The 69,340-nt window shown below is 38.9% G+C and overlaps 10 protein-coding genes and 1 pseudogene across 10 annotated transcripts in view; 7 read left to right on the forward strand and 4 right to left on the reverse strand.

Annotated features, from left to right (window-relative positions):
- Positions 1-326: 326 nt before the first annotated feature.
- Positions 327-3,873, forward strand: LOC147281372 (receptor-like protein 6). The gene has a single exon (XM_086246338.1). The coding sequence runs from the start codon at positions 458-460 to the stop codon at positions 3,629-3,631; it is 3,174 nt and encodes a 1,057-aa protein (XP_086102464.1). The 5' UTR covers positions 327-457; the 3' UTR covers positions 3,632-3,873.
- Positions 3,874-4,045: 172 nt separating this feature from the next.
- LOC147281373 (ferritin-3, chloroplastic-like) lies at positions 4,046-19,486 on the reverse strand. Its single transcript, XM_086246339.1, has 8 exons — positions 19,081-19,486; positions 18,934-19,017; positions 18,790-18,850; positions 11,291-11,378; positions 10,990-11,051; positions 4,700-4,765; positions 4,521-4,584; positions 4,046-4,402 (listed from the first exon to the last, which is right to left on the reverse strand). The coding sequence occupies exons 1-8, from the start codon at positions 19,383-19,385 to the stop codon at positions 4,350-4,352; spliced, it is 783 nt and encodes a 260-aa protein (XP_086102465.1). The 5' UTR covers positions 19,386-19,486; the 3' UTR covers positions 4,046-4,349.
- A 712-nt stretch (positions 19,487-20,198) lies between these two features.
- LOC147281374 (receptor like protein 22-like) lies at positions 20,199-21,698 on the forward strand (annotated as a pseudogene).
- A 2,005-nt stretch (positions 21,699-23,703) lies between these two features.
- LOC147281375 (uncharacterized) lies at positions 23,704-25,075 on the forward strand. The gene is made up of 3 exons (XM_086249085.1): positions 23,704-24,105; positions 24,231-24,462; positions 24,553-25,075. Exons 1-3 carry the CDS (start codon positions 23,719-23,721, stop codon positions 25,005-25,007), a joined length of 1,074 nt encoding a protein of 357 aa, XP_086105211.1. The 5' UTR covers positions 23,704-23,718; the 3' UTR covers positions 25,008-25,075.
- A 7,375-nt stretch (positions 25,076-32,450) lies between these two features.
- Positions 32,451-33,665, forward strand: PRA1.B4 (prenylated RAB acceptor 1.B4). The gene has a single exon (XM_086247762.1). The coding sequence runs from the start codon at positions 32,687-32,689 to the stop codon at positions 33,362-33,364; it is 678 nt and encodes a 225-aa protein (XP_086103888.1). The 5' UTR covers positions 32,451-32,686; the 3' UTR covers positions 33,365-33,665.
- A 2,291-nt stretch (positions 33,666-35,956) lies between these two features.
- IMK2 (inflorescence meristem receptor-like kinase 2) lies at positions 35,957-39,001 on the forward strand. The gene is made up of 2 exons (XM_086247761.1): positions 35,957-38,099; positions 38,266-39,001. Exons 1-2 carry the CDS (start codon positions 36,149-36,151, stop codon positions 38,880-38,882), a joined length of 2,568 nt encoding a protein of 855 aa, XP_086103887.1. The 5' UTR covers positions 35,957-36,148; the 3' UTR covers positions 38,883-39,001.
- Positions 39,002-39,866: 865 nt separating this feature from the next.
- LOC147281378 (BRISC complex subunit Abro1-like protein) lies at positions 39,867-42,699 on the forward strand. The gene is made up of 3 exons (XM_086246022.1): positions 39,867-40,881; positions 41,014-41,110; positions 42,266-42,699. Exons 1-2 carry the CDS (start codon positions 39,964-39,966, stop codon positions 41,068-41,070), a joined length of 975 nt encoding a protein of 324 aa, XP_086102148.1. The 5' UTR covers positions 39,867-39,963; the 3' UTR covers positions 41,071-41,110; positions 42,266-42,699.
- A 2,294-nt stretch (positions 42,700-44,993) lies between these two features.
- LOC147281379 (uncharacterized) lies at positions 44,994-47,203 on the forward strand. The gene is made up of 2 exons (XM_086246021.1): positions 44,994-45,122; positions 45,430-47,203. Exons 1-2 carry the CDS (start codon positions 45,100-45,102, stop codon positions 47,003-47,005), a joined length of 1,599 nt encoding a protein of 532 aa, XP_086102147.1. The 5' UTR covers positions 44,994-45,099; the 3' UTR covers positions 47,006-47,203.
- Positions 47,204-47,321: 118 nt separating this feature from the next.
- Positions 47,322-51,785, reverse strand: LOC147281380 (MATE efflux family protein). Its single transcript, XM_086246018.1, has 13 exons — positions 51,428-51,785; positions 51,202-51,326; positions 50,956-51,114; positions 50,729-50,871; positions 50,165-50,300; positions 49,762-49,858; positions 49,543-49,643; positions 49,300-49,463; positions 48,990-49,061; positions 48,749-48,865; positions 48,504-48,599; positions 48,302-48,423; positions 47,322-47,939 (listed from the first exon to the last, which is right to left on the reverse strand). The coding sequence occupies exons 1-13, from the start codon at positions 51,706-51,708 to the stop codon at positions 47,882-47,884; spliced, it is 1,671 nt and encodes a 556-aa protein (XP_086102144.1). The 5' UTR covers positions 51,709-51,785; the 3' UTR covers positions 47,322-47,881.
- Positions 51,786-63,432: 11,647 nt separating this feature from the next.
- On the reverse strand, positions 63,433-66,847 carry TBL35 (TRICHOME BIREFRINGENCE-LIKE 35). The gene is made up of 6 exons (XM_086247139.1): positions 66,525-66,847; positions 66,123-66,402; positions 65,573-65,744; positions 65,069-65,265; positions 64,813-64,962; positions 63,433-63,944 (listed from the first exon to the last, which is right to left on the reverse strand). Exons 1-6 carry the CDS (start codon positions 66,721-66,723, stop codon positions 63,611-63,613), a joined length of 1,332 nt encoding a protein of 443 aa, XP_086103265.1. The 5' UTR covers positions 66,724-66,847; the 3' UTR covers positions 63,433-63,610.
- A 615-nt stretch (positions 66,848-67,462) lies between these two features.
- TBL34 (TRICHOME BIREFRINGENCE-LIKE 34) overlaps positions 67,463-69,340 on the reverse strand; it is a 2,764-nt gene continuing 886 nt past the window's right edge. Inside the window, exons 2-5 of the mRNA XM_086247587.1 lie at positions 69,337-69,340; positions 68,480-68,676; positions 68,177-68,335; positions 67,463-67,945 (exon numbers count right to left, since the gene is read on the reverse strand). The exon at positions 69,337-69,340 is cut by the window's right edge and continues 174 nt beyond it. Of these exons, the coding sequence (XP_086103713.1) occupies positions 67,597-67,945; positions 68,177-68,335; positions 68,480-68,676; positions 69,337-69,340 (709 nt within the window). The 3' untranslated portion in view covers positions 67,463-67,596. The remainder of the gene's footprint in view (positions 67,946-68,176; positions 68,336-68,479; positions 68,677-69,336) is intronic.

Raw genomic sequence — 69,340 nt, forward strand, 5'->3', positions numbered from 1 at the left:
CCATCCCCATCTCCTTCCGTCCCAATTTTCCCTGTTACAAATAGATGGATGGGAGAAGACTTCAAAGTCAAGCAAACGACAAATCTCATGGAGGCATTTTCCAACTCCACCACTTTCCCTCCTCAGCACCTTTATTTGCTTCGTCAATGGTCACGTACTGTCTGTGTTAATAGGAACCCCAGAGCACGCCAATGGTCAGTCAATAGGCAATAGTGAACCACAAAATCAAGATAGGAAAGCAACACTGAATGAAAGATTATAGCTTCGTCCTAGTTTACACGTCCAAGTCCCATCATCAATGTAGATTGTAGCTTTGTTCCTGGTTGCATTGGGAGAGACTTCAAAGTCAAGGCAATGAGTACAAATCTCATGGAGGCCTTCCCCACCAGGTTAAAAAGCCACCAGACCCATCAGCATTTGTTCACTTTCCCTCAGCATCTCCACAAGATTATCCAAAATGAAAACTTTGCTCCTTTACTTGTTCCTATTCTTCATCACTGCAGTTCGCAGCCAGTGTCTTGAAAACCAGCAAACATCATTGCTCCACTTGAAACAAAGCCTTACATTCAATACTTCTTTTTCCTCCAAGCTTATATCCTGGAATTCAAGTACCGACTGTTGTTCTTGGCTTGGTGTTACTTGCACCAATGGGCAAGTTGTCGGCCTTGACCTTAGTGAAGAATCTATCTCCAGTGGAATTGACAATTCGAGCCGTCTCTTCGATCTTCAACATCTTCAAAGTCTCAATTTGTCCTATAACGACTTCAATGGCTCTCAAATTCCATCTGCCATGGGAAAGCTTATGAATTTGAGGTATCTAAATTTATCCAATAATTTTTTGTCAGGGCAAATTCCTATTGAGATTTCACGCTTGACAAGGTTGGTTATCCTTGATCTTTCTAGCTATGACTACTTTTCTGATAACGTCCTGCATGTTCTGAAGTTAAGCATGCTTATTCGGAATCTCACAAGGCTTGAAGAGTTATATCTTGATGATGTAGATATTTCAGCACAGGGGACTCACTGGTGCCAATCCATATCATCTTCACTGCCAAACCTGAGGGTGTTGAGCTTGTCCAATTGTGGTCTTTCAGGCCCCATCCATCAGTCCCTTGCTAAGCTTCACTCACTATCTGAGATTCGATTGGATTATACCAATATCTCTGCTCCGTTTCCAGGATTCTTTGCCAATTTCTCAAACTTGACTTCCTTGAGTCTCTTTTCATGCGAGTTGTATGGATCATTTCCCAAAGAGATCTTCCAGATATCTACTCTACAAACCATTGACCTCTCAATGAATGAAGAACTTGAGGGTTCCTTACCAGAATTTCCAAAGAATGGATCTCTTCGATCTTTGAATCTACAGTGGACAAAGTTTTCAGGGTTATTGCCCGACTCTATTGGCAACCTCAAAATGTTGTCTACAATACACGTTTCAAGTTGCAATTTCAGTGGATCAATCCCAAGGTCAATGGCAAACCTTACACAATTGGTTTCTTTGGACTTATCATCGAACAGGTTTAAAGGTTCAGTTCCGTTGTTCTCTATGGCCAAGAATCTAACCTCTATACATCTCTCTGACAATGATCTAACATTCCCAATAAATTTGATTCACTGGGAAAACCTTACGAAGCTGGACACTCTCGACTTGGGAAACAATTTACTCAATGGGAGTATTCCGCTGTCTCTATTTTCTCTTCCGTTGCTGAAATTCCTTTATCTTTCCCACAATCAATTCTCTGGTCAACTCCCGGAATTTTCTAATGTCTCTTCGTCCATGTTGGAATTTATTGATTTGAGTAGCAACAATTTGGAAGGCCCAGTACCCATCTCAATCTCGAATTTCCAAAGCCTTTCTCATCTTTCACTTTCTTCAAACAATTTCAGTGTCTCACTTCCCCTTAATGGTCTGCGGCAGCAAAGAAATCTTTCCTTTCTTGATCTTTCATACAATAACTTGTGGAATAATTACAATGGCATCAATTCTTCTTCATTTTCCTTCTTTCCTGAGGTTGAAACATTGCTATTGGCTTCTGGAAACTTGAGAACATTCCCTGATTTCTTGAGAAATCTATCCAAATTAGTAGAATTGGACCTTTCAGAAAACCTGATTGATGGCAAGATACCAAATTGGATTTGGAGGCTTGATTCTCTTTCAACCCTAAATCTTTCTTGTAACTCCTTGGTAAGTCTAGAAGATCCTTTATTGAATATTTCTACTTCTTCTCTAGAAATGCTTGACCTTCATTCTAACCAGCTTCAGGGACAAATCACTATTTTCCCACAAGGTGCCAAATATTTGGACTACTCAAGCAATAATTTCAACTCTAGTATGAATTTGGCTGACTTTGGACTAACCTCCCTTTATTTCATCTCCTTTCGGAGCACTAACCTCCATGGGATCATTCCAAGATCTACATGCAAGTTGCGAGCTCTTGAGGTACTTGATCTGTCCAATAATTCTCTGACTGGCACGATTCCCTCGTGCATGCCTGCAATGCCCAGCCTCCGAGTACTTGATTTAAGGGGAAACAGCCTTGCTGGGACTATTTCTGATAACTTTCCTGAGTATTGTGGTTTACAAACTCTAGACCTTGGTGAAAATCAGTTACAAGGTCAATTTCCAGAATCTCTAGCCAACTGCACAAATTTAGAGGTTTTAAATCTTGGAAACAATCAGATAACAGACACCTTTCCATGCTTGTTGAAGAATATATCCTCCTTGCGTGTCCTTTCTTTGCGGTCCAATAAATTTTATGGAGGCATTGGATGTCCCGAGACCAATGGCACCTGGCCAAAGCTTCAAATCATAGACCTAGCCCACAACAACTTTGGTGGTAAAATACCTGGAAGAGCTTTGACATCCTGGCAGGCAATGATGGCTGACAAAGATGATGCCACATTAGAGCCCAATTTTTATTATTTTTACATTCCGGTTTTCAATGCCAGTTCGATTTATTATCAGGAAACAATAAAAGTTACCAGCAAAGGTACAGAGAAGAAGTTAGAGAAAATTCTACTTGTCTTCACTTTAATTGACTTCTCGTGCAACAAATTCAACGGATCAATACCAAAGGAAATGGGACAACTCATATCTCTCTATGCTCTCAACTTGTCCAGTAATACTCTTACTGGTGAAATACCATCTTCATTTGGTAATTTGCATCAACTTGAGTCCTTAGACCTCTCAAACAACAAGCTGGGCGGGCAAATTCCCCGAGAGTTTGCAAAACTCAATTTCCTTTCATTCTTGAATCTCTCAAACAATCAATTGTTCGGCAGGATCCCAACCAGTACTCAGTTTTCAACTTTTCCCAAAACTTCCTTCGAAGGTAACAAAGGATTATGGGGGCCTCCTTTGACGGCAGATAAAAGACCAGGGTCGTCACCAGCACCATCAAATGGAAGCCATCCAGATTCTGGACATGGTGAGATTGATTGGGATCTTCTAAGTGTTGAATTTGGAGTCATATTTGGCTTTGGAATTGCCATTGCATCACTTGTGTTTTGCAGGAGATGGAGGATATGGTATTACAGAGCTATGTATAAAATGCTTCTCAAGATATTCCCTCAGCTGGAAGAAAGAATTGGTAATCACAGAAGACATGTTCACATAAATCAAAGGTGGTGATTATGAAGAGAAATGCTTATGCAGCTGGTCTCCTTCATGCTTGGGGCTCACCCTGGCGTTCTTTATTTCAATATATCCAAGAATTAAAAAATCAAAAATTGTACTTCTGCTGTCACTTTTGTTTGGCCTAGCTTGTTTTGGCCTTCATTTTAGTTCTTTGCATTTGTGGTTTCTGTGTTTATTTGTATTGTTCTGTTTGTTTGATATCATGAACGCTTACTCTGTTTTGGCCTTATTTTGAACTCTTTGCTCTGTTTGCGTGGTCACGCCTTGTTTGTATTAGGAGTTTGGTGCATACTAACTATAATCTTGACTTATTCGACAGGAGTCAAGATTGTAAGCCAGGAGTCCAAAAGCTTTGGACACCAATATCAGAAAATAAGCATACCAATCAATTAAGCGAGGAATCTTACATGTCCCACTTAATTATATAACTTCATTTATATGTATATAACAGTCATAGGATTCATGAATTCTGAACTAAAAATCACATCTTCACTACTGGATATCCTTGAATGAAAGACTTGACCAACAGTAAGTTTACTCTGTTGAAGGCTGCTAGCAACTTTGTATAACAAAAAATAAATGTGTTCTACAAAGACAATAGGATATCCTATATGAGTTTCCAACTCTTATCAGCTTTTCCTTAATAATTATACATATTTCTGCAGAGAAAGCACATCAAAACATTAAAAAGCTAACAGCAAGCTCTAGTTTTTCAAAGTGCAGCATCACCCTCATGAAGGAGCTTTTCATCAAAGTGCCACACTCCTGCAAGCCGCAGAACAACTCATTTAGAGTCCATAAAGTAAGAGGGGAGGGACAAAATTGAGTTAATTTCAAGGAAAATATGATGTTGAAGGGCTAAACTACGAAATCTGTTTCATACCATGGCCTTTTCCAACCATCCTCAGTTGAGTTACATATTCAGCTATCTTCTTAATGGCTTCAACCTGTACACAATAAATACATGAATAAATGATTAGTCTGTTGCCAGTGTTATTGCAGAAAGTGTTTTCTCTGGCACTTTTATGTCTTGTGTAGAATAGAAAATGTGTTTCACTTCACCTGCTCAGTCAGAAACTCGCTCCCGATAAAATCTGTCAATTGTGCATCATTGTTATGCTCTGCCACCTGTTTGTGATCAACAACAGAACAAGTGTATATCATGATAAAGAGAATTTTAAATGGAAAAAGAAAGGGTCAAATGCAAATCAGACTGAGACATGTTGGAATTATTACTCATTAATCTCTTCAGTTGGGAGGTTAGCTAGCTGTTACTAGCTGTTGTTAATGTGGTTGGGAAGCTAATGTTACTAGCCGTCCAGACATCACCTTTGCCGTAAGTCAAGTAAGCTAGTTTATGCATGCCCCACGAACGTCTCACTGGATCGCAGTCAAGCGAATCCTTCGTTATCTAAAGGGTTCTCCTGGTCAGGGTATTTTGATGAAACGACATGGGCATTCTGAGGTTCATGGCTATTGTGATGCAGACTGGGCTGGTAATCTAATTGATCGCAAATCTACAACGGGTTTCTGTATGTTCGTTGGTGGAAATTTAGTCACTTGGAAAAGCAAGAAACAAGCTGTTATTGCTCGCTCCAGCGCCGAGGCTGAATACAGAGCAATGGCCTTAGCTACAAGTGAGTTAATTTGGCTTCAATACCTTCTCACTGACTTGGGAATCAGACAGTTTCTTCCTATAAAATTATTTTGTGATAACCAGGCTGCCATTCACATTGCCTCGAATCCGGTTTTTCACGAAAGAACAAAGCATATAGAAGTTGATTGTCATTTTGTCCGAAATCATGTTCAAGCTAATACCATTCAACCTTCTTTTGTCAAAACTGGTGATCAATTGGCAAATATCCTCACTAAAGGAATGGCGTCTGTTCAGTTTCAGAAGCTCTTGTTCAAGCTTGGTTCTGTCAACATTCTCGCCCAAGCTTGAGGGGGAGTGTTGGAATTATTACTCATTAATCTCTTCAGTTGGGAGGTTAGCTAGTTGTTACTAGCTGTTGTTAATGTGGTTAGGAAGCTAAACAGTTGTGTAGCTATTTAATTATAACTAGATGTTGCTGCTGATATAGCCTTTGTCTTTATTGCTTGGCTGCTGTAGCAGCAGCTATATAAGTTGTACTTGAGCCTTGTCTCTTTTTATGATCTGAATAAGAGTTCTATTCACAGTGGATGTAAGTTTGGTTGTTTGTCCAGCCGCACCACTATAACTTCTTGTCTCTCTATTTTTCTATATGGTATCAGAGCACCAAGTTCCTTAGGGTGCTAAAAATTTTCTTCTTAAGATCACTATCAAATGGGGGAGGAATCAAGAAGGCCTGCTTCTTCTTCAGTGGTCTCTGAATCAGAGGCTAACCCCAATATACGACTCTGTTCAGTTTCAGAAGCTCTTGTTCAAGCTTGGTTCTGTCAACATTCTCGCCCAAGCTTGAGGGGGAGTGTTGGAATTATTACTCATTAATCTCTTCAGTTGGGAGGTTAGCTAGCTGTTACTAGCTGTTGTTAATGTGGTTGGGAAGCTAAACAGTTGTGTAGCTATTTAATTATAACTAGATGTTGCTGCTGATATAGCCTTTGTCTTTATTGCTTGGCTGCTGTAGCAGCAGCTATATAAGTTGTACTTGAGCCTTGTCTCCTTTTATGATCTGAATAAGAGTTCTATTCACAGTGGATGTAAGTTTGGTTGTTTGTCCAGCCGCACCACTATAACTTCTTGTCTCTCTATTTTTCTATATGGTATCAGAGCACCAAGTTCCTTAGGGTGCTAAAAATTTTCTTCTTAAGATCACTATCAAATGGGGGAGGAATCAAGAAGGCCTGCTTCTTCTTCAGTGGTCTCTGAATCAGAGGCTAACCCCAATATACGACTCTGTTCAGTTTTGTTAAAAGGACTCAACTACATCCCATGGTCAAGAGCTATTACCTTAGCACTTGGAGGAAGATCCAAGCTTGGCTTTATCAATGGGAAGATACCTGCTCCAGATGCCAACGATCCAAAGTTTGACAATTGGTTTTGCAAAGACCAATTGGTTATGTCATGGATCCTCAATTCTATGGAGCCACAAATTGCAGAAATCTTCAGTTACTCTGAATCTGCTTATCACTCTTGGAATTCTGTTATGGAAATGTATGGGCACCAGAATAATGAAGCCCAAATCTTTCAGTTAAAGAAAGAAATTGCTAGTCTCTCTCAAAATGGAAAATCATTTGTTGAGCATCTGGGAAGATTGAAAAGCATGTGGAATGAACTTGCTCTTTACAGGCCACACACTACAGATACTAACGTCTTGCTGAAACGAGCTGAGGAAGGCAATATTTTTCAGCTTCTTGCTAGCCTTGACTCTGAATATGAAGATCTTCGTAGACATGTTCTTATGAGTGCTGAACTGCCTACCTTCTCCAATGTGTGCACTACAATCCAGCGAGAAGAGGTAAGGAAAAAGACTATGAATTCCCAAGAGAACCTGGTAACCGAGCCTACTGAATCCAAGGCTTTTGTGACTGAAAAATGGAGGTCAGAAAGTAAAAGCTTCAAAGGCAAACGAACTCAAGTGACCTGTGATCACTGTGGACAGGCACGACACACCAAGGATAAGTGTTGGATCCTTTACCCTCACTTAAAACCAAAGTTTAAAAGGACAACAAGCCCTCTTCTGGTTCCATGGCGCATCAAGTTGCTGACGAAAATAACTCAGCAAAAGAAACTGCTGCTAGTTCTGCCAATTCTGCTGCCAATTCCTCAACCTTAATAAGCCAGCTCACCCAACTCCTTCAACAGTTTGGAAAAACTAATAATGGCACTTCTGAGGGTTTCAACTCGTCTCTTACACCAGGTATTTTTCATGCTCTTTCTTCCCTTTCTCATAATGTGAAATTAGACACTTGGATTGTGGACTCTGGGGCAACGGATCACATGACCAACAATAAAGGCTGCCTCCAAAATTTTCATGCAAAAAATCAGACTGTTTCTGTTGCTAATGGGCATTCAGTACCCGTGCTGGGTGAGGGAAAAATCAACCTACTTGGCTCAAATACAATCACTGAAGCGCTTTTTGTTCCATCTTTTCCCTTTCAATTATTGTCAGTAGGGAAGCTAACCAATGAGTTAAACTGTGATGCAATCTTTACTGCAAAATCTGTGACTTTTCAGGATCGAGTCACCAAGAAGATGATTGGTGAAGGTACTTACTCCAATGGTCTATATTTGTTACATCAACAAGTAGACAACTCAAGAGTGTTTCAAGTTAATGCACAATCACCAGATAGCTTGTGGCACCAACGATTAGGCCACCCCTCAACTCGAGTTTTGAACTCATTGTTTCCTTCTCTAAAATCCAGCTCCATTAGTTGTGAAATCTGCCATTATGCTAAGCAAGCTCGGCTGCCTTTTGTATCTTCATTATCCAAAACAGAAAAGCTTTTTGATTTAGTCCACACTGATGTATGGGGACCAGCTCCAACTGAGTCATTTGATGGCTTCAAATATTTTGTGACCTTTGTGGATGATTTTTCTCGTACAACATGGCTGTATCTATTGAAGTCAAAGAATGAAGTGTTTTCTTGTTTCAAAGATTTTCATCGTATGGCTCTTACTCAATTCAATGTTCATATCAAGGTTTTAAGATCAGATAATGGAACTGAGTTCTTATCCAATCTCTTCTCTAAATATCTCACCGAGCATGGAATAATGCGTGAAACAAGTTGTGTTGGCACACCCCAACAAAATGGGGTAGCCGAGAGAAAGAACAGAGATCTCCTTGAAAAAACAAGATCAATTATGTTTCAGATGAAGATTCCCAAATCTTTTTGGTCATATGGAGTTCTCACTGCAACTTATCTCATCAACAGGCTTCCAAGTCGTGTTCTGAACTTTAAGTCTCCACTTGAGATTGTTAAAAAACACAGACTAAATCTATCCCATTTGCGTGTCTTTGGCTGCCAATGCTTTGTTCATATTCAAGCACATCATAGAGACAAGCTTGATCCCCGTGCTATCAAATGTGTTTTTCTTGGGTACTCCTCTACACAAAAAGGATATAAATGCTATGATCCCATCAGCAAAAAGGTTATTATCTCTCGTGATGTATCTTTTGATGAAACCAAGTCTTTCTTTGAACCAACACAGGAGATTGAACTTCAGGGGGAGTCTTTTCTTGATCAAGTCCCACTGCCAATTATTGATGACAATTCTTTGTCTTTATCCCATCATCCAGAAGACGAAGGATCATCACACATTCTTCCAGCAGACCTGCACCAAGAAGCTCGGGCTACTAGTTCACCACCTGATGGAGGACTAAGAAAATCAAATAGAGTCAAGCAGCAGTCCACTAGGCTTAAGGACTTTGTTACTTATCAAACTACTCGATATCCTATTGATAAGTATATTTCTTATGCTAATTTTTCATCTTCTCATACTGCCTTTGTTAGCTGCCTCAACACTGCAGCAGAACCCACAAGCTTCCATGAAGCTGCTACACAGCCTGTTTGGCAAAAGGCTATGAAGGAAGAATTGCAAGCTCTTGATGACAATCATACCTGGACTGTTGTCAAGCTACCAGAAGGAAAGAGACCAGTGGGGTGTCGTTGGGTTTACAAAACCAAGTTTAACAGCGATGGGACTATTGAACGGCACAAGGCAAGGCTTGTGGCTAAGGGGTTCACTCAAACCTATGGGGTTGATTACAAAGAAACGTTTGCCCCCGTTGCTAAGATGAACTATGTACGTGTTCTCTTGTCCATTGCAGTCAATCACAATTGGTCGCTACACCAAATGGACGTGAAGAACGCCTTCCTGCATGGAGAATTAGAGGAAGAAGTCTATATGACTCTCCCTCCAGGACATCTTCAAGAGAACCAAAGAGGAATGGTCTGTAAACTTCACAAAGCTTTGTATGGATTAAAGCAGTCTCCACGTGCTTGGTACGCTAAGCTTAGTTCAGTTCTTGAGAGTACTGGATATAAACGAAGTCAAGCTGACTCATCTTTGTTTGTTAAGAGAGGCGGTTCAGGAACAGTAGCTGTGCTTATTTACGTGGATGACATTATAGTTATAGGAGACAATGAAATGGAGATAGCCAACTTAAAGTCTTTTCTGTCCCAGAATTTTTCTATCAAGGATTTGGGTCGTCTAAAATTCTTCCTAGGCATAGAAGTTGCTTCTTCCAACAAAGGTCTGTTTCTCAATCAGAGGAAATATGTTTTGGATCTCCTCAAGGAAACGGCAATGCTTGAAGTTAAGCCCGTTGCCAATCCAGTCACTAGTAAAGGTAAACTCGATTTATCTGGCACTTTGCTCACTGATGTCAAGAAGTATCAACGTATCGTGGGGAGACTTATTTATCTTACAATTACCCGTCCAGACATCACCTTTGCCGTAAGTCAAGTAAGCCAGTTTATGCATGCCCCACTAACGTCTCACTGGATCGCAGTCAAGCGAATCCTTCATTATCTAAAGGGTTCTCCTGGTCAGGGTATTTTGATGAAACGACATGGGCATTCTGAGGTTCATGGCTATTGTGATGCAGACTGGGCTGGTAATCTCATTGATCGCAAATCTACAACGGGTTTCTGTATGTTCGTTGGTGGAAATTTAGTCACTTGGAAAAGCAAGAAACAAGCTGTTATTGCTCGCTCCAGCGCCGAGGCTGAATACAGAGCAATGGCCTTAGCTACAAGTGAGTTAATTTGGCTTCAATACCTTCTCACTGACTTGGGAATCAGACAGTTTCTTCCTATAAAATTATTTTGTGATAACCAGGCTGCCATTCACATTGCCTCGAATCCGGTTTTTCACGAAAGAACAAAGCATATAGAAGTTGATTGTCATTTTGTCCGAAATCATGTTCAAGCTAATACCATTCAACCTTCTTTTGTCAAAACTGGTGATCAATTGGCAGATATCCTCACTAAAGGAATGGCGTCTGTTCAGTTTCAGAAGCTCTTGTTCAAGCTTGGTTCTGTCAACATTCTCGCCCAAGCTTGAGGGGGAGTGTTGGAATTATTACTCATTAATCTCTTCAGTTGGGAGGTTAGCTAGCTGTTACTAGCTGTTGTTAATGTGGTTGGGAAGCTAAACAGTTGTGTAGCTATTTAATTATAACTAGATGTTGCTGCTGATATAGCCTTTGTCTTTATTGCTTGGCTGCTGTAGCAGCAGCTATATAAGTTGTACTTGAGCCTTGTCTCCTTTTATGATCTGAATAAGAGTTCTATTCACAGTGGATGTAAGTTTGGTTGTTTGTCCAGTCGCACCACTATAACTTCTTGTCTCTCTATTTTTCTATACCACGAGCTATATTAATGAACTGAAAAAGAAATCTCATATCATGGAGATGTATTACCCTATGCAAGCTCAGGAGTTTTTCGTTTGTCAGCTTCTCCAAAGACAATGCTAATTTCATACCTGCACCAAGCAATTAATGACAGCCAGGTTATTAGAGAGCACAATTTAAAATACTGTTCAAGACAGTATCACAGCTTGTCACTTCCACAAAGTAGAACATAAATTGAACTCAGTAAAAGGAAAAAGAAAAACCCTGAATTCAGCAGTAATTACCAAAAAGCTTGACTATAATAAAGAAATTAGTGCATAAATCTCCACTTGCAGGTGTAGTTTTACTAAAAACAAATTAACAATCTTACCATACAATGCATCTCCCTTCTCTGCATGCTCAAACTCTGAAGGGGGGCTTATTATAGAGTGTAATTTTACTCTTCCACCACGTGTGTTCTGAGCATAATGGTAATAATCAGATAGTATTCCAATACAAGACAATAGAAAACACATAAAACATGTATCTTCCATTAATTCTTGTTGATGAGTGTTGATACCCATATTGATCCAGCAAAATTACGCGTGGAAGTGATGAGGCTTAAATGGGGTTCGAATCGTTGTTTTCCCAAACACGGGTTAAGAAAAGAAGTCCAAGAGACTATAAACATGTTCATAGGCCCGAAAGGTCTAGTGAATAGGGTGAGGCCCAAGAATGGACTCGAGACCCAGGGACCAAGGCCTAACTGTGGGCTTGGCGACTAATGGGCCAAGGCCAATGAGGCTTGGTGATCCAAAGAAGCGAGGTTAGACTAACCTCGGCTTAGGACACGGGTTAGTAGCCTGTGATGGACCGTGGATTAGCCCCCATGAATATGAACACTCAATATCATAGAAGCGCAAGGCATGAATGGGCTTTGGTGCGGTGAACGTGCGAGGCCAAGGGTAGCTTAGCCTTGGCACTCAGGGAAGGCCCAAGCCTCAATGATCTAGGCTCGAGGCTTCGTTTTAAGGGGAATCTCATAGGCCCACGCCCCAAGGGACACCTTGGGAAAGGGGGGTACTCTGGAGATGGCCCGGTACTAGTGTTGGCCCAAGATGACACTTGGAGACTCATAGAGTCCCAGGTGGTAAGATTCGCAGGCAATTAGGGTAGAGTAGATGGGCTTCTTGGCTAGAAGGCCTAGCTCGTGCAAGAGATAGCTTAGGAGGAGGCGTGTTCTACTTGAACAAGGAATCATGACCCTATCCTAAAGTTAACTTAGGCGGCAAGCTATTATGAATCCCAATTAAACAATGACTAGAAGACCTCGGTCAGAATCACTATAAATAGGGGACCCTTGCCCTCAGGTATGATATGCAATCCTAACTCTCAAGAATACTCTGAAACAAGGTGTGTTTATTGACTTGAGCGTCGGAGGGTCCTTGGCCGGTACCACACCGGTGCCCCCCTTACGCTTAGTGTTCTCTGTCCTAGTGTGCAGGGGAGAAGGAGAGTGACGTAGTGCTCGATATAGGCCTTGACGTGGAGGTCAGAGGCTGGGTTGATCGCGTGACGAATTTTGCGCATCAACATTTGGCGCCGTCTGTGGGAAACTAAGTTTTAATTCTCATTCGAACTTTACCTAGCTGATTCCATAACGGATCTGCAAAAGACACTAGACTTTGATTCGGCTGCACGAATCATGTCTTCGGAGGAAAGCCCTAGGAGCGAGCAGCATGACACCCCCTTGACCGATGGTAAGAGGGGAAAGAAGAGGTCGTCACAAGTCCGAAGGCTGAGGGAGGAACTGGCCCGAATGGAGGCTGAGTTAAAACGGGCTCAGGAGGAGCGCGATATGGAGCGAAGGACTGTGGAACGCTATGAACTGATGTGGGTCGAGGATGAGGAGCCTGCCCCTGCTGGAGGTAAACGTGCGCCCACCGAGCCAGAAGCCAAGATTAAGAAGCTGGTTGTCCCTGAACTCCCCTTGGAATCGGACATGCCGTCCCAGGATTATAGGGAGTACGAGGATGCGAGGCAGATGCTGAATGAAAAATTGAAGAAGTATGGGAAGGAAGTCCCGCTCCGCGTGCGTTCAGAGGTCTATCAGGAAAGGCAAGAGAAAGAGAAACAGGCACCTAGGTTGAACAAACGACAGAGGGAAAGACGACCTGAGAATGAGGATGACCGGGCCCATACGGCCTAGTCAGGCCAATCACAGGGAAGGGATGAGGAGCTACCCCCTCCACCGGACCAGACTACTCGACTGCTGTTGGAGTTGAGTGAAAGAATGAAGAGAATGGAGGAGTCACGGGGAGTACGCCCGTACGTCCCAGGTGGGGGAGAGCAACCTGGTCCTTTTACTAAGAGAATAATGTCTATACCACCAATGAGAAGGTTCAAACCACCTAAGATCTCTCAATATTCTGGGGAGGAAGATCCTATGGATCACCTGTCCAACTACCGCTCGGCCTTGGAGGCCCATGATGTAGATGATGCTACTCGGTGTCGGACTTTCCCATCGACTCTTACTGGGGCTGCCCGCGATTGGTTCTATCAACTAGCTCCAAACTCTATCAATTCATTTGATGAGCTTCGGGAAGCATTCATTGACCAATACATCATCCGAACCGATCGCCTGTACTCCGTAACGGACTTAACTCGAGTCCGCTAAGGAGAAAGGGAGTCACTGCGTGATTATATCGCTAGGTTTCAAACCGAGTATGGGCGGTGTGGTAAGAGTAATGATGAGCTCGCATTTGCTGCCTTTAGGGGAGGTCTGAAGGAGGGGCAATTCCTATTTGAACTAAACCTGAGCGAGCCGTCAACGTACAGGGAGTTGATGAGGCAAGCCATTGCATATGCACAGGTCGAACATAGGACGTATAGGAAGAGAACCTCTTACCAAGAGAATGAAGGTGTTGATCGAACCTCTTACCACTAGGGGCGTGAGCTTCCCATAGACATTTGTCCCACCCTCTGACCTAGCAGTAGCTCGCATCCTCTTGTCAGGGTGGAAGTCAGGTGAGGGTACGAATCTCTTACCCTGTAGGGAGGAAGACCCGGGCATAATGGCAGAGGGCGGTCGGGGAAGTGGTAGCTGCTTCCCACCCACGGTGGGCCTAGGAGGCGGGGCATTCGGAGTAAAGGGAGGATTAACCCTCGAGGCTGGGATCCCCATATTAGTGGCTAACCGAGACGTGCGGGATTGAGGACGCTTGACAGTGTTCTTAGTCCGCGTCATAGATCCTGTAAGGACATAGAAAACATAATGGTAAGTTCAAGATAAGAGCGAAATAAAAATAAATAAGGAAATGAGGGAAGCATAAGAAAATTACTCGGACGATTTGCTACACCAAGGCGATCGAGGCGTTCCTCCTGAAGGAGGAATGAAGAACGCCTATTGATGGCAGGGAAGGCAAGAACGGCGTCTACCTGCACCTATAGTATACGGTGTAACTCAGGTCTCTTCACTTTGACTGCAAAAAAAAAAAAGAAAGATAAGAACCGATCACAATGAACATAAGTCTCAAAGGGTTTCTAAATGTTGCCAAGCCTTATAGTTTCAAACCTAGAGGTCTAAACTCAGGAGGCACTCTCCAATCAGCCGGTGTACCCGCGTCGCCCTCAGGAAACTCCCATTGTCCAAAGGCAAAGAAATACTCAAGTTTCCATGCCTTATTAGATGCGGGATTCCCTTCGATCACTTTCTCATCACGAGGCGAGGCATATATCCAACCCCGGCCATCCTTTGCTTGGTACATGCTCAGATTATATAAGTAACTGAACTGGGAGGGTGAGGGGCCATCATACCCCAACCCGACAAACGCAGACCTTAGGCTAACCAACAACCGCCAAACGTTAGCCGTAAGCTGCGCAGGTACCACCTCGAAACATGCCAAGATACGCTGAATATAACGGGGGAGAGGAAGCCGGAACCCCAGCTCAAACCAGAAAGGGTGGATCAAAACATGGCCTGGGGGAGGGCGACTTAGTACCTCGCCCTTCTGGGGCAGCCTCATCTAGACGCATTCTGGAATATTGTAATAACACCTCAAGGCTACTAGACCCTCATCAGTCAGGGTGTTGGCAGGCATCTGCGCTGTGTCAACAGCCCATGGCAGGGGGGCACCGTCTCTATCACCGGTGGAACCCCCTGCCCGTGAGGATGAGTCTCTAACCTTTGGGCCATCATTCCCAAGGGACGTGGAGCTTTCCCCAGAATATGAGGAAGACAAAGAATCCTCGTAGGAAGGGGATGACGAGCCGCTCCCGCTATCCGACATAGTAGGTATCTACAAAAAAAAATAACGGGACGGGCATGGGTTTAGTAGCACAAAATCGAAGGTTGGACCTATGTCTAGACTTAAGTTGTTGGGGCGTCACTACGAACTTGATGCCCAGTCACAGTAACAGCAATTTTTCATTAGAAATGCAAGCATAAATGCTTACCGTGGGAGAGATGACTTGTCGCCGGAATGGGGAACTGGAGCTGAAATCGCTTCTAACGGGTTGACGATCCAAAACTGAAATACACAAGCAAGCCCAGTCCTAAGTTTGTGACTCGAATAAAGTTGCGCTAAAACACATGCAATGTACGGAATGACATGATGTTAAAACAGGGAGGCCACTTACTTTGTGTCTTTGTGCTTTACACAATGGGAGGTTGAACTTTGCGAAGCGCCGACGCATGTCTCTCCCTGCGATGGGGAAGAACAGATACGTGAGTCTCTGCAATATATAATTATAACCCACAGGTTGGTTTAAAAAAAAAATATATATATATATATATATAAAGTCTCAGCCTCGACATGGCTGAGGCTGAAGCTAAAAATCTCTCTCTTGTTGTTACTATTATCTCCATGCAACGTCCAGACCAACGAAAGCTGGAGGTTTTGAGTCACTACCAAAGTAAGGGAGGAAGAGGCTTCAGCCTTCCTGTCCACTGCCCAGCACAAACAACCCAACCAAATAAAAATGGGCAATAGAAATACAAATAGTTTACCTTGCCGACAGCTTAGACGCAATCGAGCTCACACGTGGTTGAGCAATTGCAGACTCACTCCCTGAAATGTAAATAAAGGACGTAAAGGTGAGATTTTCCCAAAGGTAAACCACAAAAAAAAAAAAAAAAAACCAGCTTCAGCCACGATAGGGCTGAGGCTGAGGCTAGCATATCTAATGCTGAATATATGCTAGCTTCAAAAAAAAAAAAAAAAAAAAAGACCAGCTTCAGCCATGATAAGGCTGAGGCTGAGGCTAGCTTTATGCCACAATTTTTTAACTTTCGCAGGTACCCAATTACACATGCTAGCTTTAACCCTTACTTGATGCCTGCGGATCCTCCCCTGTGGCTTCAGCCTTCTCTGTGGTTGTGCACTCTTGGTCACAGAGAAGCTTAACTCATGCTTGCTTCCACTGCTGCAAGCGAGCTTGAGACGCAACGACTAACTTCAGCTTCTGCCTTGCTAAGGCTGAAGCCACATACAAAATGTGCCAGCGTCTTGTTTCTCTGTGTTGGGAAACACAAAATGGAGATAAGACAAAGAGCTTGATGGTTTTTGAGTCTCTCTGTCTGAAGTAGATCTTAGAAAAGACAAGGCATGACTGATGGGTTATCTATGATACCCACTGCATGAAGAGACCAACGAACCAATGGTCAATTGGTTGTTTTATAGCATATAAAGACAACCCACATACATATCAACTCCAACATAGCCAGCCAATGAAATGGGCTGGGCTGTTCTTTTTGGTCTTTCTACCTCCACATGATGATCACTGTATAAGTGATATATATACCTCCAGGTGCTTGGTAATATATATATATATAGCTATATGTTTGTACGTCCTATATATCTACAATACCAAAAAATTTATAGCTAAGTACTATATATGTATATATTTAGCCATATATATATATATATCTAGGTACTCAATATAAAGTGAGCTTTATATATATATATCTATATATATCAAATATATATAGCTCAGTACTATATATATACATATATATATATTCACGTACTGTATATCAAATATATATATGTCTAAGTACTATGTGTATATCTTATATATATATATATATATCTATGTAATACATATATTATATATATATATATATATCTGATGCGCAAAGATGGGAAGGCTGAGTACATATTCATATGATGATATTAAATATACTTTTGGGTACACATTCATACTTTTAAGGCTGAGTACATATTCTTTTGGGTCTCGTATATATATATTATATATATATCTGATGTGCAAATATTGATAATATATATTTGAGTACTTAGATTACGTAATAATATATAATCACATATATATTGTTACCTATATTACGTAATAATATATATTATATAATATATATATTATATATATTTGACTATGGTAATTTACAGCCAATGAACATGACCCCATCATTTTGTAATATAATATATATTATATATATATATATATCTTTGTAATATACATCTCAATCATGCTTGTGTCTCAGTCCATTACCACAACACGAATTGAAATTTCTTGGTTGTTCATGATTTTGTTTTGGGTCCTCTCTTTGGCCCGGCATTTAGTGCACCGAAGTGATCTGCGTCTCATGAACTCACAAATAGGATTATTTCGCTACCATTTGTTTTGTTTATGTGGCGCACAATTCCCATAGTCATTTCGGTTCTTCTTGATTGTGGACTTGGGGGACTAGACAGGGATGAAAGGGTGACTTTATGCCGCTAGAATTTTGCTCGGAGAAATAAAATTAAAAATTTATTAAGTCCCCAACCAAGAAGTACCTTTTGGCCTGGGAACTTGGGGGACTTCTGTTGATACCCATATTGATCCAGCAAAATTACGAGTGGAAGTGATGAGGCTTAAATGGGGTTCGAATCGTTGTTTTCCCAAACACGGGTTAAGAAAAGAAGTCCAAGAGACTATAAACATGTTCATAGGCCCGAAAGGTCTAGTGAATAGGGTGAGGCCCAAGAATGGACTCGAGACCCAGGGACCAAGGCCTAACTGTGGGCTTGGCGACCAATGGGCCAAGGCCAATGAGGCTTGGTGATCCAAAGAAGCGAGGTTAGACTAACCTCGGCTTAGGACACGGGTTAGTAGCCTGTGATGGACCGTGGATTAGCCCCCATGGATATGAACACTCAATATCATAGAAGCGCAAGGCATGAATGGGCTTTGGTGCGGTGAACGTGCGAGGCCAAGGGTAGCTTAGCCTTGGCACTCAGGGAAGGCCCAAGCCTCAATGATCTAGGCTCGAGGCTTCGTTTTAAGGGGAATCTCATAGGCCCACGCCCCAAGGGACACCTTGGGAAAGGGGGGTACTCTGGAGATGGCCCGGTACTAGTGTTGGCCCAAGATGACACTTGGAGACTCATAGAGTCCCAGGTGGTGAGATTCGCAGGCAATTAGGGTAGAGTAGATGGTCTTCTTGGCTAGAAGGCCTAGCTCGTGCAAGAGATAGCTTAGGAGGAGGCGTGTTCTACTTGAACAAGGAATCATGACCCTATCCTAAAGTTAACTTAGGCGGCAAGCTATTATGAATCCCAATTAAACAATGACTAGAAGACCTCGGTCAGAATCACTATAAATAGGGGACCCTTGCCCTCAGGTATGATATGCAATCCTAACTCTCAAGAATACTCTGAAACAAGGTGTGTTTATTGACTTGAGCGTCGGAGGGTCCTTGGCCGGTACCACACCGGTGCCCCCCTTACGCTTAGTGTTCTCTGTCCTAGTGTGCAGGGGAGAAGGAGAGTGACGTAGTGCTCGATATAGGCCTTGACGTGGAGGTCAGAGGCTGGGTTGATCGCGTGACGAATTTTGCGCATCAACAATGAGAAAAATAAACAGACTGGGCAGACAATTGAGTTTAATTACCTGATATTTTATCAGCTTTTCAGCATGTTCTCTTTCTTCCTCACTTGATTCCTTGTAAAACCTGATTGAGACATAACCATACATTAATTCTTAAAACCATTATATACACTATGTAATGAGATTTTCGGGATTTGTGTGGTTTACTTGGCAAGACCCTTGAGAGCAATGTTGTCCCTGTCAAAATATGCAAACATGGCATGGTACACATATGACACATTGTATTCCACACTGTCATACAAAGAAAACCGCGTAATTAATCAGAACAAAAATCATTAATAACCCAATTGACACTTGATCTGCTCGTTTATTGCAGCTTCACACTCATCTGCATAACTCTGGCGAGCTAGTGAAAGCTGAGGGGACACAGGAACAACAAGAGCATCCTTCTTGACCTCTTCAAATGGCTGAAACACCACACCAGTCAGCGGTACAGTGTTCGACGCAGAAACCACAAACTTGTTGGGTTTTCTCTGCGGATTAAGACTCAGAGCCAAAGCATGCTTCAGGGTAGAAGTGGAAGATCCAACTTTTGAGCATAACAAGAGGTCCGCTTGCTTGTTTGAACAAGAAACAGCTGAAATGGGCCTCAGAGACATTGGTTTTATGGCTTAGAATCAGATTAGCTGAAATGGGTTTTCTAAAAACAGAGATTTTCTACAAGAATTTGGACTGGAAATTGCAGAGAAGGAATTGGAGAAAGGTGGGTGAGGAAATGTGAGAGACTGAGTCGGTTGAGGGGCTATATAGGGAAGTGGTGGAGACCAGCTGGCATGGGCTTTATTCTCAACCGTCAGATCAGAAAATATGTTGAGGGTTAGGATTAGAACACGTGTACAGGCGTGTGGCGACCTCGTGTGGTCTATCCAGTACTGTAGAATCTGGCCATAATATCGGTTCCACGTTGCAATCTTAGTATACTCAAAATTTTGTCTACTTTAAGCCTTCTAGCATGGTGATTCTTAAATATTCGATACCCAAATTAATTTTGGGTATCAAAAAGTGTAAAAATATAGACTTTGGAGATCACCAATATAATGGTGTTGAGGCCCAAATATGGAGATCTTAATATTTAACTTATTTATTTGTTAGTGGGACAGTCATTTAATAGCTTTTATTTGTTAGTGGGTCAATTATTTAATTTGATTTTGGGTATAGTCTATACCCAAAACTGGAGATAGTTTTTGGGTCTTAAAAAATTATTGAGATCACATTTCGGCTCATTGTGGCTGAACTATACTTATTTTATACTCAAAAAATGAATTTAGAGATCAAATTCAGGTTTCATTATGGAAGGCCTTAGGGGGATGGTCTCACTCGCTCGAGTGTTGTAAAAGAAAATACGCGTGGTTCTAGTCGCCAATTGCAAGAAAAGGGCATTTTCGTAAAAAAATTAGATTTGGAGGCTCAATTCTCTTACTTGGCTAAATCTTTCTTGTAACTCCTTGGTAAGTCTACATATCCTTTATTGAATATTTCTACTTCTTCCCTACGTGTGCTTGACCTTCATTCTAACCAGCTTCAGGGACAAATCCCTATTTTCCCAATATTAGCCGAATATTTGGACTACTCAAGCAATAATTTCAACTCTAGTATGAATTTGGCTGACTTTGGACTAACCTCCCTTACTCATCCACAATTCATCTCCCTTCGGAGCACTAACCTCCATGGGATCATTCCAAGATCTACATGCAAGTTCCGAGCTCTTGAGGTACTTGATCTGTCCAATAATTCTCTGACTGGCACGATTCCCTCGTGCATGCCTGCAATGCTCAGCCTCCGAGTACTTGATTTAAGGAGAAACAGCCTTGCTGGGACTATTTCTGATAACTTTCCTGAGGATTGTGGTTTACAAACTCTAGACCTTGGTGAAAATCAGTTACAAGGTCAATTTCCAGAATCTCTAGCCAACTGCACAAATTTAGAGGTTTTAAATCTTGGAAACAATCACATAACAGATACATTTCCATGCTTGTTGAAGAATATATTCTCCTTGCGTGTCCTTTCTTTGGGATCCAATAAATTTCATGGAAGCATTGGATGCCCCAAGATCAATGGCACCTGGCCAAAGCTTCAAATCATAGACCTAGCCCACAACAACTTCAGTGGTGAAATACCTGGAAGTGCTTTGACATCCTGGCAGACAATGATGGCTAACAAATTAAGATGATACCCCTTCAGAGCTCAATCATCACCTTGGCTTTGAAGAAATTTACTATTCATACCGGCTTTATTATCAGGATGCAATAATAGTTACCAACAAAGGTAGAGAGATGGAGCTAGTAAAGATTCTAACTGTCTTCACTTCAATGGACTTCTCGTGCAACAAATTCAACGGATCAATACCAAAGGAAATGGGACAACTCATATCTCTCTATGCTCTCAACTTGTCCAGTAATACTCTTACCGGTGAAATTCCATCTTCATTTGGTAACTTGCATCAACTTGAGTCCTTAGACCTCTCAAACAACAAGCTGGGCGGGCAAATTCCCCGAGAGTTTGCAAAACTCAATTTCCTTTTATTCTTGAATCTCTCAAACAATCAATTGTTCGGCAGGATCCCAACCAGTACTCAATTTTCAACTTTTCCCAAAACTTCCTTCCAAGGTAACAGAGGATTATAGGGGCCTCCTTTGACGGCAGATAAAAGACCAGGGTCGTCACCACCACCGTAAAAAATAAGCCATCCAGATTCTGGACATGGTGAGATAGATTGGGATGTTCTAAGTGTTGAAATTGGAGTCATATTTGGGTTTGGAATTGCCATTGCGTCACTTGTGTTTTGCAGAAGATGGAGGATATGGTATTACAGAGCTATGTATAACATGCTTTTCAAGATATTCCCTCAGCTGGAAGAAAGAATTGGTAATCACAGAAGACATGTTCACATAAATCAAAGGTGGAGACGTTAAAATGATTATGAAGCTGCTCTCCTTCATGCTTGGGGCTCACCCTGGCGGTTCTTTATTTCAATATTCCAAGAAATAAAATAAAAAATGTGCTTCGGCTGTCACTTTTGTTTGGCCTAGCTTGTTTCTCTCTTCATGTGGTTTCTGTTTTTGTTTGTATTGTTCTGTTTGTTTGATGTCATGAACGCTTACTCTGTTTTGGCCTTGATTTTTAACTGTTTGCACTGTTTGCGTGGCCACGCCTTGTCTGTATTATGAAGAGAATTGTTTATGCAGTTGCTCTCCTTCATGCTTGGGGATCACCCTGGCGTTCTTTATTTCAATATATCGAAGAATTAATAATTAAAAAAAAAAAAGAGCTTCTGCTGTCACTTTTGTGTGGTCTAGCCTGTTTTGGCCTTGGGAGCTTGAATTTCAGGAATTTCCAATACTGCTTCAGTCTCGGAATTCCCGTCCCCGGAATCCATCACGGATTTTAACACCGCCACGTCGGCCTTTAATGCCTCCTAGGCAAGACATCGGCCGCCGCCGCAAAGATGATATATGCATGTACGCACGTACAAAACAAATAACTTTTCCACCCTTGTGTTTATCGGTTTTAATTAGTCCTATTTAGAGGGTTACAAAAAAAAAAAAAAAAAAAAAAAAAGCCGAGTGTAAAATTAATACCAGATTTCAAATAGTGGAGTTACAAGTGAAAAAAAAAAATTCCTCAAGGAAACAAGATAGCTTAAAAACCCAAAAGGGACAAATTAAACAAAAACTATTACTAATGAAAAAAACTTCTTTTTTTTACAACTTAAAACGTTCCAAATCGGAGGTCGATTGGTCTTCTTCAGTAGCTCCATAACTTTTGTGGTGTAGGGTTGTGAAATGCTTTGAGTTTCCATGTTATACACTCCAAAATCAAGTTCGCCAAGTTCAAAGTCAAAATTTATACTAAAGAATCATAGTTAAATTATATGCAATTCGGTTGACAGTTTTGAAAATTTGAATGTACCACAGATATTAAAGAGTTATTTCCAACGAAGAGAGAAACATCACGCAATATTTTTTTCTTAATCAACTCACCTTTGTCGAGATTTATTCCGAAAATTTTGAATCTCTTTATCTTTCGAGTATCATCATCCTTTGTAATTATATCCTTATGAACAATAATTAACAATTCTTTCTCATTTAAATCCACGAGATATTTCTTGATGTGGCAGCCTTTTCGTTCAATTTGGGCAACAAACTTTTTATCTGAGTGAGACTGCGAAGTAATTTCAAAATATGAAAGTGTGCTATAAGAACGAGGAACGTCAACAGCATAAAATTTATCTTGAACATGAACAACTTCAGCAATTGGACTCCACCTTTCCTTATAATAAGTCCATGTTGTGTCTTTACTAAGTCTAATAAAAGCCAACTGACAACAATCTTCATATATGACCACAACAATGCAATTATTTGCGTCTAATATTGGATCCGCTGTAATTGTTGCCTTGAAAACATAATGGTCATAATTTTCAACCCAACAACTTTTGAGATGTGGTTTCTCTATGAGACGTGGTGGGTTTAGTGGAGGAAGGCGAATGATTGAATGTTCTTTAGGGTCTGTTTGGTATTCTATTCAAAAATTTTTTTTTTTTAAAATAAAAAAATAAGTTTTAGTCAAAAAAACGTATTTGGTAGACCATTTTTAAAAACAGTTTTTAGAAAAAAAATTCAAAAACATGCCTTTTTTAAAAATGATAATACATCATTTTTTTTTTTTTTTTACACTTCCTTTTTTCTTAGATGTCATCATTTTTTAAATTTAAAAATTGTTTTCAAATTTCATACCAAACACGTTTTCAAATTTTTAAAATTGATTTTGAAAACTCACATTTAAAAAAAAAATCTTAATTTTTGAAAAAAAAAAATTTGAGTTGGATATCAAACGGGCCCTTATTTTTCTTCCATGGTAAAACTCTAAGCTATATGTCTTTGTGTTCGCACTATTGAATATTATTATGAAAAATATATTCATAAAGTTCCTTGTATGGTTTCTTCCCAAACAGGAAATATTTGGTTGAGGGAGCTTTTAGATGGGAATGAACGTCGGTGTCATGATATGTTTAGAATGGACAAATATGTGTTTTCTAAATTGTGTACTGATTTGGAAACTCATTATGGGTTGAAAGGTTCAAGGAGAATGAGTGCTGCTGAGATGTTGGGAATGTTTTTACACACTCTAGGACATGGGGTAGGAAATAGGTTAATTCAAGAACGGTTTCAACATTTCGGTGAGACCGTAAGTAGATATTTTGGTGTCTTACTTGATTGTGTATGTCTTATGGCAATAGATATCATCAAACCTTCGGAAGATGAGTTTAACGGTACCCCTAAAGAAATATTGAGAGATCCTAGATATATGCCTCATTTTAAGGTAATAATTTGATCTAGTAATTTATGATTTTTCTTGTTAATTAATTATTTATGATTTTTCTTGTTAATTAATTATTGTTAATTAAGTTACATGTATTGAGAAGTTTATCTTTGCATCATTTGTAGGATTGTATTGGTGCTATTGATGGTGTACATGTACATGCCTCGATACCTCCTCAAGATCAAGTACCATACATTGGCAGGAAAGGGATACCGACTCAAAACATAATGGCTGCATGTAATTTTGACATGCAATTCATATTTGCATGTGCAGGTTGGGAAGGCACTGCACATGATACAAGAGTATTCATGTCAGTTTTACAAAATGATGCTTTAAACTTTCCTAAACCTCCAAATGGTAATATTATACTTTCAATATTATAATGTTGAACTTTCAATTTTATAGTTTAAAATTATAGTATAATTAAACATATAATGTATTTGACAGGTAAATATTATCTTGTGGATGCTGGGTATCCACAAATGATTGGGTATTTGGGACCATATAAGGGTGAACGATATCATCTTCCAGATTTCCGCAAGGGTAGCCAACCAAGAGGTTCTAGAGAGATATTTAACCACGCGCACTCTTCCCTTAGGAGTGTCATTGAGCGTACTTTTGGAGTATGGAAAAGAAGGTGGAAGATTTTAAGGGACATGCCCAATTACTCGTTCACGAAGCAAGTTAAAATTGTCATTGCAACTATGGCACTTCATAACTACATACGAAGGCATGCCAACCGTGATATACATTTTAATGAAAGTGAGGATGACCCAAATGACATCGTAAGTGAGGAGGCAGATCAAATTGAGGATTATCATATTACCCAGGGTTCGGGAGCACAAGAGATGGAGCAACTGAGAAATAACATTGCTACAAGTTTAATTCGTGCATCCATTTAGACGTTTTAATATGTATTTGTTATTATTTCCAATATTTTTAATTCTTATTTTACGTTGAAAAAGATGTCGAATGTTAGTTATAGTTTTTTGTTAGATAATATTATATAGTTATGTTTTCAAATATCAAACAAATGAGAGACATGTGTCAGTTTAGACCTCATACATGTTAACATGTAAAATGAAAAACTATAAATTTGTAAAAAAAAATTGAAAAACAAGCACTTTTACATAAAATGAGTAAAAAATATTTTCAACTATAACATGTCAATTTTAGTCATTATAAACATCCAAAGCACTTTTACATGAAAATTTACCAAACAGTATTGCTTTGCTTCACAGCTACTTTTACTTCACAGCACTTTTGAAAACACAATTTACCAAACACTAAACTACTTTGTTTCACAGTTAGTTATACTTAACAGCAGCTTTAATTCACAGCTAATTATTTTCACAGTATTACCAAACACACCCTTACTGCAAGATGATCATCCACGGCTATTAACCATCCTCTTGATGACCCACAAAATTGCTTATTCCGCACTCTCAATTGCAGATTAAGAACCTTGTTTTCCATGACATGGTATAGATACCATGTTTTCTTTTTAGCAGCAGAGATTAAGAACATTGGAGGATGATGACAACTTAATATATTAGCGTAACGAAGCTGATTATTTTTTGTTATGTAATGTCATGACTTACAAACAACGCTAAATCGCAAATAATCATTGGCTGTGACACTAATGTCATTGAGATTGAATCCAAAAGGTGCTTAGGCAATGATGCCCAATCTGATAAAACAAAAGAAAATTTATCAAGTGAGATAGAAAATGAAAAACGAGATTGGAATATGAAGATGCAATATGGGAAAATATTTTTCAACATATATATATATATGTATATATATGATCTGCAGTAGCTAGAACAAGAACCGATCGAGCAAATAGTCTGGTAACATGTCTTACATCTAATTAATTAATTTCAACTTGTATAATTTGATTTATGTCAAATTAGGATAATCGTAATAACAACTTGCAAATATTTGACAAACTTGATGATAAAATAACTATATAGCTACTATCCAAATTACACATGAATAGTTTCGTTGATAAAAAACGTACCTGAATCCAAAGAAAAGTCTTGTTTTTGGCTAACAGAACCCAGAAGAATGCTTGAGATTGCCCCCATGTGTACGTTAATTACTAAAGGCCGGAGGCTGCAGGTTTGAAGAAAAATAAAGCTCAGTAGCCCTTATTAATTATAGTTTGAGGAAATTACAGATTTAGTTCAGTTATTTTATACCTAGTTCAATTTTGGTCCACAATATTTTTTAAGTTCTGTTTTGGTCTACTTTGTTCCACTTGTTCAATAAAGGTTCAGATTTATTTTCTCAAATTTGGCATGCCTTTTACCCTATCAAATCTCACCCAAATTCAGCAAACATATACTTGTTTTCAAGTTATGCATTTCTTCTTTACAACCATATAAAGATCAGTCAAATTGGAGTTTTAAAACTCAAGATAATTGACCCCAAAGTAGGGTACTCGAAACTGCAAATTTTTCAAACTTCACCCAATCTCAATTCTCTTAGATTCTAATACTCCAAATTTGTTTTTATGACTAAGAAATGATGAAATATAACTTATACTTCAATTATAATTGAAGAAAACACAATCCAAATGATTTAAAGTCACAAATCTGGATCTTTATTGAACAAATGAAACAATTAATGGACCAAAACATAATTTAAAAAAAATCATGAACCAAAATTAAACTAAATACAAATTAAGTAGATCAAATCTGTAATTTCCTCTTTATAGTTATACATAATTCTTCTACTCAAGAGTTGAGAAAGATAATCGAGTATAGTTGCGGTTCTCTGAGAATTTCTCTTTGATGAGGGAGTTTTGCTCAAACCAAAGAGTGAAATTGGGCCTTTTCAACCAAAAAAAATTGGGCCAGACGACAGACCCATATTTCCACCTTCTGAGAAAGCGCTAGGCTTGAGGGGCAGTTTGGGTAGCTAATATATTATGATATTAGCTACCGAAACGATGCCGTGCCTCAACATTGAAGAGTTCCCCATTTGAAGAGTTCTTCCTACTATTCCTGTAAATCTAGTTGCACACATATAGTTCCCCAATCCACAGTTTCATGAACATGCTTAACATTTTGGGTTGGTGAATACCAAGATGCACACACTGGAGTAGGATTGCAAACCATGTAGAAAGTTCAGTAACATTACAATTGGGGGCTCTGTTTTTGGTCTCATACAATTTGGGTGTTGATGCATTCAAATTTAAACAATTTAAATGATACTCCATATCATTAATAAGATTGTGTGTATCACAATTTAATCTGCCTAGCTAGGTAGCTTTTGTTTTATGCATGGTTTCAACTTGTGGTACAAAACTTGACCAATGAAAGAAAAAAGGGAAACGAACCAATGAAAGTGATTTTCACTGACATAGTATAGAAAAAGATCACGTCACCTTTTCTTTTTTCTAGTCTATCATATTTCATATGTGTAATGGTTTATCAAAAAAAAAAAAAAAAAAAAGTCTATCATCTATAATGAGATAAATTGACCAATTCGAAATGCTCTTAAAGCGCGCTATTGCCTGCATTTGTTGTAAGGTTGCCAATTATGCGTGTCCCAATACTCAGGCTATCATGGCGAAGATGTTGCTGATATCTCCAGGCTAAGGCACTATTTTGTGGTTTTTAAAAAGGTTTATTTGCACATTTGCACTATAAAACTATAATTTTGTCTCACATCATTATTTGGAAGTTTAATGTCTCATCTATTCCTTAAAAGTTTATTACTTATTTTACATTAACCGAAATCGTCAAGTACATCTATGCCACCATTTAAATTAATGACTAAGTTGCCCCACTATATAGACGCCATGTCGTTGATTCAAATCGCAGAAATGACAAACTTGACAGTTTTAAATTATGTGGAACATAAGAAAAACTTATAAAGGGTTAAATGTAATTTTAAACTTTCAATAGGTGAAGTAAGATAAAATTATAGTTTTAAAGAGTAAATGTGTGAATAAGGCCTTTAAAATTTTCATATTTTCTTCATAGATGCTTGACAATAGAAGAGAGGAAAAAATGTGGGAAAGAAAGGGCGTAAGAGAAATTTGAAATTGTGATGTATTTATTGTCGAGGGCCATCTCCGATGAAAATCTTGGTTGGGCCAGCCCAGCTTTAAAGAGCCCAGAAAATGGAAAAGAATACAAGAGAACCCAGTTTTGGGGTTTACATATAATTGTATCAAATTGTATGGGAAGTTGGGAACTGGTAAATAAATTCAATAATGTGATTAGAGTACCCAATATCCAGATTTCCTTTTTTCCAAAATTCCTAAATTTGCTTACGGGTGTAGAGTGTACTAATCAAATAATTAAAGAGCCAGTCAACTCTATAGTACATTTAGAAGGAAAAGCGAAATTAATGTTGATGCTGCATAAACTAATCAAATTGTTCGATGCTTTTTTTTATAACAAAATTGTTTCATGCATTTACAAGCACCATTTTTTGTTGATAAACTGAAAAGGAAAGCTTCAGGTTGTTTTTGTGTTGCTGAGCTTTTTGCTTTCTCTTTACCAAAAAAAAAAGTACGAGAAAAAGAAAGCTTCTATTTATTTCTCTTAATTTTGAATGGTTTAAGCAATTATTTCACTGAAATCATGGTATTCCTCCCACTTTATCCAAATTTGTATGTCATTGGATATGTGGGTTAATTAGTATTTTCTTTACTGGAATAGCCTTCATTCATCAATATCTCTCATTTTGTCATTTATCCAAATCCATACGTACTGCGGTCGTATAGGGTAAAAGACAAATTTTAGTATAGGGTAAATATTGTGGTTGGTGGGTTGTACCGGTACGGATAACCCGATTCCCAAGACAATCCTCAACACGGATGTGAGCACAACACAATATATATACAGATGGCGCAATATCAAAAAGGAGCCCAAACCTTAGGAGAGAGACCTTCGCACTTGGCAATCCCAACCTATCAACCATGCATATTATACTGGGACCTATTTAGCTATGGTTCCTAATATTTGAACCTTGTTCTTCATTGGTTCTTAATTCTTTTTTTTTTTTTGGGGCCAAATTGATCCCTAAACTTTGTTCTATAGTTATGAATTCCGTGAAAAAATATCACGTAACCATTTTTATAGAAGTATTTTCATTCAATTAATTATAAAAGAATCTAATTTGAGTCAAATGTTAAACATTAAAGTCAAATTGATCCTATTATAAGTGTCTCAAATTTTGACTCAAATTGAACAAGAATGTCCATGAGAAAAGTGGTCACGTGACCATTTTTTACAAAATTTTTGATTGAGTTGAAGGCTTGAAGACAAGGGATATTTTGACGCAAAATTAAATTTCAAGAATCAAATTGGCACAGAAAAATAAAAATCAAGGAGCAAGGAGGACTAAGGGTCAAAGTTGGGACATCGCAGCTAATTAAACAGTTTCCTTTTATATTATGATCTATGTAGATAGTCTTTTATTTCCTAATCATCTTAATGTATTTATAAAAATGTAGATAGTCTTTAAAGAATATTTTGTAGCCTAGCTATCACTATGCTATTTGTACCCTAGCTAGTGTACGGAAGCGTAGTGGGTTTGTGCTCGCCCTGCATGCACTCAGCCGCAGCAGAATAGAGTTTGATGCGAGCAGGACTGATGGTGCCACCAGTCCTTTACAATCCAAAAAAATACCTTTCAAAAACACAATATATCAAATAAAAAAACAAAACTAAATACCCAGAAAAATTGAAAATGGATTCGGCAAAGTAAAACAAACCCAGACAGTTCAACATATATGGATTCAGGATTCGGCAAAATAAAACAAACCTAGAAAGTTCAACATATATGGATTCAGCAAAATAAAACAAACCCAGAAAGTTTATGTATCCAGAAAATTAGTTGACCAAGAAAAGAAAAGCCTGAAAATTAAAAAACACACTAGCAATTATTGTGTAGAAAAGTTGACGTTGGTACGTGAGGATGAACAGCTGGATGTCGGAAAGCCCAGAAAAACCCACAAATTCCACTTCCAGCGCTCACTGTACGACATCAACAGAAAATACCCATCAACAGAAAATAATTTTTGACCAAACCAAAAACCTAAAGATTGGCCTACAGTACCTAGTAGCGGCCATTTAATTCGGGTGCAGAGAATGTTATGTTTATCCACATCCCCTTCCAGAAATAGGATCTTCGCACACCATTTATACTTACATTCTTAAGAAACCTCCCCATGCCGTGCCTTGAAATGATCTCGATAGCCATTAAGGGTAGCTGTTCTGTTTCCACACTTGTAGCAAATTAATTTATTCATCCGGTCTGTGTGAAAAGCCCCTTAAAAGTCCTTTTTGCAAGTATACTCAACATCACATGCGGTCTGTACTCTAGCTAGTATATATATAAAATTATTGGAGAATTAGCACTTTGTCCCTTGAAACTAATATTTTTAACAATTAAGCCCCTATATTATGTTCCGTCAAACATAAGACCCCCAACTCATCAAAAAAATAGTATTTCTTTATTAATTTTGCACACGTAGCAGGTTAGAGAGAATACCGCGTGTACAAAATTAATAGTCTAAATTGAATTTTTTTTAATAAAAACGGATTATTTGTTTGACTGAACATAATTTAAGAGATAAAATATCAAAAACTTAAATTTGGGAATAAAATATAAAGAAAATTAGAATTAAATAATAAATATCAATAGTTTTTCAGTAAAGTAGTACGATACTATATTTTTTTACATAATTGTAAAAAATGAAAACAAATGAAAAATCAAAACTCAACAGTCTGCCACCCGTCACCACCCTCCCTTCCCAGTTCCTGACCCACCCCTTACTTCTCTCTCTCTCCCTCTCTCCCCTTTTCTCTTTTAGTCTTTCTATATTAATATCAAGGATTCACGAAATACTGATAAGATTTTCACCCTCTAAAAAAGTAATTAATGATTCTAAAGTACTATTGTTTCTAGCTTCCATTACTTCAGAGTTGAGAAAGACAATCAAAATTTTCCAAATACAAATCAATTAAAAAGTTTTTAGCACCTAATCATTTAATCGTACTTATCCATGAAAGCATATTGTTCCTCTCCTTCTTACCCAAAAAAAAAAAAAAAAGAAGCATATTGTTCCTACTAACAAAGAAAGCATATTGTCTGATAATTAATCTTGGATCTCAACTAGCTTGTCTCACATAGCCAAGTAGGCAATTAGTTACACAATAAATGAAGGATACTAATTTCTACCACCCCTATATAGAAAGGCATTCTTCATGTCATATGATGATATATATGGGCGCAGATAACTTTTGCACCCTAGCTAGTCTCTATCGGTTTTCATAGGTCCTATATAGAGGGTTACAAAAATTTAAAACGAAAAAAAAAGAAAACAGAAAGCAGAGTGAAAAATAATACTAAGTTCAAATAGTTGAGTTACAAATTTAAAGAAAAATCCTCAAGGAAACAAGATAACTTAAAAATTCTAAAAGGGACAAATTAAGAAAAGAAAATTAACCAATGAAATTTTTTTTTTTTTTTAGCTTAAAAGTTGGTACAATCCAAAGCTTGTGTTGTGTAAGGTTGGGAGAAGCTATGATTTTCCATGTTATACACACCAAAATCAAGTTCATTAGCAATTCGGCTGACAACCTAGAAAATCTGAAGCTGTGAATACATTAAAGAGTTATCACCAACAAAGAGAGCAATATCACCTAATGTTCTTTTCTCAATCCACTCACACGTGTTGAGATTTATTCCGAAAACTTTGAATCCTTTTGTCACACGAATGTCACCCTCCTGCAAAATTATATCTCTATGAACAAGCAATAATTCTTTCTCATTTAAATCAACGAGATATGCAATCCTAAACATGTTTTACACGACCTTGCTACTGATTTTATGTATGAGTTGATGGCCTTTTTCGCAATCTGTTGTACTTGTTAATGATTTTAACATCACCCATACGAATATAGTATCATATCTTAAAAAAAAATAAAAAAGGACCCTTTTTAGACTTGAAAAATAGTAATTGATTTATCTGAATTGGATTTTTAGATGAGATAAAAAGAAATTAACCAAATTTGGTTGGATTGAATTGGACTAATTTGATGACTGTAGTTTATAGGAAAAAAGAAAGAAGTTGAAATTCGGGTTGAATCCATTTTTATCAAATACAAATTGATAATTCCCAGCAAAAGTAGGAAAAAAAAAAAAAAACACGTAAAATAGAAGGATAACAATTAACAAATTTGAGTGGAAGAGACATCCATAATTCCATTAAGATTGAGATGGATGATCCTGCGGTTGATCTGAGACTTGAGAAGATACAAATACAAATACAATCATCACGAAGAAAAAAAAAAATTGAAAAAGTGAAAACCAAATAGGACTGGGTTTCGTTCACCGAAAAAAACCTGAATTTTAATTTAACGGGTTTTTGTCGGCGAAACCGTAACGACGAAGCAAGAACCGCGAAACAGTCAACATCCTCTATTCCCTCCTATTTCATTCCACTTTCACGCGTTCATTAAAATCTCTAAATAAAACTCCCTAAAACTTATACCACACCCTTCTCACGTTTCACAGAAGCTCTCAAGATCCAGATCCGATCCGACCCGAATCGACAATGTCCGCCCCAGCCGCACCCGTCCTCCCAGTCTCGACGCCCACGGCCACCGTATCCGTGGGCTCGGCCCAGTCCCAGTCCCAAGCCCCGATCGCCACCCCGGCCTTCCGCGCCTTCCTAAATCACATCTCCGACTCTGTCCGCAACGGTCTCTCCCAGCGCCGCCCCTGGTCCGAGCTGGTGGACCGCTCCGCCTTCGCGAAACCCGAGTCGATCTCCGACGCCACCGTCCGCGTCCGCAAGAACTACTCCTACTTCCGCGTCAACTACCTCTCCGTGGTGGCCCTGATCGTGGCCGTCTCGCTCTTCACCCACCCCTTCTCGCTCCTCGTCCTCGTCGGCCTTCTCGCCGGCTGGCTCTTCCTCTACCTCTTCCGCCCCTCCGACCAGCCCCTCGTCATCTTCGGCCGCACCTTCTCCGACACCCAGACCCTCTGGGGCCTCATCGCCCTCAGCGTCTTCGTCGTCTTCCTCACCTCCGTCGGATCTGTCCTCATCTCCGCCCTCATGGTCGGATCCGCCGTCGTTTTCGCCCACGGCGCGTTTAGGGTTCCAGAAGACCTCTTCTTGGACGAGCAGGAGCCCTCCGCCTCCACCGGCTTCCTATCGTTCCTCAACGGCGCCGCCTCCAATGTCGTTGCTGCCACTGCCCCCGCTGTCGCCGCCGCTCGCGGTTGAAGTTGGTATAATTAGTTCAAATTCAATATAACTTGTTCTCAGACAAAAAATAAAGTTGACATTTTTGTCCTATGAATATATATAAATATAGGGTCGGTTTTATGGCACAATTTGTATGGATCTCTCTATCTACCTTCATTCTATTTTAGATAGAAGCAAATTCAGGTTTTTTATGGTTCTTGGTCGATCTATCAATCAGACTTCTGTTACTTTATTTTTTTCTTTGTTTGGTTTTGTCAAATACAAATTGTAATTGCTACAGATCTTTGATATAAATGATCTTTTTTGTTCTCTCTACCAATCTGCATTGTGCATAATTATTCTTTTCAATTTTATAGTTTATGCATGAATGTCAGATAGTTCATTTGTATAAATGCATGAATGCTTAGATCACACTATGTCTTTGTCTATGTTTGTAGATTCTTCTGCAATGTTTTTGTTCAAATGATTGAAGAAGTCTTTGACACTTTTCCTGAATGGATGTAAATCTCTGTGTTTCTGGTTGCTTAACAAAGCCACATTGTTAACCATTCAGCTGTGCTTTGGCTAGGACTTAGGAGATTGCTAATAAATCCATGTAGTTGATATGCCATTTGAAATCTGTCACAGGAAATATGTTATCATCTATGTCGTAGATTGCTAACATGCATCACTCAAGTTTCATTTTGTTTTGCAAGCATGGATCATGATTTGTGATGCCATTGCTGATACCTGATATCAATGATGGCTAAAACTTTAGACAATGATCATTTTGGTGAAATTTACATGCTTTAAAAAATCTGGTTAGATCATTTAGAGAGACAGAATGTAAAATCTCAAATGGATCACTATGAATTTAAATGTTGTGGATAGAATCTAGTATGGACTCATTCATTTTAACCTAGAGCAACAATAGAGTAAATGTTGGATAATCCATATTGCTCTGTGCTCTGTTATAAATGAAGTAACTTTGTCTATTAGATTGGAAATGGAATTATTTCTAATTTCCTATACAGTTTATATGTGAGTAGATGACTATAACGTATAAGGGGCATGCATCCGGGTATGACTTGAGAGAAGATTTTAATCAATTAAACTGGTAACTGCCATTTTGATCAGGGTTTCGGTTTGTATTCAGGTTTCTAGTCAGCTTATGTATATGTATAATTTGAAGCATATTGCAGCTGACTTGATCTTATAAGGATTTCAAATTGGGTATGTATTTATGTTTGTATACCCAAGTTTTTTAAGGGGGGTGGTTTAAATTAGTCATTTCCTTGTAGTCTTAACATGAGAATTCACCAATTGTCGAACAAGCGTATTCTAAGATGATTAGCAAAGTTGTTTTACTTTTCTTTGGTTGTGGTATTCATTTGCGGAGTGCTAATTCAAGTTATTAGCCATGCTTGTCGAGTGTTTGTCTATTCTTGCATTTAGCTAATAATTCATGGATGATGATGATTATGCTCGAAAGGGGAAAAAAGTTGCTGGTCTCACTTTTTGAGGAGTTTTTTTTTTGGGGGGGGGGGGTTGGTGTTGGGGCTTTACAATGGAAGTAGCCTTGCTTTCTTTTTGGGCTATTTATATTAAGCAGAATCTTTTTGCCTTTTGGATCTATTTATATCAAGCAGAATTGTGTTGCTCCTCCTAGTTTGTTTTCAACATGCCAATGCTCTTTTGTTAGAAAAGCTAACTTGTGAACTATAACTAATTCTGCCCAACAATTAACAAATCTCTTATATCAAGCTACCATTCAGATCAACTTTACTGTGTTTTTTCCCCGAATGTCAATATGGTAGTTGTTCCTATCACAGCATACTAACAACGTACTACTTGTGCGAATGGAACACAGTGATTGAACAGCAGTTTAAAGAACAATGCCCCTGTACAAAATAAAAGTACTCTTCATTTGATTGTGTAGAGAAAAAGACAATTACAAATGTGAATAAATGATTGTTAGATTTGTCCTAAACCATGTGGTTAATCAACCCGATTTTAAACGAATCTAAATCTTCAGAACAATTTCATTGTTATGTTTTTTACCATTATTACCAGAAGTCAGAAGTCTTATTACCAAAGTTTCCCAGCAAGTACCAAAAGGGAAAATTCATAATTGAAATCTTGGGCAGTCCCCGGCCAAAAAAAAAAGAAATCTTTGGCAGTCATACTTTTAAGGGACATAATTGAGCTTTGAATCGGTCTACGAGGTCTCCAAATGGACCATGTTCACGAGTACACATATGTTACAAAGTGTACAAATAGCACTAGAACCCAAGGTCATTATAGTCATTTTGCCTGTAGTGGCAGAAAGTTGCCGGGAACACGTGGCCAATGAAATGTAGCCGTTGAAGAATCGACCCCAGTAAACACCAGGTTTCAACCCAGACCGTTATATGGAGGAAATTCATGAGAGAAAAAACTAGCCGTTACCATAAACAAAGATGAAGCTCCATAGTCAAGACATTGACCCACCCATCCTTCCCTGACTCTCTGTGTCCGACCTCATCTCCCCCCAAAAACAATATTCTTTAACTGTCTCACCTCACATGCCTTCACCTCCTCAATTATTTCTGGCCTTCTTATTTAGCTTTCATTTCATTGTTCATAGAGATATACACTCTCTATAAGTGAACTAAGATATACACTCTCTTATTTCTGGCCTTCGTATTTAGCTTTCATTTCATTGTTCATGCATATACACTTTCTAGAAGTGAACTAAGAAAGGAGAAGAAAAAGAGAGATCAAAAGTTCATATACTCCTCTTTTTCATTTACTTGTTTTCTTGAACATCACTGCAACCCTTTGATGTTCATGGAAAATAAGTTGTACCCCATTTTCATTCAGTTTGTCAAAACCCCATTTCAGATTATGCATGGCACTAGCAACCTTCTTTCTTCTTTCCGATTTTGTAACAAGTTGTCCATCTTCTATGCCTTACTCTGTGTTCAGCTTCTGACTCTCACTTACCACCCTGTTTTGGGCCAGAGAGGGGATGGGGTGATTGTCACTCAAGCTGACTATCAAGCACTTCGAGCAATCAAGCACGAACTCATCGATTTCAAGGGCGTTTTGCGTAGCTGGAATGACAGTGGTTATGGAGCCTGCTCAGGTGGGTGGGCAGGAATCAAGTGTGTCAAGGGACAAGTCATTGCCATCCAGCTTCCATGGAAGAGACTTGGGGGCCGAATCTCTGAGAAGATTGGTCAGCTGCAAGCGCTTCGAAAGCTTAGCCTGCACGACAATGTTTTAGCTGGCACCGTCCCTTTTTCTCTTGGGTTCCTTTCCAATCTCAGAGGGGTTTACCTCTTCAACAACAGGCTTTCTGGTTCTATCCCTCCTTCAATTGGTAACTGTCCTCTTCTTCAAACTCTTGATTTAAGCAACAATTCACTTACTGGTATAATTCCTTCTAGTCTTGCAAATTCTACCATGTTATTTAGACTCAATTTGAGTTTCAATTCTCTTTCTGGGTCAATCCCAAGTAGTCTCACAAGGTCCCATTCTCTCACTCTCCTTGCTCTCCAACACAACAACCTCTCTGGTTCTATTCCAAGTACTTGGAGTGGAATAGGAAATGAGAGTTACCAACTTAAGGTCTTGACCCTTGATCATAATCTGATCTCTGGAACCATTCCAAGTTCTCTGAGCAAATTGGGTTTTCTTGAAGAAATTTATCTGAACAATAACCAGATTACTGGGACCATACCCAATGAACTAGGGGAGCTCGCAAGGCTCCAAAAGCTAGACTTATCCAACAATGCTATCAATGGAAGCTTTCCTGTCAGCTTTTCCAACCTCTCCTCCCTTGTTCTATTGAATCTAGAGGGCAATGACCTTGATAACCAAATCCCAGAAGCTCTAGACAAATTGCAGAACCTCACAGTACTCAACCTGATGAATAATAAATTCACTGGCCCTATTCCAGCATCTATTGGGAATATCTCTGGAATTTACCAAGTTGATCTATCTAAAAATAATCTTAGTGGAGAAATTCCTACTTCACTTGCGAGCCTAGCCAATCTCACTTCCTTCAATATTTCTTACAACAATCTCTCTGGCTCAGTCCCACCTCTCCTCTCCAGAAAGTTCAATTCCAGCTCTTTTGTGGGGAATCTTGAGTTATGTGGGTATAGCACTTCAACTCCATGCTCTTCTCCTCCACCTCATAGTCCTCCACCTCAGAATCCTCCACCTCCCTCGTCAGAGCTTTTGAAGAAGAAGCATCACCACAAACTAAGTACAAAGGACATAGTTCTCATAGCTGCAGGTGCCCTCCTAGCCGTTCTACTTGTACTCTGCTGCATTTTGCTTGTCTGTTTGATCAGGAAAAGGTCTGCTTCAAAAGGAAAGAATGGTAACACCAAGCAGGCTGTGGCTGGGAGCACTGACAAGGCAGTTCCAGCAGGCAGTGTAGTCCAATCCGGAGGTGAAACGGGTGGGAAGCTTGTTCACTTTGATGGGCCATTTATTTTTACAGCTGATGACCTATTATGTGCCACTGCGGAGATAATGGGGAAGAGTACATATGGGACAGCATATAAGGCAACACTAGAGGAAGGCAATCAAGTTGCAGTGAAGAGGTTGAGGGAAAAGACTACAAAGGGTCAGAAGGAGTTTGAAACTGAAGCTGCAGCACTTGGGAAGATTAGGCACCCAAATCTCCTAGCTCTCAGGGCCTATTACTTGGGGCCTAAAGGAGAGAAGCTTCTCGTCTTTGATTACATGCCTAAGGGTAGTCTTGCATCCTTCCTTCATGGTAAGTTGATTCAACTGAACTAGATTTTTTGATTCTGATTTCAGAGTTCATAAAACATTTCAAGGTCTTGAGTTCCCATGCAGTATTGTTTACTAATATTGTAATTGTTTAAATGCTACCCTGCATACTAAATATTTTATCATTCTAACTTATATTCATGATGCAGCTCGAGGGCCAGAAACCGTCATTGACTGGCCAACAAGGATGAACATAGCTGTGGGTGTCACAAGTGGACTATGCCACCTCCACAACCAGGAGAACATTATACATGGAAATCTCACATCCAGCAACATACTACTTGATGAGCAGACCAATGCTCACATTGCAGACTTTGGCCTTTCCCGGCTCATGACCGCGGCTGCTAACACCAATGTGATTGCCACTGCAGGAACCCTTGGCTACAATGCACCAGAGCTCTCAAAGACCAAGAAGAGCACAACAAAGACTGATATCTACAGCCTTGGGGTGATCATATTGGAGCTCTTAACAGGGAAGTCCCCTGGGGAATCAATGAATGGCATGGACTTGCCCCAGTGGGTGGCATCAATTGTAAAGGAGGAGTGGACAAATGAAGTGTTTGATTTGGAGCTCATAAGGGATGTGCCAACCATTGGTGATCAGCTTCTTAACACATTGAAATTAGCCCTGCACTGTGTTGATCCCTCGACAGCAGCACGACCGGAAGCTCAGCAAGTTCTGCAGCAGCTAGAGGAGATTAAGCCTGAGGCAACTGTTGGTTCTGCTGAAGAAGGAGCAGAAGTACCACCATCAACAACTGAGTAAAGGGTTTATATTTATTTAGCAAAAAGAAGGGGGTTTTTGTATGAGTTACTTTGTTCATAGGATTAGGGAGAGGTAGCATTCAATTAAATTCTTTGGTAACTAGAATATGTATATATAGGGTATTGGTTTATTCTTTTTGTTGAGGATAATAATGTATTCTTTCAAGTTGTGTTTCTGTTTAACGAAGAGACGAATAGATGTTCAATACTATTGTATTTTGGTGTTGCATAACTTTGATAATTGCATGCTCATGTGCTAATGTTTGCCAAACATTTTCCACCATTGCATCGCTTAAATATTGATAATGATCTTTCAACCAAAAACAAAGAACAGAATCAGTCAATCAGTATCACTTACTAAACTCTACCTCTTATAGTCAAACTTAGATTTGACTAATAAGATATTTACAGTAAAAGTTATAAGATTTAATTAGCAAATAGCACTCCCTTCAAAATAACGTTTACTTGACAAATTTACAGTTGTTTGTAGATTAATATTAGCACAAAATTATTTTCTCAGAAAATTCAGTTGCTTTTTTCTCTTTTGTTTTGTCACATCTTGAAAAGATAATTAGATTAAATAATTAGAGACTAAACTCTTGATCTTAACAATTTGTAAGATCGAGGACTTAAAAACGTATATACTTTTTTTCAATATATAGGGATAAAAATACGCTGAAAGACACACATAATAAATCTATACAATGCAGCTCTGCTCACTGTTGTTCAGTAACATTCGACAATTACATCAAAATAATTTCATTTAGGTAATTTTTTTATGTGTTATATATTATTTGTAGAATGTTAATAATACAAAAAAATTAATACACATAAATTCAAAGAAAAAATAACTTTTAACATAAAATCATGTAATTTAAAAAAAGTTGTTGAGAAAATAAAATTATTTGGTTTTGTTAATTAAATTATATTAGGAGCAATATATTAAGAGGAAATTATGATAGAAATTTACAAAGAAACGGCGAGTCCCAACTTCCATTAACACTGGTGTAAGTGTGTTTGTTGGTAGAATCTGGTTACTAGTCTGGAGTCATTTCGTCTCTCTGTGGTGAATTGCTAATGCAATGGAAGACCATTCGTTGGAGAAGGTAGCAATATCAGGGCCAGCCCTAGCCTCCATGATCCAACGCTTCTCAACCTCCCAAGGCTCCGTCGACGGCTTACTCTTCGGCCACGTCAGCCACATCCTCCCCTCCACCCTCTCCGACGACTCCACTCAACCCGATCCCTCCACCTCCTCCACCCTCATCGCCACCATTACCGGCTTCTTCTGCTCCGGCTCCACCCTCTCCTTCTACAACTCCTCGGGCCGGGTCGACCCGCTCCTCCTCCGCCGCCTGGCCCAGGCCCAATCCCCCTCGGCCCACCTCCTCGGCTGGTTCTCCGGCCGCCGCAAAACCCATCTCCGACCCTCTCTCCGAGAATTCTTAGTCTCCAACTCCCTCTCCTCCAAAATCAACAACCTCAACCTCTCGTTCCCAATTCAAAACCCTAACCCTCCTCTGGGCCCAACCGTCGCCGCCACTCTCACCCCCTGTCTCTTCCTCCTCTTCGCCTCCCCAATCTCCGACCAGACCATCCACACCCACGAGTACCGGGCCTACCAGTTCCGTACATCCACGCGCTCCTTCGAGCCCAAACCCATCGACATTGTCAACATCGGCCCTGCGTTTCGAGGTCATTACGGGTCTTTCAGCCCCAACTCGCCGTTTCCCATTTTGCCCTGCGAATTGAGGGTTTCGCCGATGAATGTGGACAGGGGCGACCAGGATAGTTTGGATCAGCTGAAGCAGGTTTCGAAAGTCCAGAGTGAGTTGGATATGTGCAGCGAAGGGTTAGAGGTAGGGAGCCTCAGTAGGCTGACGGGTTCGGAGGCTGTGAATTACACCTCTGGCGTGGAGGACATGTATGAAAAGATGCTTGTGAAGGTTGAGAGCTTGGCAAGGCTTGTTGAGAAGAGCTCCGCTAAGGTTCTTGAGCAGGTGAGCCTTACTAAAATGACGATGATGATGCAAATTTAGTACATTTCTGGAGAATTGTATGTAAAATTTGATGGGGTTTTGTTGAGGCACATAATTTAATTGGCAACTCTTTGTTTCTGAAAATTTTCGCAGGAAAATCATATGAGGAAGTTAAGGTACAAAGCTGCCAGGTCTGCTGGGTTGGAATGATTGCTTAATTCTTGCTGGTGGTGTTTTATGCTCATGTCAGGTAATTGTCTTTTCCCTCTATGTTATTTTATCTCATGTATTGAGGGAAACAATCAACCTATATTAGTGAAAATAAAAAGTTACTGATCTGGAATTTGTAGACCAAAACCGTTACTATCATTATGTAATAGTTTCAGATCTTCAAAAACTTTATAATAGTCTTTGAAGTAAAAATAAATACTAAGTTAATAGGCTGTCCTCAATAACTAGTGACCTTGAAAGTTTGAATTCATTATTTAGCATATTGTTATAGTTTGAATACAATATTTTGTATTATAGTCTATTGAGTAGATTATAGTGGTGTTGTTTACTATTGTTCTTGCTTGGTTTCCATATCCTTGTGCCAAGTACTGGGTGTGGAGTTATAATACTGAGAGTTGTAAGAAGTGTGTCCAAGTCCCTTGCCTGTTGAGTATGATTGCATGTAACTTCGCATGACTTCACATGGGATGGCCATATACCATCATGTTTTGCATTATTACCATGTCTCTACGACATTTCGTGCTTCTTAGGTTCTAATTGTATGTATTGAATCTTTTCAGTATTTCATTTTGAAATTTGGTGTTTCCTTTTTTTCCAAATATATCTCCTCTTACTCCAGTTGAGATTCTGTTCCTTGTGGGGTTCTATTTCTGAAGGCTTGCTTCAGCGGCAGAACTTGTCCTCGTGCACTGGCACCACCACATATCATTTTCCTAGGATGGCTCTTTCTAGCTTTGTATTGAGGCTGCCTGGTTTCTACAACATGCACTACACAGTGCACATTTTTCTGAAAAACGTGCACTACAGTTAGTTACCTTGTTGTTCTTGCTCCATCTGTGCCCTCCATACTAGAAATTGACACCTTCTCTTTAATCATGTCTTCTAATGGTTGTTTTTCAAATGTTTGGTTTTCCTCATCCAATGACCCTCAGTCTCTATTCTATGATGAATTGATGATGATAATAATTTACCCTATTGGAACCTCACTGCAATTGAAGTAAATAAAATAATGAACTGCTGGACTCAATAGCACCATTCTGATATATTTATAATTGTCATAGATTGACTATTGCTCATTTGATGATAAGCTAGATCTTGCCTTGCAATATTTAAGTTCACAAAATTCAGTGTTATGTGGCTCACTTTTGTCCTGTTGATTTTCGTTTGGAATCAGTGAATCCTTCATGATGAAAAGCATATTCTGCCTTGCAAAAATGAGGAGTGTAATTAAGTTGGTCCACGAGGTTGAGCTTTCTATGTCTCACGTTTGTCTTGGTTTTCTATGGGAATCACTGGATTCAGGAAAGTGCCTGACTTGTTCCGGTAGCTCATGTGCTTTTCATTTAGTAGTATGTAGTCATGCCGTTGCTTTGGATGCATCATGCAGTTGGATGACCAGAGGCGGAATGTAGAAGGGACTAAGAGGGGGGCCATGCCCCTGTAAACTTTTGAAAAAATAATATTCAATATAAGTTGTAGAATATCAATGTGTTGAACACATTTATTTGTAATTACATTTTTTCTTCTCTTCTATTCTATTATTTTCGTGAACATTACAATTAAATCAAATGCTACATAACTCAAATTGCACAACATCATTTGAATATTATTCTTTATGGTTATTGGTAATATGAGTTTATCATTTTTTGTTGTACTTAATTGATCATATTTGCTTTTTTTTTTTTTTTTTTTTGTTTAGACTGGGTTTTATTTGACTCCAATTATTTTGTATCTTATTCTTAGCCCAACTTTTTGTATATAATTTTTACCCCACATTTATATTTACAAAAAACTACAACAATTGATAATTTATTATTGTAGTTTCTTTTGTTTTAAGGACCCTACCTTTTCAAGGTCCAATTTCTTAAATAAAACCCCTCTATTAAATCAAATAAAAAAAATTAATATTTAAAAACTAGGTATTACACAAAAAAATCAAAAGACAATTGATGATGAGATGATGATGATTAGTTTATCAAATGTGTAAAACATAATTCCAACAATAATATTTTAACATGCTATAATAAATAAACTCTAATTGTATTCTCCGTATGTTTCTCCTTTATCTGCCTATGTATTCCCCCTTCAAGAATATGTAACACCTAGATTCTCAATTTGCTCCAAGCCCCCAAGCTATGTGTCTTTTCTTCATGGCTAGGTGAATACAGGTCATACCATGAAGCTTGGCTGTTCAAGTGTAATCCATCTTTTTCATTAAATCAGAAGTATTGGTAATATCAGTTCCAAAAATAAAAAATCAAAATTGAAAGGGTAAATATCAGTCACTAAATTGGGCCCATAATATTATGGGGTGGACTGTAAAGAAGTGCCAAAGAATATTAACATTATGACATAATGCAACGATCAATGACTGCCATGTTAGGGCTTATGAAGATTTTAATTTTGGGGTAAAACATATTGGAATGGCCTTAATGGGGTGATGGTGACATTAAACTCGGAGCAACTCTTTTATCCAATGAAATTTGTCTTTTTTTTTTTTTGTTTTTTTTGTTTTTTCTGTAAGCGTTGCGTCTTGTACTTTCTGATCGGAGAGCAGTTCATGGAAACGGGCATGCTTGATGGGATCTAGGCTTCTAGCCTTCAAGCACAAAAGCATCCTTTCCAAGTCCCTTCTTCTAATATTCAATAAAAAAAGTCTCTTGCACTACTTTTTCTTTTGGGTCCATCTAGCGCAACTTTTTTTTCTTTTTTTTTTTGGGTCTGAACATAACTTTAAAGAGATTTTGCTACCATACGAATGCCAGTTTAAAATGAATATTTTTGTCACCATTAAATCAACGAATTCACTCTTTATTTTTAGGCCTTATTACACTTTACCCACTTGAATTTTAAGCTCAATCTCACTTCACTACCTAAATAAAAAATTGTGTCAATTTACCACCTGAATTAAAAATTTGTTGTAATATACCACTTATGGTTCATTTTGTTTAAATTTTTGTTAAAAATAAGAGTGTTTTGATCTTTTTAAGTCAATTTTTTATTGTATTAAACAAATAAAGTGTAAAAAAATTATTTTTTCTAACAATAGAAACTTGAAAAAGAGTAAAATACTCTTATTTTTAGCAAAAGTTTAAACAAAATGAGACAGAGGTGGTATATTGTAACAAATTTTTAATTCAGGTAATAAATTGACACAATTATTTTTTTAGATGATGAAGTGAAATTGAGCCCAAAATTTAAATTAAAAAAAATTAAAAAACCTTATTTTTAAGACACAGATTTTGTGGCCGTCCAATTTATCAGCATGACATCCGAAAAGATGTACAAATCAGAAAAGGTAAGCTCCCAACTTTTTCCTTTCCTTAATCCATTACTTTTTGCTGCGTCACACCAACCTCATATTCCAATATTTGGTTAAAGCGAAGCGCGTTGTTATTAGGATACTTCTACTAGTTTCTCTACTTTCATATAATCCACATTAAAAGAGCATTACAAAATTATTTATTATTAATTTTAGAGTGCAAAAAAGTTATAATTCGAGTGTCAATTATACTGAACATAAATGAAATATGGAAAAAGAGAATGGACAGATTGTAAAGGCAATAAAAAAACCCAAGTGGGAAATACTTCGTGGCCAAGAAAACGATGGGCCGAAACAGAGTACCAACCTGGTCACATGCTACGTGCCACATAAGAGGCCATAAATAAGCCCCAGCGAGGCCTATGAATCGGCCATGTCATCAGTCAGATATATCCTTTTTGGGAAGATCATCTCAGAAAGTTGCTTCGTCCCCAAGTCAGAGAGGGGTGACGACATGCTTTACTTATTTGCTATTTGCAAGTAGCCGAAAACAGAGAAAAGTTTGTCAAACGACTCAAACCTTGCTGAAGAGACAAACACATACATAAACCCCAGATAAACCCCATTTGCATAATATACAACAAGAAACAAGAGAATATTATTAGATATTTTCATATACAAGGCCTAGAAGGAGTTGAATAACAGAGCCACGTAGAGAACAAAGAAAGTTATATTTCCGAACGCGCATGACGTCTAAGGCTTTGGAAGGGTGAGTTCTTTGTGGCATGTTAACTTCTTTTATAATGAGTTCTCTTTCATGTGGGTTTTTGTTTTGGAGATTGTTTCTCTCCTTCGTTATTCGTAAATGCTTGTGTATAGAAAATGATTATGATATTTAAGAATTGATGTATTTGGGGATTCAAATTCTTTTTAACCCAGAATCTGGATCCTGTAGTTTTATTCATTTTGATAGTTCTTGTTCAATTCAAACCAAGTTTAAGATTCATGTAAACCTTAAATTGTGCAACTAAACTTGACCCTTCTAAACATAATTCTCTTGCTATTGCTCGTTTCAGGAGTAAAAGATTGCGGAAGAGACGCAATGGGTGTGATTCAGTAGAGGATACTCTGGCTAAGTGGAAGAAGTTGAATGATAAACTTGATTTCGCAAAAGATGGAGTAAAAGGGGTTCGTAAACTCCCAGCCAAGGGATCCAAAAAGGGATGTATGAGAGGAAAAGGAGGGCCTGAGAACCCAGATTGCTTTTACAGAGGTGTTAGGCAGAGGACTTGGGGAAAGTGGGTTGCTGAAATTCGAGAACCCATTCGCAACAGCGGTGAGTCGAGAAAGAGTAGTCGTCTTTGGCTTGGTACTTTCTCCACAGCCATTGAAGCAGCACATGCTTATGATGCAGCTGCAAGGGCCATGTATGGTTCTTTGGCCCGCCTCAATTTTCCAGAACATACTATGGAATCAAAAGAGGACTATAACTCTGTAAACTCTGATATGGCTAGAACATCATCAGATGAGTCCACAGCAACATCCAATAATGTCTCTGATGCAGAGGGGTATGGCCAATCTTCCATGGAAAGCTCTGAATGTGTGATTGGTGAGTTGAAGGAAAGATCAGACTTCTTTGAGGGTTTTGTGGGTAAAGAGCCAAAGCAGGAAATTGATTGTTCATTGGAGGTGATAGATGGTTCTGTAAGAGAACCTATAGATGTGAAATGTGAGTTGGAAACTGATCAGTATGAGCTAGTTAGAAATGATGTTGAAGTAGAAACATTTGGTATGAGCAAAGTAAGTGAGGGAGAAGAAGCAGGAGTTTATCAAACTGGGGGTTATGGAAGCTTTAACCAGAGGCATGATTACTTGCATAATGAGCCCCCCATTGTGAATTTTGACTCAGTACCTGATGGGAAGCCTTATAATGATTTGGAATTGTTCGAGATTCTTATGAAGTCCGAAGGCTGTAACACCTTCAAAAATTGTTATGATCACTTACCTAATGAGCTTGTAGATGTGAAATGCAACCCTTCAAATGATGTTAAAGTTGAGACACCAGTAATGAGGGAAGACATGGAGAAAGAATTTTCTTTAATTCCGGAACCCAGAAGTCACTGTGGATTTGACTACTATACGCACAATGAGCTGATAAATGTGGCCGGCAATTTAGTAACTGATTTTGAGCCATCTAATGATGTTGAAACTATGGAATCAGTAAGGAGGGAAGAATTGCAGGGAAATGTTGCAGAAACTATGAAATTAAATGGCCATAATGGATTCATTGATAGTTATACTTGCTTGGATGATAAACATAAAGAAGTGGCATATAGTCCAAGATTTGGCACTAATCCTTCAAATGACATTGAAATGCAGAAAGAGGTCGACACCAGACTCGTCAACTTGCATAATTGGTCTGTAGAAGAAACATATGCCATTGATGCTCAGGACCATCAGTGGGGAAGGCTGTCTAGTCTCCCTAACCAGTTGCAGACACCAGCTGATGCTAACTTACCAGGAAGCTTGAAACATATGGATCAGGAAGCATGTTTAGATGTGGATTTCAATTTAGATTTGTTGAGTCAAAGTTATGATACAAGTGTGTTAGAAGAGCAGGTGTTGCCTGATTCATGGTTCCCCTACTCTTAGTTGAGACTCTAGCCCAATTGAATGCTTATTGATATTACAATTCGAGTAGGTAAAATAATAGTACTGGCACTCGATGTTCTTACAAAGGAGTTTTAATATTCAAGCACTTTGGTATTCGGGGCTGCAGTACTCGTATTTTAAGGTTTCCAAGATTTCTTGGATCAAATCAGGTTAATGAGTTGTATTTTTTTTCTTGTTGAAAAAAAAAAAAAAGAGTTGTTTTTTTGTTTTTTCTTTAGATCTCCATCTTCCATTCTGATAGAAATTCTCTGTTTGTCTTAGAATATTTTATGTCATTTTGTAGGTGTTGACATGATTTTTCTTAAAAAGTAGCATATGTTACTAATATCAACTGCTATATACCTCTCTTAGCAACAAAAAAAACTGTTATATGCCTCCTTTAACCACTACGCTTTGGTTTGGATGACAGTCTCTGTAGTCTTTCAATAATCAAGACTATTCTTTTCTTTTTCTTACAATAATATATCACAATTTTTTTTTTCTTCAATATATATATGGGCCATATATACAAAAAGCCTCAAAATTACAAGAACCTGGTGAAGTATGGAAGAGAGAAAAGATTGGTTTGGTACTCTTGTCAACTTCTGCATCCCTCGCATCTTAAATCCAGCAAGTAGTCAGAAGCTCACTAAAAGCCACTCTCTTGTTGATCCATCCAGGTGGTCTTAATAATTGGATAGGCCCTTGATCACCATAACAAAATCTATGTCATCACTGGAGCACACACAAAAGGTCACTCCATGAGCATCAAACTTTGGAGAAGCTACTTCTATCCGAAAACCCTGATGGCATTCAATGTAGGAGCAGAATAGAAGGCTTTTTTTTCCTTTACTAAGAAGCTGAGCATACACCTCACTAAATTTCCTGCTCCTTGTCCCAGACCGTTTTCCATGGTCCACTTTTTGTGCCCAACCTGGAATGAAATAAACAATTTGTCACTTGTCAGGAAGAAGTTCATTGACCAAAAAATAAAAAAGGAAGAAGTTCAAATTGGAACTATTTGCAGCTTTTGATAGTTCATAGCACGAGGTCCATAAGATTTAACAAGCTATGAGCCAAGTATTTAAAAGTTGTCTCCAAATCTTAGCAGGGTCTCAAAAATAGTTGACAGCCTATGGGTTTACCAAAAATCTACATATTACATCATTCAATAGCCTGACTTCATTCAAAAACCTAATGTGTGACATGACATTCTCATTTAAAAGTTTATAACCTGTTGAACAAACAATAACAAAAATTAGGACAGGACTTGACTTCATAGAGAAACTAGTTTACCTCCAAATTCCAGCTACTACACGCAATGCCATGAAGAGGAACAACCCAGTCCAGACCCCAGCAAGACCGAAAACAGGAGCAGCCACAAGTATGAACACGGAGGAAATCATTCCTACTAGCACCTACTCATCACAAATAAATAGGTGAGAAAGAAAAACATATCAAACAACTGATTATTATTCATGATAGGATCAGGGACTACCATCGAATAGGCTGCGTATCCAAAGTCTGAAACTCCATAGTATAGACCATCAAGAACAAATGCTAGAGCATTTATCGGCTGAGATCCAGCAACAAACTGACGAAAAAACACCAAAATTGAACAGTTTTTGATCCACAGATCATAAAGGTGTAATCATTAGGCCATCCCAGAAATTGACTGCTGGTTCATTTCAAAATCTAACCAAATGGTCAACTAGTAAACTATTCAGATATGTAGTTCCTTACCAATAAACCAGACCATGCAATTCCCAAAACTTCTGAATCTGTGCTGAATAAGCTAGAAAATGGTTTAAAACTGATGAATAATATAACTCCCAAACCAATTCCTGTCACTACGCCAAGCTGCTCGAAATTCAAAAACAGTAAATGGAAATTCTGGGTCAGCTATGATATCCATACCATAAGAGAAGGAGGGGGAAGAAGAGGATGAGAATGGCGCATAATATAGAAAAGAAAAGTCACCAACCTGTAGAACTCTATAAATCACTTGGCGTGCTTCTTCATAATTTTCTTGGGAGTATACATTGGCAAGAAGTGTCTGAAGAAACACCATCATGATGATAAAATAAAAGTTATTTCAATCAGATAAATCAAATCAGAATAGATAAAAACGATGAAAAAAACAGCTATGAAACCAGAATTGTTCTGCCACAGAATTGCTAATAGACTTAGTCCTATTTCAAGACTCAAAGGTCACTGCTTCACGTTTCTTTTTTACTTTGTTCAAGTCATTCTGCAAACTTTGATCACATATGCGATAGACACTGTTGAGTTACCTGACCAGCAAGTGCTAAAGCATCAGTAAGCAAAGATACTGCCAACCAAACTTGAATGCAAATCTGATGACCAGCCATAGGTATTGGGCCCTCCCTAGCTGCCATGGATGTGGCTAGTGTCGTAGTTACAACCACTGCTAAGGTTCTGCCAATAAGAAGACCTCCTGCAAAATTCAAAAAAAAAAAAATTAGAAATTAAAACAACATATTTATATACCATAAACAAGTTAAAAAAGAATTTACCAGATTTAAGATAATGGATGACTCTTCTGCCATCAATATTAGAAGGGACAAGTAATACTTTGCTTCTTAATTTCCACAGAAGAATAGCAGCAATTAAATACCTTGTGAAGAATAGACATGAAAAGTTCTGTTAGAGGAGAAAATTGACAGAATTTTATAATAGGAAGTTCAAGTTAAAAATACACCAGTATAATTAAGTTTACCACATCATTGACGTACTCAGAAATCACAGTAGCAATCGCAGCTCCACCAATGCCAAAATCATAAATAAATATCAATATTGCATCCAGTATAGCATTAAGTAAATTTCCTGCACCTAAGATCGCAGACTGTCACTTACTCAGCTAGAAATTATTATAAAAAGAAATCTCCAGAACAAGGCAAAGCATAGATGTGTAACAAGGATGACTATGCATATTATTATGTAACCTCAAATAACTTGGTTTAACAAATGACACGATGTGATTATAATTCTTCAGTTCTCCAAGTAACATAGCCAGAAGCTGATATAAGCATGATGGGTGCTACCAACCTAAAAAAAGTGATGGGGAGCTAGGAGAATCTGACCCCAGTTGAAAAGTAACTTACAGTTGAGTTCACAAGTACACATGAGAATACTTACAAATGGCATACAGAGGTGTCTTCGTGTCCATAAATCCACGAAATGTGCCTTGTGCAGCAAGTGCAATTACAATCGGTGGAGCACCAAATGCCCTTAAGGAAAGAAAATGCTCGGCAGGTATTCGCATTGGTGAATCCTGTAGCAATAGAAAACCTCAATAAAAGTTCCAGAAACATCACCAGTCAGTTTCATAACATGTAAAACACATTCCACGGTGAGAACTTTTGCCTACTCTATATGTTAATTCTTCTCTTCCATCCTTATAACCTCAATAGAAAACAATACTACTTTGAACCTTTGATATTTCTATCAATATCATTTGGATAGCATGATAAAGCCTCTATTTTGAAGAGTGTGAAGAGAAATATTTGCCTTATACCAGTAAAAATTCCACAGTAAAAGCTAAGTGACGAAATTAAGATATGTATAATTATGTCAAAGTAAGAAACTACATCAAGACAATAAACAAAACTGAATTGAACTACATATTATTATTCTAAGAAACATTTGGGAAATAAAATAGCATTCATCACGTAAAATGGTAGCTGGTTAAGTTTGACATACAGCAGGTATACCCATAACATTCATTAAGAGACCCGACCCAAGAAAAAGTGCAACAGCTTCAGCAATGCCAATGGTGGTGGCAAGGGCCAACGAAGTGGACACCGAGGGAAGGAGCTTCTTGCTTTGGCGGTCTTTCTGGAAATCTTCAAACAACCATTTTGATTAAAGCAAAGAATTAGAAATTTAGAACTACAAATATGACAAGTTTTCCTAGAAGAATTAATTACCATCACCAGTTTGATGGGAGTTAGCCTCTGCCTTGTTAACCAATGCCTGTTCTTCAGCAACAAAAGATGTGGTAATGTTGAGCAATGGAACGTTAAACAATTTAGAGACTAAATTGAATACTGAAGCTGACACACCAACTGCTGCTAATTCAGCAGATCCTACAAAACCCAGAACACACATGTATTAGTTAATCAAAAATCTCAAGCAGTTAGTAATTTCAGCAGCCACAAAGAAGAAAGTGGTACCTAAATGCCCAACAAAGGCTGTGTCAACCAATGAAGTAATGGGGTCAGCAGCCAGAGCCAAAGCAGCAGGCAATGCAATTGACAGTATATCCACAACAATCCCATCAAACTTAATACTCTCATCTCTGCAGTATTCAATTACAAGTTTACAAAAATGGAGAAAACTGATCACTTGGCTGCATGAATTTGAAATTAGCTACAGACAAATAGACAATTTACAGCGTACCTTAGACGACGAAGGCGAATGAAGAGCGAGGCGTCGAATAGAGAAAATTTGGAAGGTGGGTTTGGGCCGGGCCGATGGGCCCGTTTAGGTGTGATGGGGGTGTTGGGTTCTTCCGGCGAACTTTGCAGCGACGTGTTGGAGTTCTTGGAAGACGAGGACTTGGGGAGGGTCCGAAGACCAACTGAACATTTTGGGTTTCTGGTGAGTGTTTGTGATTTCGATGGTGGATTGGTTTGCGATGAATATATACAGAGAAGGTGGTGTGAGAGACCACTCGCCATTTTTGAATTCTTGGAGACGAAAAGAGACTCCTTTAACAGAGTAGTTTGTTTGTTAGTGTTGAAGAAGAAGGCCTGCAGCCATATGTTTCGTGTTATTTTATCTTATTTTCTTGCAACGATTTTAACGGATAGATTTCGCGCTCATGAAAATATCTTTCATTGGGCCTAATGGGGGTAAAAAGTGTGGTTGCCATTACATGCAGCCCAATGGGCCGTTCAATTACAATGCTTTTTCTTTCACATTGTTTTGGGCCTTTACTGTCATGGACTCAGCTCCTAGTTGTGTGGGCCTTTTACTTCTAGAGCATGAGGCTGGAGTTTCCAGACCGTTTTGACGGTTTTGAAGAAGAGTTTTCCATGAGCACGAGAAATATAAGACATTCTGATTCACCTTTTTAGGTAGCCCAAAAATTTTAAGTGAGCTAGAATAGTGGGATATCCTTTTTCTCTTTTTTCCTTTTGTTTCAAGTCTTACTTAGGTTATTTCTTTTTATTTGTTTATATTGGAATTAAATGACTATAGTTGTGCAGCTATTGGGGTATTATTTCAGTTGGAATGGAATTACCCCTGCACTCAAAATTCGATTCCCTTTCCCCAAATTTAATAAAAAAAAAAAATAAGGCTATAAAAGTAGACTATAGTTGAGTAAGCCAATCAATAGCTGCACTTCTATTTCTCATGCTATTAAGAGAATTTTTCTGTTTTGAAATAGTCTTGATTATAGTTCACGCTGATTCAAGTCGACTTCAATGTTTTCATCCAGAATTCACATCAATTAAAAGTTGCTCAAAGCTCTTTTTACTCATGGAAGTATTGAATTTCAATGGCTAATTTTAAGAGTGGGATACATAATCCAGATACAGTAATTAGCATTTCAACAAAGTCAAGCACTGGAGCTTTAAATGAATGGTGATGGACAAGGGACAAGGGACAAGTGACAAGTGAAGCTTCATACACTGAAATTAACGTTAAACTCTGCTTGATGACTTGGGCCTCGGCTCATCTCCATTTCTAGCTCCTCATTCCAAATATAGCAATAGCTTGCAATCATTGAAGGTAAAACTTAAAAGTGTCCTTCCCGTTTTACAACTCTAAACAGAATAATTATATATAGGAACATTTCCGCTAGTGTTTGATTAGCTAGGAAAATAAAAAGTCACCGGTCAAGTGACAACCTTTTAACTTCTCTTTGCATATAAAGCAAACTATCTATGATTTCAAAGAGAATTAGTTCACAAAAATATTAAAAATAACCACATTTTAAAACCTTATCAGTAAAGCATATGATGTGCGTGCAAGTGGTATTTTACTGTATACTGTTCCAATTATCAATGGATAATAATAATAATTGATATAATAAGTAAATTTTATCTAACGTGACTTTTGACTAATGTAATCTAAATAAATCCCACTTGACAATCATGTGATCTAGAAATGTAGTGCTTTTAACATTACTTGTTTACTTTTACTATGTTAAACTTAATCAAAATAGATGAGTATTTTCTCCTAAGAAAAAAAACCAACATAAAAAAGAATAAAATCCCAAGAAAAAGGAAAAAGAAGAGGCATAAATGAAGGATATTTTAGTGGAAGCAGCAAGGGAAGTGTGGAGGTATGTTTACCTGAAAGGGAAAAATATGTAAAGGAGTAGTACGAAATGGGTGTGGAAGTTGCACAACCTTTAGCTAAAAATTGGGCACTCCAAAACAAATATCTGAGACCCTGACTTATCACCAACTTGGGGAAACTAGTCACTAGTCAACATCCTCCAGTCTACCTTTCCATGTGACCACGGGGATAAGTCCTTCAATATCATGTTTGTTTTTACACATCCTTGTACTTTTGCTTATTATAAAAGTTTTTTAAAAGCTTACACAAAAATTAAAACAAAAAATAAAAAAAGCTTTTGGGGATTTACAAAATTACAATTTACAACCAAGGCTTTAACTAAAGAGAAGATGCAGCTTCAAATTGCTTGGTAATATCACATGAAAATCAGGCTAATCAACCATTCGGATGGAGGCTGCAACAGAAACAAAGAGAGAATCAACCTGACCAAGAATATTGTAAAAGAACAGAGAAAATGAACTTCAAAATCAACTGGGCTTACCTCATCTTGCTGTATATCATTGTTGAAGAAATTAAACAGAAATATAAAAATCAAACCGAGTCTGCAGATGTTTCAGCTTTAAGCAGATATAGAGAATATGTTTGAGATATTGTACATATATTGTGAAACTTGCAACAAAGACTCTTCTTTTTTTGTTAGGATGAGCAAGACCAAATAGCAAAGCACACAAACATTCCCAAACATATATTTAAAACCATGAATTAATTACTAAGAGAATTAATGCCTACCCAGAAAGCAAATAAGCAAATCCTTGAGCTAGCCAAAGTGTGCATGAAGTGCAAGAAGAAGTGGAAGCTAGCTAGAGAGATGGAGTAGGAAGATGCTATGAAACCCAGGATGGATAGCGCTATATGTGAGTTTTAGATGAAAACCAACCCATGGCGCTATCCCTCCTGAGCTTTACAGATTCTTCCATACTTGCAATATCACCAAGAAGATGAACAAGGCTAAAGAAAGCTGAGGCAGAAGTGAGCAGACCCAGTACTTAATGCTGGTTAACAAAGATAAGACCTTCTCTATCTGATTGTGGTGAGAAGGCCAGGGCAGGCAGTATTTATAGCACCAGAGGAGCTGAGGAGGGTTCTAACTAATACGTAGGCATATGCAAACAAACAATATCTTTCTCTCTCTCTCTCTCTCTCTCTCTCCTAGAGCCATGAAAAGCTTCACAAACTACTACTAATTTCACTAATTAATGTGTGTGTGAGTCTAAGATTATGTGAATGGGTGTCAAGGGACACATTTTAACTTTCCTCCCCATCTTAGCTACTTAAATCTTTTTATATTTTGAGCCTTCTAGTAATCAATAATATTTATTTTTGCAGGTACAAAACCCACATTGAAAATCACGACTCACGAGTTACTCGCAAATCACACGTAAAAACATTTTTTCAACTTTTTTCATGGAGTATATATGAAACTTCTCAACAAACGCAATCATTTGAAAATCTCAAATATCATATATGTAAGTGTTTAAATGCTAGAACATTTGAATTTGCAACTTGTTCCATAACGAATCCTTTTACAGTTTACTACAAAATCAAGTATCCAAATCATGTTAGTTTGCATGAATATTGATATTGGTAAACATAATATATCGTTTTCAAAAAAGTAAAGTCTTGCATAACAGGATCTAGAGTATTACTAGAGTGATTTAAAGTTATATTCTCAAAAAATTTAGGTATATGACAAGCACAACATACTAGATTGCTACTAAAATATCATATTAAATTTACAAAACTAAAAAATAAAAGAAAAAAGAACTTAATTCGGGACAAAAAATATTGATTTAACATAATGACAACATATCTAAAAATGAATTTAATATGTTGTTGTTTACTTATTTTTGATATTAAATCTCTCGTTTGAGTGAAACAAGATGAATAAATAAATAAATAAATAAATAAATAAAGTTGAGTGTCCTCTGAGTCGGAGAGGGGGGGGGGGGGGGGGGTTTGCCTTGGAAATTGCACAATCCTGACTTTCATTTCCTGCTACCCGGAGCCCCAGGCAGGCTCCTGCTTACTACATGCCCACAGAGAAGGGGCCAGAAGCACCAGAACTCTAGACTCCCCCATCACTCTCCCCGAGGCTATGTCTTTCCCAAAATGCCCTTCTACCTTCCCCTGTACGATACATCCTATATTCCTATTCAACTCCATGCCCTTAGTTACTCGGGGCATTTTAGTCATAGTACAATTTTTTTGGTCATGATGGTTTTGGGCTAGGAATTTATGACGGGACCTGCCATACTGCTAAGCACCATACACTCAATGCCCTTTAAAGGATCGCTGTATTTTCCACTTTTACAGGGTTCGACGCTCGTGAGTGAAGGCCATGACAAAGTCAAAGGGCCCAAAAAATATTACTTTGACTAAAACTATTTGGGAAAAATTTTACTATATAAATATAGTTTTAATATTTAAGATCGATATGAATTTCTTCTATACTAAAAAGGTGGATTAGTAAATCAATAAATAAATATGGTCTAAATAGCATGATGATACAGGTTTGGTTGCTTGGATGGGTCGGATGGGACTTGGGAGATCGATATGTATCTAGTGGATTTGACAATCTCTTTTTAATTTTTATAGCTAGATTTTGCACACATGCAGCTGCAATGTGTGATACAGTTGAAAGAAACCCTTCACCTTCAAGTTTTCCATTGGACCAAACCAAACACAACGTACTCTTAAAATTAATTAGCACATGTTTTTCTATTCTTATGCAGTTATGCTTGAGCTAAATCCCTAGGCCACGTGCCCATCTCTCATCCTCATTATGTATCATCATTCTCCTATTATTTTTGGCTAAGCCATTAATCTCCCAATTATATTATTTAAGATACAAATATTCCCTCTTGTTGAAAAGGGTGCTTAAATAAATCCACTAGGGCCATGAGAGTGTCAGTAAAATGATGAGTTTTTGGTGAGCCCATATCACCCAGAGATCTCAGGGCCAGTAGGTCTGAGTCTTAGTGAGGAAAACGGTGGTGGTGCTGGTGGTGGCCATCTCACGGCCATTATTCAGCTCCCAATGTGGAAAGGTGGGACCATGGATTAAGCCTCTGGCTCCACCTAATTCTAAGACTTGCATTGGGCAAAGTGAATTAGATTTGTGTTACAATCGAGTCAACACAATCTACATAATAATAAACATGGAAAAAAGGTTGGGCTAGCTCCTAATCACAATCTAACACGTGTTAAACTTTTTTAATAGACTATACGAAGATGAGTGCTCTCTTATTCCATTTTGGTATGAAATTTTATCTCAAAACTAGATATTGTAAATTGTTATATTACATTTCTAACGTGGAATGAAGTCCATGATGTCCATCTATAAGACTATAACTATTAGTTGTATCATGTTTGAAGCAAATTGAAACATTTAATTTGAAACTAATTCATAATTTCCAAATAGATTTTTTTATTAATACACCCATGTACGCAGGACTGCCCCTCATGTCGGGTGTTATTCAAGCTAAATAGGTAATATGGAAACACGTATGATCGAGGCTTAACACGTAAATTGTTTATTTTGATACTATAAAGAAAATTAGACTATCTAACTTAAAATTAATTGATAATAAATATTAAAAATGGAAACTTTATATTTCCCATATAGGATATTTCTCTAACAACTAAACAGGGAAGTGATATAATCAATTTGATGAGAATAAAGTTGTACATAAGAGTTGTACAAGACATACGCTTAAATTCCTAGCTGCACAGTCTTACACAGTCAAGGGAGTACACCCATGGCATGCATATAATCCAAAGTACACAGTAATATAATAGCAGGAGTGCAGGACAATCGATCTTTTCCTTGATCCCGTAAAAGGAGTGATGAGTAGTACTGAAGCGGACAAAGGAAGTGGGGCCCCAATGCAGTCAAAAAGTCAAGGCGGAGATGAGATTATCATCTATGAATGTGATCAACGGATGATGATCCACCATAGGGGAGTGTGTGTGGCCCCCACATCCCAAGAAATCACAAGCAGAAAGAGCAGACTCAAATCTTTTGGTACATTTTAAATAGTGATCTTGTCGTCACATGAGTAATGCACCCAACGCCAGAACCGGATCAGGCGCCCTATCCTCATGTCAATGTAATGAATGTGAATATGATGATTTTAGGACATTTTTTACAGTTGTGCCTCTCACTTTCTGCATGCAATCATGCAGTGAAAATGGCCACAATCATCTACTCATCAAACAACCTACTGACTATGCAACGAGTTCTAGGATTGTGCTATGCTGCGGACACCCCATAGCATAAGGATGTATGCGGACAGTTGGATCCATGTCTTCACTTTTATAGGCTAAATTTCTCAAATAGTTTTGCTCTATGCTCTATCCTTTAAGAAAAAAAATCAAGAAAAGTAAAAATAATAATGTAAGTCTTAGGAACACAAAGTAACTTCATGGCCTCAATTGAGTCCTCCACAATGTATGTGGATCTCCATTGGATATATAGATATTCGAATTCATTTGATATGAATAATTTACAAATAATTACATATAGTTAAACTATTATATCATAACATTTTGTACTCGATAAGAGATGGGTCTTAAATGTTGGATGTAAAGAACAGAACTTTGCAAGGAGAAGAAATGAGTGTAAGCCGTGCCCCTCATAGGCCATGGTTTCTCTATTTATAAAACTCAAGTAGATTACAAGTGTTGCAGTTTAAGTTTCAAATAATCAAAAGTATAACAGCCCTCATATCCAGGAGGATAGGATAAATCAGTTGAGCTTGATCTTGATGATTCTTTTGAATTCAAACTGGATTGGATCAAGTTTGAGTTATCTGCACGTGTGCAAGAGTCTCTGTTTATCATGCCCCCGCAAGCTCTCAGGCCGTGGGCGGACAGGGAGCTTGGAGACCAAAAGTTGGAATCGAGCAGAAGACAAGCCTTTCGTAAAGATGTCCGCAACCTGGTCTTGCGTGCACATATATTGGACAGCAAGTTCCTTGCGAACAACCTTGTCCCGGACATAATGATAGTCCATTTCCAAGTGCTTAGTTCGCGCATGCAGGATTGGATTGGATGCTAAGGAAATAGAGCTGATGTTGTCACACCAAATTAGAGGGCAGGAAAGATGCAACTGTAAATCACAGCAGAGAGAGCGAAACCAAGAAAGTTCAGCGGCAGTGTAGGCAAGTTGTCTGTATTCGGCTTCGGTGCTGGATCGAGAGACGGTACGCTGTGTTTTAGAGCTCCAGGAGACTAAGTTGGAGCCAAGATATATGCAGTGACCGCCAGTGGAGTAGCGGTGATCGGGATCCCCTGCATAGTCAGCGTCGGAGAAGGCGATGAGGCGTGTGGAGCTGGGCTTATAGACAAGACCATAGTTGAAAGTGCGCTTAACATACCGAAGGATGCGTTTCACTGCCTGCCAATGAATGGTGGTAGGTTTGTGCATAAATTTGCAGGCTTGATTTACTGCAAAGGCAAGGTCCGGTCGTGTAATGGTGAGATATTGGAGGGCCCCAACTATGCTCCTGTAATTGGACGGATCCGGTAGTGGTTCGCCATCAGAAACGCTCATTTTACGACCACAGATAGCTGGAGTGGAAATGGGCTTTGCATCCTGGAACTTTGTTTTCTGTAGTAACTCCAGAGCATATTTGGATTGGGTGAGATAAAGAGCGCCGGAATGAAAGTCAGCTTCAATGCCCAAGAAGTAGTGAATGGGTCCTAAATCTTTCATAGAGAATGTTTTGGCGAGCTGCACAAGTAGGGCCGAGACTTGGTTCTGATCATTTCCTGTTACAAGAATATCATCTACATAGATGAGCAAAATAATAAACACTTTCTGGTGACACAAGGTGAAGAGGGAGTAATCAGCTTTGGATTCGACAAAGCCCAAGTCCTCGAGATAATCAGAGAAGCGCTTGAACCAGGCGCGTGGAGCTTGTTTGAGCCCGTATAGAGACCGCTGCAACTTACAGACATAGTGGGGGAATTGGGGATCAATAAAGCCAGCTGGTTGTCTCATGAACACTTCTTCGGTTAAGAAACCATGTAAGAATGCGTTTTGTACGTCTAGTTGACGAACAGGCCACCTGTTGTGAACGGCAAGAGCAAGGACAAATCGGATGGTGGAGTGTTTGACGACCGGACTGAAGGTGTCAGAGTAATCAACCCCCGGTTGTTGATTATACCCATTTGCAACAAGGCGCGCTTTGTAGCGCTCAATGGATCCATCCGAGCGCTTTTTGATTTTGAAAATCCACTTATTTGGCAATATATTCATGGTGGCCGTGGGAGGAACCAAGAGCCAGGTCCCATTTTGTTGGAGAGCGTTGAACTCAGTGCTCATAGCTTCCCTCCACTCGATCTGTTTCACAGCTTGACTGAAACAAGAAGGCTCAATACAAGCATTAGATAAGGAAGCAGTTAATGCATATTTAGGATTGGGTTTGGTGATACCCTCCTTACCCCTGGTCACCATAGGGTGATTGTTTAACATTGGGGCATCACGTTGATCAACCAGAGAAGAGACCGGGTTCGGCGACCGTGGTGGTGGTGATGGAGCTGTGAGTGTGTGTATTGTGGAGTTGGGTTGTGGAGATAAGGAGAGAGAACGAGATGGGTTTGGAGAGGTCATACAGGGACTTGGCGAATTGGGAGGAGAGTGAGACGGGGTGAGTGTTAGAGAGGGAAGGCTTGTGGTCGTGTTTATGGACTCTGGAAGTGATGTATGTTGACTATGAGAGGGGCTGGGCGGTGGACTAGGCGATGGGCTGGTGATAACGCCTTGGGTATTATTTGAAGTCTGCACAGAAACAATGTTAGTGGAACTCGGAGAAGAATTATTTGTAAAGAATAAGGGGATACTAACCACATGTGTGTCTGCAGACAAGGGGGGGCTCGGAGAGGAGTGAACAGACCGATCTTTGAAGGGAAAGGATGTTTCATCAAACACTACATGACGTGAGAGGTAGACCCGACCTGTGTCAATATCCAAACAACGGTATCCAAGATGATTGAGAGAATAGCCAATAAACACGCATTTTTTTGAGCGTAACTGAAGTTTAGAACTAGTATATGGTCTTAAGTAAGGAAAGCAGGCACATCCAAAAACCCGTAGAAAATTATACTGAGGCAAACGTTTGAAGAGTTTCTCATGGGGAGATTGATTTTCGAGTAGCCGAGATGGTGTTCGATTTATTAAATAGAGGGCAGCATTAAACGCATCAACCCAATAACGTGCTGGGATGTGGGAGTGAGCCAAGAGAGTGAGGCCGACATTGACTATGTGTCTGTGTTTTCGTTCGGCCATCCCATTTTGTTCGGGGTGTTTGGGACACGAAAACCGTTGGTGAATACCATTTTTGGCTAAATATTCTTGAAAAGCATGTTTTGTGTATTCACCTCCTTCGTCTGTTTGAATGGTTTTGATTTTACAAGAGAACAAATTTTCAACATATGCACGAAAACGAATAAAGATGGAATAAACTTCAGATTTATTTTTCATTGGGAAAATCCATGAGTAACGTGAGAAGTCATCCACAAATAATAGATAATATTTATAACCTCTTATTGAATGAATTGATGAACACCATACATCAGAGTGGACAAGTTCTAACGGGAAATTAGAAACAGAATTAGACAATTGAAAAGGTAATTTCGTGCTTTTTCCTAAAGGACACGAGTGACAAAAAGGTAAACTAGTAGGACCCTTAACTGGTAGTACTTTATTTGTGAGCAAAGGTTGTAGGATGTCAGAGGATGGATGACCAAGGCGTGCATGCCAAAGAGAGGAAGTCACGCGATGACCAACAAATGCAAAGTGACTTGATATGGACGAGGAGGCGGAACCGGCAGATGATGGATGAAGATGAAGTGGGTAGAGACCGTGTTCACTCCTCCCTTGGAAAAGCGTCCTCCCCGTCTGCAAATCCTTCACATAGAAAGAGTCAGGAAGAAAAACAAAGTAGCATTGATTGTCATTAGTGAAGCGATGAACAGACAAAAGGTTAGTTGAAGCATTTGGACAATGTAGAATATTTTTGAGATGAAATGATGAATGAGGAGAAGATAGGGTGGATGAGCCAATATGAGATATAGACAAACCTAAACCGTGACCAACACCACCAACAGTATCAGATCCTCGGTACTCTTTGGAGTGAACAAGATTGCCAATGTCAGAGGTGATATGGGTGTTTGCTCCACTGTCCGTGAGCCAGGTAGAGGGCCGAGGTCCTTGGGTGGCAGCCATGGCTGAGAGTTTCTGTGTGGGAATTTTGCCTTCATAGGAGTGGTTCATTCGCTGATAGCAGTCAAGAGCAGAGTGGCCTGGGCGAGAGCAAATTTGACAAGGAACACGATTTGTGGAGAAGGAGTGATTTCCATTTGAGGGAGGTGCACCGAGTATGGAGGGGTCGCGGTGGTTGCTGGAGGAACCATGAGGAGAACCACGCCCACGGTTGCTGCCGCGTCGTCCACCAGTAAAGTGGTTGGAAGAGTGTCGTCCACCAGAGAAGTTAGAGGAGTGGCGTCCTGCACCACGGAACCTGTGAGCGTGCAGAGCTGTGGCTCCAGTGTCAAGAGCAGGGAGGTTTTGTTCAGCCATTCTTCTTTCGGCTGAGAGGAGAAGTGCTTCAAGGACTTCATATGTGATGGGTGTATCACGTGCTTGCGCGGAGCTTACGGTAGTTTCATACATGGGCCCAACATTGTTCATGATGATTGTCACCAAATCACCATCAGTGACGGGGCAGCCGGCAAGAGCAAGGGTGTCCGCTAAGGAATTAATATTGTCGAGGTAGTCAGAGATAGACATATCACCCCGAGTGGTGCGAAGAAGCTCGCCACGTAATTGGAGGATGCGGTTCTGATTTTGAGATGCGAATCGTTTTTCCAAGGAGACCCATGTGGCCCGAGAAGAGGTGGACCGAGCAACCACCGAGAGAACTGAAGGGGTAAGAGACGCATTAAGCCAACTGAGAACTAATTGGTCTTCCTGAATCCATGATTCATAGGCAGGAGATACTTGATCCGTGATTTTACCGTCAGAGTCGGTAATGAAGCAGGGTGGACAGACTTTTGTTCCATCCACGTAGCCTAACAGGTTTCTGCTTCGCAGCGATGGTCCCATCTGGGCCAGCCAGAGGGGGTAGTTTGTGCGGTCAAGTTTGATAGTGGTGAGGAAATTTGCCATGGGTGGCATTGCAGAGGCGGTAGAGGGAGTAGTAGAGCTGGAGCTGTTGAGGGTTGTCATTTTAGGTGAGGAGAGAAAAAAAAATTGGAGGAGGGTGTCGTTTAGACAGTAGGCTCTGATACCATAAAGAACAGAACTTTGCAAGGAGAAGAAATGAGTGTAAGCCGTGCCCCTCATAGGCCATGGTTTCTCTATTTATAAAACTCAAGTAGATTACAAGTGTTGCAGTTTAAGTTTCAAATAATCAAAAGTATAACAGCCCTCATATCCAGGAGGATAGGATAAATCAGTTGAGCTTGATCTTGATGATTCTTTTGAATTCAAACTGGATTGGATCAAGTTTGAGTTATCTGCACGTGTGCAAGAGTCTCTGTTTATCAGGATGGACCTTACCTCCCATAAGGGCCAAACCCTCCATAAAGACCAAAGGGTAATTGCCTTGTAGCTTAATTTGTCCCTTTACAGTAATTGTGCCACAGCAACATCTGACTCCTCTCCATTTTACTTTGGAAACCGTTCCATCTTCATTCAACCATGTTGCATTGTTGCTCAGAGTCGGTGTTTATAAAAATTTTAAGCTCCCTTATCATGTCTTTTTCTTATTTTTTTCTTTTGGTAAGGATAGCTATTTTTGGCAATTTATACAAGTACGTCATTCTTGTTTCATAAGGAAAAAAGAGACATTTTTTAATTGCTGAAAAGGCGAATAGGTTTAATATATTGCCTCATGCATGATACAACAACTATATATTTGCAACTATATATGTTTGGTTTTATGATTTAAACCCTATAAATGGTTTAAGGTTGGGGCATAGCATCTTGAGTTTGTTTGAATTGAGAAAAATCCCAATCCAGATTTCATGTACTGGATTTGGAGTATTTCATAAATTAACTCGTGATTATGACAAAATAACAACTAAGACCCTCATAATTCCCAGCATGTATGGATCCTTTATTATTGCACTATATTTTTATAGAATCGAATGGTGTAAGTAATGGCACTAATGATTTTCAGTCCTGACTGCAATGCACATGGGGTTGAGAAAACAAGGCCAATTGCTGTATGAAACAAGTATGAATGCCTTGAATTGTACATTTGTTTACAAAAAATGGAATAGCAACTCGTTCCATACATCAGGTACACCAGGCAAGCACCAGTGTATGCAATCAGAGTAACTCGCAGGGTTAGACAATTGTTCAGGCCTCAGTGCCTCCCAGAATTTGCGGTAAATGGATGGGTGACCATCTTTCCGGTATTCTGATAGTTGAGTAATATTGAGAACCGAAACCTTTGAACTCAACCTGCTGAGAACCTTCTCCACCATGCGCACAGTAGGCAGGTCAGAACCACTTCCCCAGTAGCCCTCCAAATCAATAGGGGATTTTTCATTATAACAGTTACCTTCTTCATTTCCTGGCTTCCATTCTCGACTCCTGAGATTTCAGGAAATTAAATATTGGATGACGGTTCTAAACAGATTCCAAAATGATGATAATGCAGATGACCTAAGTATGAAATTGCGGTTTAGGTATTAGGATCCTCTTTACAACTAGATTGATATCAAGTTGTGTATACACATGCCATATTTGAATGTGTGGCAGTTCAGACCAATGTGCAAACCATTAACTATGCAACATTGGTCCACCATGTGAGGATCCAAATGTACTTGTTTTTTCTTAACTCTTTCAAAAATCCTAAGGTTGTGTTACATGCTTCAACATATTTAGGAAAAAGTGTCCTCCATTAGGTGGTGAAAAAAGATCTGAAGGAAACATTGTCACAGGAAAATGGAATTAGAAGGCATCTAGCCTGAATTGAGAAAACTTATTAGATGAGCAGTAAGCACAAATTCAAGTTACAAAATTTTGGAGAATAGCTGATCTTTAAAGGTTAAAGCTATCCTAATGATAGCTTCAAGGGAGACTTTGATTTTAACTCAACTTTCATCTTAAGTAACTACGCATTATTCATGTAGAGATTGTGAACTTATACACTCTGAGGCCACCTCACAAAAGTCTAAGTGCAAGAAAGCATACTGGTTGAGTATCTTCGCCAGGTCCAACTCCAGAAGAACCTCTAATCTTATGGATTACAGTTGGGCATAATACTGATAGTAAAAGCAGTCCTAAAGTTGACCAGTGCCTACATAGACAATGCCTAATTGACCACCTCATGTAAGCCTCAAGAAGCCTATATCTATTTCAGGGTCATGGAATGATGGAATAAGATTGAAATTTTCATTAGAAATAACAACCAAATTGATGGGATAAAAAGAATGTTCTAGGAGGGCTTGGTGCTTACCAGAGATGTGTAGGAGACATTGTAACGAAGAAGACCTGCTTCTTGAGGGGATCAACTTTAGAAGCCCAGTCTGCCCAAGCTCCCATGGCCAACTCCATGGCTCCCAGACCATCTAATTCTTCACAAACACCATTTGCTTCAGCGCTCCATCTGTATGAATTGGAAGTCTGATCAATAAAGATTATCAATTCATTATGATTCTATTATCTCAGTTCTTTCTAGGCTGAAACCTGGAAGTTATTGCCATTATACTTACGACAGCTTAACTGGGCCTTGTCTCCACCACAGGTATGAATTGAAAACCAATATATCAGCATTTTCCCATTTTGATGCATGTTTAAGAACTGAATCTGGACGGATTATCCGATCATCCAATCTGTGATTCACTGGGTCATCAGAATTAGATTCTACAAGAAGTGGAGCCCAGAGAAATTCCACAGTAGCATTGTATTCCTGCAAATGACAAAAAATCAAAGCAATGAAAATGATGTTCTGACATATTCAAGATATATCTTTCTGCTAACCATGCAATGACCCTCACCTACAGACAAGCACACCCAAAATTTCATGTGTCCTAGTTTGTCAACATTTACTGGCGACTCAATTGTTCCTAAAGAATATTGTGCAATCAAACTCAAAACACATTTTTCCCTTAGTCAGACAAGAGCAGCCTAAGGGATTATAGTTGGTACCGAGACCCCATTAGTTGGGGTTAAGTTTAATTGCAGTCTACACCTTCTTAGATAGGAATTCCTTTTACCTCTGCTTTAAAAATGGTAAGAGGGGCATTGGGTGACATGGACCTCTTATCTGCTGGAATCACTGATTGTAACAAGCACACCATTGATATCCATTGCCCTCTGTTTAATGAATCCCCTACAAACATTAGTCTTTTGCCTCTCAACTTCTCCCACATTTCAGTGACATCCCATCTATACAAGGAAAACAAATAATCTATCAATGAACCCAAACATTAAATTAAAAGGAAACTCAACAATCCCATATACATACACTGGATACCATTCTTACCATTGTTTCGCTATATTAGTCAAGACATTATATAACATCAAAACAAATTCCAGTTATATTGAGTCCAAGCATCTTCATTTACCACGAAATTGCTTTAAACCCATATGGAATTAAATGCTTACTCGAACTCTACCATAGGAAGCAATTAAACTAAACAAAGAATATGGAATTACAGCTTCCAATTCCAAACAAGAAAACACAACCATAAGCCAAGCACATTAACAAAGAAAATCTAAATGGTTACTGAAAAACAACTAGAAGAAAGAAGAGGACAACTTTACCTCTTCAAGTTGCAATTGTGGGGCTGCCATCTCCAATACTGGTAACCCAAATCAGACCTCCCATGCTTGTGACACGCCAACTGGTCCGACATGTAAGAGCAGTCCGACTCATTGTACAGCGGATACGAAGTATTATCGAACACCCATGTGCCTGAGAACACGTCACAGCTCTGCAAGCTCTCTCTCCGGCGACCGTTCTCCGGCGTACGGTCAGTCCACGCAATTTTCCGACCACTGTACTCTCTGGTGGAGTTGCATGTACTGAATCTATCCAAAACCTCTGAAATCCACAAAACCCACCTCATCAAATAAAAAAAGACCACAACCCAGTAAAGGAATTGATCAAGAATTAACAAAAATACTGAACAAATACATCAAGGTGGACCCAGAAGGCCTATTTACCTGGAGCATGGCTTTGATGGCTGAAAAGATTTGCCTTCACATAAGTGATTGAATGTTGATGGTGATGAGCACGATCTGGGTTTTGCTGATTTTCCGAAATGCTGCGTTCACTTTGGAGAATCGAGAGCACTATGAGCAAAAACAAGACGACCAGTAGTACAGGGAAATGGGTTTTCTTTCTGCTCCACCTCTGCATCATGAAAGACCGAGTCTTGCTTGCTTGCTTCGAAAATTATTGACCAAAGAATTTAAAAGAAAAGAAATAGTAAGGGGCTTTAATTCTCTCAAGGATATCATTATCAATTAGATTTTTACCTGTAATGATGGACTCGTTGTCCGAACAGTGATTGGGGGTGGCAGGTAATACTAATGAACCTTATTTTGCGAGAATATTATCTTTGTCTTATTATTTAGCACCTAATGGCTTGGACCGCTTAGTCATCATCAGCTGAATTTAGTGATTTTATTCATAGTTTTTTACTTTTTGCCAGGAATAAGAAGGTGCCAATTTTAATTTATGTAACATGAAGGACATTTTATATTAAAGTTTTATTTTTTTATCTTTGATCAGATGTTATATTATATGTGTGATTGTGTTTTCTTATAGTTAATAATTGAGTTGGTGTTTGCAGTCAGGGAACCAGAGGGGTCCAGGGAAAGCCAAAATTGCCAATAACAGGGTTTATGGAAGAAAAGGTAAAGTAATACTGATTAACTTCTAACTTTGTTAGGCTTTAAGATTTGCCAATGGCCCAATACAGGCTTTTAAGATTTTAAGGATCATAGTTGTGTGGCACACATTTTACATTAATAAATGGACATCAAGATCTGCCTTGTTAGGCAACCCATAAATGCCTCAGCTTTTACTTTGTTTTCCCCACTAACATTTTGACATGTCATGCAATTTAAAGCCATATCATACTTTCCTTTAAAACCCTGCTCAATGACTCAATCTAAACCTTTTGCATTGTGTACTAATTCATTGAAACATTTGACACGATTTTTACTAATTCAGAAAAGATGGTACAAGCTTGATCTGTTTGGAACTTTTCGTATTTCCAAACCCAAGTTGTCATTGATGGAAAATGTAAGCATAGAGGAGCTCATTCCACACATCAGGCACTCCAGGGAGACACCAATGTATACAATCTGCAAAACTACTAGGATTTGACACTTGTTCTTCTGTTAGAGGTTCCCATTGCTTTCTATAAATAGATGGATGGCCTTCTTTTCTGTACTCTGAGAGTTGGGTTATGTTGAGCATTTGCACATCTAAACCTCTCACTTTCAGCTCACCAAGTACATTCTCAACCACACCCATCATTTTAGGATCTGAACCATTTCCCCAGTAGCCATCCTCTGTAATTTGCTCTGCTTCCTTGTAACAATTCTCACCACTTCCCCCACCCCATTCTTCAGCCCTGCAATGTTAATAGCATTTTACTTGCTTTTTAATGGTTAAAAGTTGTATCATATAGGACAATGATAAATAACTGGCATTTTTAAAGTTTTTATCGGTTATATGATATGACAGTTGATATGATATGACAGTTGATATGTACTTACTATATCAATTACATCAATTCTAATATCACATAATCTATTATTGTGATTAGAAATGTGATCATTCTATATTATTCGAATAAGTGTACCTTTGGTGAGTAGGTGACATGCTGACAAAAAACAACTGGGTCTTGGTCCTATTAACATGGACCTCCAACCAATCTGACCAGGTCTTCAGAGCCATCTCATAGACTCTCAACATCTCAACCTCTTTGTATACCCCATCTGGGCTTTCAAAAGATCCCCACCTTAATCATGGCCAAAACAAGATTATAAAAATTTATATGCAAGCAAGCAAGGTCAACTTGGTGGTTCTAACTTCTACCTAATTTGATTATATATAAGGGTTGGTTGGGAGGTGATTAAAAATTGCAATGCAAAGCTGTACTTACAAAACATTCATTAGGGACCTTCTCCACCAAAGATATGAATTGAAAACGAGAATGTCTGAATCAGTCCAATGCCTAGCATGCTTTTCAATTGCCTGCACTCTAACTATCCGATCTGGTAGCCGGTGGTTCACTGGGTCATCCGAATTTGATTCCACAAGCAATGGGGCCCAGTAGAACTCAATTGTGGCATTGTATTCCTGAGTTCATTAATTACATTTATTAATCTAACATTAGCAGTGTTTTGATAATCAGCATAATATTTTGTTGGGTTTGGAGAATACTATATAGGAGGGAAGGGTGGGAATATGAGAATTCTGACAGCAGGAAGATTCTATTTCCTTTGTTTATCCATTTTCAAGTTGTACTGCTGTTGGAGAAGAATATGTCAGGGAAACCTTCTCTCTCTTTTTTTTTTCTTTTTTTTATTTGAACTTTCTCACTTCCATCCCAAAGTCAGAGAGTTTTATGAACACAATACGACATTTTTTTAAAAAATACAATATCACACTTTTTGCATATTTGATGCATAGGATTGGATTCAATAAGCTAGAATAAATTGCTGAACGCTGCCTTTTTATTAAAGTGGGCCAGCCTATCACTGATTTTTTGAGAATGGACTGGCCTATTATTGTATTTTCCACTATGGGCTTAAAAAAAAAACAACCTTTTTGTCGTTCAAGTTTTGTGTGGACAGGGATCAGTTTCCATTATCAGTTTGGTTGGGCCTTAGTTTTTGCCGATTTAGGCTTTAGTAAACACCGATCCAAGCCCAAAGAAATTGGGTTATAGCATGGTACCCACCCTGATTCGAAGGCCTACAGACTTACAAATATAGAGAAAAGGAAAACGAAACTCACAGTG

The sequence above is a fragment of the Dryas octopetala genome, chromosome 6 (assembly GCF_963921425.1).
Source record: "Dryas octopetala chromosome 6, drDryOcto1.1, whole genome shotgun sequence".
In the NCBI taxonomy this organism is placed as follows: domain Eukaryota; kingdom Viridiplantae; phylum Streptophyta; class Magnoliopsida; order Rosales; family Rosaceae; genus Dryas; species Dryas octopetala.

Coding starts and splice junctions, on each gene's coding strand:
- LOC147281372 (XM_086246338.1), top strand. CDS start 458: ATGAAAACTTTGCTCCTTTACTTGTTCCTATTCTTCATCACTGCAGTT.
- LOC147281373 (XM_086246339.1), bottom strand. CDS start 19,385: ATGTCTCTGAGGCCCATTTCAGCTGTTTCTTGTTCAAACAAGCAAGCG. Junction 11,379..18,789: donor AAAAGCTGATAAAATATCAG/GTAATTAAACTC, acceptor CATTATGCTCAG/AACACACGTGGTGGAAGAGT. Junction 11,052..11,290: donor GAAGGGAGATGCATTGTATG/GTAAGATTGTTA, acceptor TGCTTGGTGCAG/GTATGAAATTAGCATTGTCT.
- LOC147281375 (XM_086249085.1), top strand. CDS start 23,719: ATGGTTTCTTCCCAAACAGGAAATATTTGGTTGAGGGAGCTTTTAGAT. Junction 24,106..24,230: donor GATATATGCCTCATTTTAAG/GTAATAATTTGA, acceptor CATCATTTGTAG/GATTGTATTGGTGCTATTGA. Junction 24,463..24,552: donor CTTTCCTAAACCTCCAAATG/GTAATATTATAC, acceptor TGTATTTGACAG/GTAAATATTATCTTGTGGAT.
- PRA1.B4 (XM_086247762.1), top strand. CDS start 32,687: ATGTCCGCCCCAGCCGCACCCGTCCTCCCAGTCTCGACGCCCACGGCC.
- IMK2 (XM_086247761.1), top strand. CDS start 36,149: ATGTTCATGGAAAATAAGTTGTACCCCATTTTCATTCAGTTTGTCAAA. Junction 38,100..38,265: donor TCTTGCATCCTTCCTTCATG/GTAAGTTGATTC, acceptor TTCATGATGCAG/CTCGAGGGCCAGAAACCGTC.
- LOC147281378 (XM_086246022.1), top strand. CDS start 39,964: ATGGAAGACCATTCGTTGGAGAAGGTAGCAATATCAGGGCCAGCCCTA. Junction 40,882..41,013: donor CCGCTAAGGTTCTTGAGCAG/GTGAGCCTTACT, acceptor AAATTTTCGCAG/GAAAATCATATGAGGAAGTT.
- LOC147281379 (XM_086246021.1), top strand. CDS start 45,100: ATGACGTCTAAGGCTTTGGAAGG. Junction 45,123..45,429: donor ACGTCTAAGGCTTTGGAAGG/GTGAGTTCTTTG, acceptor TGCTCGTTTCAG/GAGTAAAAGATTGCGGAAGA.
- LOC147281380 (XM_086246018.1), bottom strand. CDS start 51,708: ATGGCGAGTGGTCTCTCACACCACCTTCTCTGTATATATTCATCGCAA. Junction 49,062..49,299: donor CTTTAGCACTTGCTGGTCAG/GTAACTCAACAG, acceptor GTGTTTCTTCAG/ACACTTCTTGCCAATGTATA. Junction 48,600..48,748: donor TTGCATGGTCTGGTTTATTG/GTAAGGAACTAC, acceptor TTTTTTCGTCAG/TTTGTTGCTGGATCTCAGCC.
- TBL35 (XM_086247139.1), bottom strand. CDS start 66,723: ATGATGCAGAGGTGGAGCAGAAAGAAAACCCATTTCCCTGTACTACTG. Junction 66,403..66,524: donor CCATCAAAGCCATGCTCCAG/GTAAATAGGCCT, acceptor TGTGGATTTCAG/AGGTTTTGGATAGATTCAGT. Junction 63,945..64,812: donor ATGTCTCCTACACATCTCTG/GTAAGCACCAAG, acceptor CTGAAATCTCAG/GAGTCGAGAATGGAAGCCAG.